The sequence below is a fragment of the Cricetulus griseus genome, chromosome X, assembly GCF_003668045.3.
Source record: "Cricetulus griseus strain 17A/GY chromosome X, alternate assembly CriGri-PICRH-1.0, whole genome shotgun sequence".
Taxonomy (NCBI): domain Eukaryota; kingdom Metazoa; phylum Chordata; class Mammalia; order Rodentia; family Cricetidae; genus Cricetulus; species Cricetulus griseus.
Window position 1 is genome coordinate 69,700,191 of NC_048604.1, and position 64,471 is coordinate 69,764,661.

At 42.8% G+C, this 64,471-nt stretch overlaps 3 protein-coding genes across 3 annotated transcripts; 1 reads left to right on the forward strand and 2 right to left on the reverse strand.

Moving 5' to 3' along the window:
• Positions 1-5,304: 5,304 nt before the first annotated feature.
• Positions 5,305-18,744, reverse strand: Arr3 (arrestin 3). Its single transcript, XM_027431766.1, is given in 15 exon segments — positions 5,305-5,365; positions 5,534-5,546; positions 5,794-5,888; positions 7,800-7,937; positions 8,288-8,360; positions 8,742-8,826; positions 9,008-9,142; positions 9,763-9,831; positions 10,424-10,483; positions 10,582-10,781; positions 16,136-16,176; positions 16,370-16,434; positions 16,568-16,596; positions 17,185-17,226; positions 18,672-18,744. Coding segments are annotated over 15 exon segments (1,179 nt in total).
• An 11,046-nt stretch (positions 18,745-29,790) lies between these two features.
• P2ry4 (pyrimidinergic receptor P2Y4) lies at positions 29,791-30,876 on the forward strand. The gene has a single exon (XM_035449867.1). It carries the CDS (start codon positions 29,791-29,793, stop codon positions 30,874-30,876), a length of 1,086 nt encoding a protein of 361 aa, XP_035305758.1.
• Positions 30,877-47,065: 16,189 nt separating this feature from the next.
• Awat1 (acyl-CoA wax alcohol acyltransferase 1) lies at positions 47,066-52,943 on the reverse strand. Its single transcript, XM_027431744.2, has 7 exons — positions 52,868-52,943; positions 51,709-51,816; positions 51,373-51,443; positions 50,048-50,252; positions 49,247-49,418; positions 47,430-47,629; positions 47,066-47,220 (listed from the first exon to the last, which is right to left on the reverse strand). The coding sequence occupies exons 1-7, from the start codon at positions 52,941-52,943 to the stop codon at positions 47,066-47,068; spliced, it is 987 nt and encodes a 328-aa protein (XP_027287545.1).
• Positions 52,944-64,471: the final 11,528 nt, after the last annotated feature.

The window sequence follows — 64,471 nt, forward strand, 5'->3', positions numbered from 1 at the left end:
TTCCTCATTGTTAGGGACAATGAACATTTTTTGAGATATTTCTTAGCCATATTTTTTTTTCTTTTGAGAACTCCCTTGTTTAGGTTCCAGGCCCATTTTTGAATGGGTCGTTTGGGTTGTTTTATTTTGGTTGATTTTTGTTGTTGTTATTTTGACTCTGGTTTTGGGTTTTTTTTTAGTTCTTCATATATTATGGATATTAATTATCTGAGAGATGTATAGCTGGCAAGGATTTTTCTACCACTCTGTGGGCTATACAGAGCTTTTCAGTTTTATGAAGTTCCATTTGAGAATTGTTGGTCTTAATTCTTGAGTAAATGGTGCTGTAATTTTAAAAAAGTGGATTGAGAGAGAAAGACACCATGCAACAGTTTTTTTTTAATTAGGGAGAAAATGGAGGGAGGAGACCCTCCAGGGACAGGAACAGTGAGAAAGAGAAAAGACGTGGGGGGGGCAGACAGATGGATAGAAAGAGAGGGATGGGAGAAAGGCAGGGCCCTATTAAAAGGGAACATACTGAATAGGCACAGGAGGTGCTCTTAGTGGCTGCAGCTGAGGGCATATCCTGTCAGAACCCCAAGGACAGGCCAGTACAGATGCTTGAATACTGGCAAATGGAGTCTTATTAGAAAGTCTTTCCCTATGACCATATCATGTAGTGTACTGTTTCATGCATAGGTCTCTAAACCCATTGGAACGTGTGTGTGTGTGTGTGTGTGTGTGTGTGTGTGTGTGTGTGTGTGTGTGTGTGTGTAAGTCGATAGATACGGATCTAATTTTATCCTTCTGCATGTAGACATACAGTATTCCCAGCACCATTTCTTGAAGATGCTTTCTTTTCTCCAGTGTATGTTTTTAAGCATCATACATACACAAATTTTAATGAAACTGGAGCAAAATTGTACTAGCCTTTGAAGTTACCCTAGCTGCTTTGAAACTGCATCCTGTATAGATATATTTTAGTCATCAATGAAGATAAGATGCTCTGTGTCACTCAGTAGCTGTGAGATGTAAAAGAAACTGACAGCTTCTAGAAGTTGTTTTATTCTTTTTTTAAAAAGATTCATTTATTCATTATGAATACAACAACCTGTCTCCATGTATGTCTGCACTACAGAAGAGAGAATCAGTCTCATTATAGATGGTTGTGAGTCATCATAGGGTTGCTGAGAATTGAACTCAGGACCTCTGGAAGAGCAGCCAGTGCTCTTAACCTCTGAGCCATCTCTCTCCAGCCTGGAAGTCGTTTTATTCTTAAGTATATGAGTTGGAAGAGAGTATTAAAACCATAACCAGGTGTGGTGGTGCGTGCATTTGATCCCAACACTTAGGAAGTAGAGGCAGGAGGGTCTCTGTGAGTTCTAGGTCAAACTAGTCTATATAGCAAACTCCAGGACAGCCAAACTACATAAAACAGTGGTTCTCAGCCTTCCTAATGTTTTGACCCTTTAATGCAGCTCCTCATGTTGTGGTGACTCCCAATGATAAAATTATTTCCATTGCTACTTCATAAATGTAATTTTGCTACGGTTATGAATCATAGTGTAAATATCTGTTTTCACATGGTCGTAGGTGACCCTGGCAAAAGGGTTGTTCAACAACCCCTTCCAAGGGGTTGTGACCCACAGGTTGTGAGCCACTGACATAGAGAAACCCAGTCTCAAAAAAACCCAAACAATAACAACAACAAAACAGCCTTTAATCCCAACACATAGGAGGTAGAGACAGGAGGATCTCTGAGTTCGAGGCCAGCCTGGTTTACAAAGTGAGTTCCAGGACAGCCAGGGCTACACAAAGAAACCCTGTCTTGAAAAAACAAAATGAAACAACCCACCATAACCCTAGGGATGGGAGAGGATGGCTGCTATCTTTCAAATTAGGCAGCCATGACCTAAGCCATGGATAGGGAAAGGGGTTTTGATGCCTGAATTCTGAAAATTCTCAAGTCAGTTTTCAGCCCTTAAGTTTTATGGTAAGGATAGTAGTAGAGTTAGGATATGAGTCCAATCTCAACTCCTAGGAACAGCTTCTAATAAAAAAAGGAATTCTGACCACGTGGTCTTCACTTAAAGTCAAAGGAGCCACCTTTGGCTAAAGTTAATTGTTTGCCATTACCACTTAAACAGAAAAATTGTTCTAGCTTTTAACACGGAGTGAAATTTGCTTCTCTGCTTTCACACTTCCTACCCAAGAAAAGCTAAGAAAAAAAGATGTGTCCTTTTTCCAGCCGTGGAGGTGAAGCCATTTATGGAAGGAAGGGCCGAAACTATACTAGAAGAGCTGTCTTAGTATATGGATAGTGCAAGTAAAATTTTTAAAGGTCCAGAGGCTGAGATGATTTTGTGCTTTCAGGCTGCAAGGTGGGGTGGCAGTGGGGATGAACCTTGCCTCTTTGGTATCATAAGGCAATCTAGGGTACTAAAAGTAAGTGGTTATGGGTAACTAGAGACATTGCAAAAGATGTGTCTTAAAGAGAAATGGGTGTTCTGTTTTTCACACTGCAGCTGATTTCAGCACTAGTCTCAAAAAACATCACATTGAGGTCCCTAGATTATTCTTTACCCTCTTCTGCAGAGAGTTGCCTAGTCAAAGGAAGATAGTAAAGGGACCAGATGGTGGAACCCTGTAGTTAGTGAGTGAGCTTAAACCCTTCTTACATATAGTGATGCTGGTCTAGGGCCAGGAACACTAGAAGCCTTGAGTCCATGACTTTTCTGATCCAACACTGATTTCTGCTCCCCCATGTAGACAGAACACACGGATTGGCCTTTAGGTGTGCAGACCAACAGACCTTACCATTTGTTGTTCAGATCAGCCATGTTACACACCACATTGATGACATATCACTTCTTTCTGCCCATACATCTGGTACTTGTCTGTTTGAAAGACCAACCGTTGTCCTTACTTCACAGTCTCTAAGTCCCCCCTCCCCTGCCAGCATGTGCCAACAAAGAGGGACTCACCCTAGAAGTAGCCTCCCCATCTCATTCCATAGTATTCACAGCTTCTTATCTCACAGCCCATCCCAGACCAGAAATATGAGCCTGGCTTTGCATAGAGAATGGCATTTGTGCCGGGCCTTGATGGCACACGCCTTTAATCCCAGCACTCGGGAGGCAGACACAGGCAGATCTCTGTGAGTTCGAGGCCTGCCTGGTCTACAGAGTGAGTGCCAGGATAGGCTCCAAAGCTACACAGAGAAACCCTGTCTCGAAAAAACAAACAAAAAAAAATAGAGAATGGCATTTGTGTTTCCTATTGCTCTCTAGGCCATAACCTCTAGCCTCACCTTAGAAGGACCAAAAGCATTCCTTGAACTGGACAGGTAGAGATGGTGTAACAGTGATTTCCTGCTCTTGAGCCTGTACCATCTAACATTACATCACGCTCTTCTCCAGTAGCAACTGGAGCCAAAGCCAGGCCTGGGAGCCACACCCCTTTGGCTTCCTCTCTGGGCTTCCTTACAGTGTAAGCCTTAGGTACTGCTAGGCCAGAAGGTGATTACAAGAATAAGTGATCAACTGGGCTGAGCTCCTGGAGTTCAGTTGAAGAGAGGGAGGAGGGATCACATGAGCAAGGGAGGGTCAAGATCATGATGGGGAAAACCACAGAGACAGCTCACCCGAGCTAGTGGGAGCTCAGGAACTCTGGACTGAAAGTTGGGGAACCTGCATGGGACTAAACTAAGCCCTCAGAATGTGGGTGACAGTTGTGCGGCTTGATCTGCTGGGGTGGCCCTGGCAGTGGGACCAGAACCTATCCCGGGTGCATGAACTGGTTTTTTGGAGCCCATTGCTTGTGGTGAGATACCTTGCTCAGCCAAGATACAGGGGGAGGGCTTGGTCCTGTGTAGGGGACAGGCGTGGTCAGGCACACCTGTAGCCAGCTTCTAGCAGGCATGGCTTACTGTCCCCTACAGTCCTGTCTCAATTTGGTATGCCAGACTTTGTTGACTGGGAGGCCTTACCCTCTCTGAGGAGTGGATGGGAGAGGGGAGGTGGGGGAGGGCTGGAGAAGGGGAAGTAGGAGGAACTGGGGTTAATATGTAAAATGAATAAAAAATTAAACTAAAAGAATAAGTGATCAGGTGGGGACCAGGATAGCTGAAGAAAGAGAGAAAAGGCAAGTGACTTGTCAAAGTCTGGAACCACACAGGGGCAAAGTACTTAATACAGGTAATCTAATCAGGCTTGTGAATAAGTATCGGGGAAGGGGACAGGTGCCTGAAGCAGACAGATCATCATTCTCTGTAGTTCCAGTACTCTCCAAAAGGAATGAAATAGCACAGAGATCACCAGCCATGTCTGGACAAAGCAATTGATTAGAGTTGCAGTGGAGACTTCCACACAGGATTATCCCAGATAGGCTTCTCTTAACTTCGTTTCCTGCTGGAGCTTTCTAACTCTGTGCCTGGCTGTTCTGCTGGATAAACTCCTCGATATGACTATGTCCTCTGAGCTTGCAGAAGCAGCAGAGGGGAATGGAAGGTTAGCAAACTCTTTCCTGGGTTTTCTCCACATTCTTGATTCTAGAGAGGCATTCCCTTTCCTGCTTCTCAGCCCTCCCCTCCAGGGGGCTTGTTTCCCTTTTGAATCTGTCTAGACAATGGTGCAGCAGGAGTGTTAGAAGAGAAACAACGGAAAGGAGGGTTGGGTAGAGGGAAGCAATTTCAAAAAGGCAAGAATGAGGTGGATAGAATAGACCCCAAATCAACAGCTTAAAATAGAGAAGGGGCAACCAACCCAGTTTTGTCAGGGGGTAAGTGATCATAAGGACAACTTAGCAACAGAATAGGGTTTTGGAGGGAAGGAAAGAGGAAAAATGGAAGGGATGAAGGGGAAGAACAATTTCAAGAAGAGCAGCAGGTGACGGGCAGGGAAACAGACAGGAAAATGAGAGCTGTGGGAAGCACTAGACTGTGACATGAAGCTAAACCATGCTTCCGGTTCACAGTCTTGAAAGCAATACGTGAAGGAAGCTTTTAAAAATTCCATCATAAAACAGCAATAGGCAGGGGGTGGGGTGGGGCTTCCAAACCTCATAGTGATTTACCTGGTAGCCACTGTGGCAAGCATAGAAAGGGATGGAAAATGGAACCGAAGGTCCTAAGTGGCTCTGCAGTTCCATGAAGAAATTTCTTTGCTCTTCTCCCTCCTTTATTTTTCTGGGCCTTCCCCTCCCCTATATGTTCCCTAAAACCTAGAAATTCTATCTGCCTATTGTCATTCCATCTCAAACCACTCTTTCCCAAGAACAGCTTGGGCTCCAGCCCTCAGGATGATTGTTCCTGGGAGCCTCATGTGGTCACTCACCAAGAGATGGCTTTGGATGGATCAGAATCAGGGGCAGCGCCACACCAAGGTCACTGCAAGCATTTCAACGTTAAGTTACTGAAGTCCTGAAAGGACCTCGTCACTGACCTTCCTTCAGTTTTAACAGTCTAGGAGGTCCTTGTTCTTCAGAGGACTCTTTTGGCCTCTTTATGCCCTCTTCCTCCCTGCCTTGCCTTAGTCCTGTCACCCTAGCTTCTTACCTGGCTGGAAGACCTCCTAGGATGCTGTGAATAAAATGGCAAATTAGTAGAGGAGGAGTCAACCCAGTTTCACTGGGGATAAGGAATCAAAGCTAATTTAGTAACACAATGGGGCTTTAGTGGGGGGGTGACTTGTTCATTGAGTTCACAGGTGAACTTAGCCTGGAAGAAGCAGAATCCCTTGAATGGGTCAGTGCAAAAGGAAGGAAAACAAGGAAGAAACCCTTGGCCCCCAGACCCTGTCCAGACCAACTGGAAACCTTCACTTACCCCCCCATAGGACACCATCAGGTTGACTCTAACTTTGTAGGACACCAGGATCTCCAGGAGCTCCTTGTCCATTCCAGGTTGAAGTCTTGACATTGTAGTGTCAATTTTGGGGTGTTAGGAATATAATTGAATTTAGCTCCCCCAAATCCTTCCTGTGCTTTCCTATTACCATGCCCCATTGCCTGTGTCTTTTCCCAAATGATATTCCAGGCTGTAATTGTTTCTACCCAATTGGGATGACATTTTTCTTCCTAAACTTCCATTTGACTGTGTTACTGTCTGTTCAAGGGCATATTTTATTATTGATTTTTTTGCTTGATTTTTAGGAACCAAAGCAATCTAGCCTCATCTACTTCTCCCATTTCTTCCCTAATTCCTAAACACCTAGAACACAACCTAGGCAGACCGGTCTTCTTTTTGTGCTCCTTAAAATGCCATGTTGGATTCCCACTTTTTACCTTCTCCCCTTTCCATGTTCCAAGTCTGGAATGTTTCTTTCTTCTATTATTAGTATCCAGATTTTACACATTCTTCAAGATCTAGCTCATTCTATCTCCTCTGAGAATCCCTTGCCCGCTATGTTGGCTTTTAACTTCTATTGGACTCATAATATGAACCAAATGCAGCTAACACTTAACTATTGGATTACATTTGCATTCCTCTGTGTTCCTCATCTAGGCCTTATATTGACTGAAGGCAAAGACTGGCTTAAATTTCTTCCATATCCTGATTGTTTTGCATAGGAATGAACATTTAGTAAGTGATCAATAAAAACCTGCTGACTGAAAAATAAAATACCAAAAGCTGTAAGGATCTTTGATTGCTTTGGGGTGCTGATCTCCCTACAAAATAATGCTCCTTAGATAATTTCTAAGGCTATTTCTACAAATAACAACAAGTTGCTTGATAAGGCATGGGGGAAATTGGACACTTGTGATTGTGGATGGTAGACAAATGGCTTTGATGAGAAACACATCTAATGCTAATCTGAAGGCACAGAAGCAAATGAATGGCATCAAAGAATTCGATGAATTCCTGTCATATAATTCTCATTTTATATCCTCCTTTCCCACCGTTTCTCATCTAACCTTCCACTCCATTCTATCTTCTCTAGATAGTAACTATTGTAGAGATCACATGTTTAGAGCCAGATGACATGTATTAGAATCCTGTCTGCCTCCTAATTATTCAACCTTGAACAAGTCCCTTGTCTTTAAACGTCAGGGTTCTTTTTTTCTTTTTTATTTATTTTGATTTTTTGAGACGGTGTTTCTCCGTGTAGCTTCAGAGACTGTCCTGGAACTCACTCTGTAGAGCACGCTGGACTTGAACTCACAGAGATGCACCTGCCTGTGCCTCCTGAGTGCTGGGATTAAAGGCATGTGCCACCACCACCCTGGGTCATTTTTTATTATTATTACATTTTATTTATCTATCTTGTGCCCTTGTATGGATGTGGGAGTGCAGGTGCCATGGTAAACATGTGGAGGTCAGAGGACAACAAGAATTGATTCCTTCACCATGTGGGTCCTAGAGATTGAACTCAAGCAGTCAGCTTAACAGCAGGTACCTTTATTTGTTGAGGCATCGCACCAGCCCTTGTTGGTATCATTTTTGTGACAGGGTCTTGCTGTATAGCCTAAGGAGGCCTCAAACTTGAGATTCTCCTATCTCAGTGCTGACCACTAACTGTTCTAGGATGACAAGTATGCACCCCCATGACTGGTTTGGACTGTGAAAATCTTATATAACAAAGATCTTCTGTTCTCTGCATTTTCCTTTCTTAGTACCTAAGACCTAAGCTTACTATCAGTCCAATAGGTATTCATTTAGCTTGAGGCTGGCTCTGAGGCCTGCGAGCATGCTGAACACTGGCTGAGGGGCATTTTAAAAGACAAATAGGCTCAACTGAAGAGGAAACCTCAGAACCATACATATAGCATGTAGGATGGCTTAAGGATAGGAAGTAGAGGTTGCAAATTACCTATGAGCTTACATTGTGCTAGAGGCCAGATTAGTAGCTTCATGCTTGAATTTGCCATCCAGTGCCAGGCCTTGTTTCTGGTAGTTGGCAGCCGGGAGTGGGGTTACTGTAAAGGTCTGGGAGAAGCTTGAGTTAGCAGCTACTGTCTCTCTTTGAAAGGGAACAAGAGAAGAATTTAAGCAACCTTGTCAACTAAGTGTACTTTTATTCCCAAGAGTATCTGCCATAGTCTCAAGAACCACTGGGAAAAGTAAAGAGAATTGGTTTATCTATGAAGAATAGGAAAAATTAACTGTGGTGGGAAATCCCTGTCCTAGCATTGTGGTGGTCTTCCAGAGATTTCCTCCCTTTTTATACTTCAGTCCTGACTGTGACATTCCTCATTTCTAGATTCTCCCTGCTTTTTCTTCTGTTCCAAAACCCTTTCTCTGTCTCTTGGCCTTCTTCCCACCATCTCACTCATCCCCTCCACTTTCTCCCTAGCCCCAGCACCAGCTCACGTGAACTCCTGAATGAACACAGTCTTCGTGTACTTGTCTAGTGATTACCGGACAACATCTGTGACCGGCAAAACTGAAAAAGCCAGGGAAAGAACATGAGTAATCAGGCAATCACCTTCATGACCCCAGCTTACCGCCCTTTGCTACGATCCTATACATATGCATTAAGATGCGATCACATGTTTGCCTTTTGTTTTTTCCAGATAGGCTTTCTCTGTGTAGCTCTGGCTATCTTGAAACTTTCTCTATAGACCAGGCTGGCCTCAAACTCATCACAGAGATCTGCCTGCCCCTGCCTTCTGAGTGCTGATATTAAAGGCATGTGCCACCACTGCCCAGCAGTGATTACCATGTTTTGGAAAGAAAATTAAGATAAATGTAAATGGATAAGGAGTGCAGCTGCATTTTAGAGCCTGTGGTTTGGAGCTCAGATGTAGAGCAATAAGACACTCACCTGCGATCTTGATACTTTTGATGACCTTGTTGGTATAGTTGTTGATAGAAACATGGACAGAAATGGCTTATCCATGGTAATGAACCTGAACCAGGAGAAGGTTGGAGGGAGGACACCCAGACCTAAATCTAGAAATTTTGTTTCCTTAAAACTGTTGTTTCCCCAGCTCCCATCTTTGCCTACCCAAGTTAAGACATCAGTAAAAAAGGGGCTATGAGAGGGGTTCTAATAATAAGGAATATGATATTGGGGGTGGGGTCACCAACCTTCCTGTCCATCCAGGCCTTGAGTTGTAGGGACTGAGCTGACAGAAAGAAGCTTGGAATGGTCTGTGCCCAGGGACCAGGGTCTGGTTCCAGAGGTGAAAACTGTACTTTCCGTATAACCAGAATCACTGAGTAGAGGCCAGAGGATAAGATACAAAACTAATTCCGGAACCACAGACCACCCATACTACTCTTAAAGCTTTGTGCTTACTCAGGGGTGGGGTGGGAGAAAGTCCTCCCTCAGAGAATGCCTTGAATCCTTGATGTTCTGCAGCCCAAAAGATTGCAAACTGGCCCACTGACTAAATCTGCCCTGTTTCTTGTTTATCTGTGGTCTGCAATCTAAGAATGATGATTACAATTGTAGGTGGCTAAAATAAATTAAAATGCCATATTCCATGATATAGATATTATATAAAATCCAAATTTCAGTGTCCACAAATTCAGTTTTGTTAGAATACAGCAACATGTTCTCATTTCTATAGTATTCATGACTGTTCTAGTGCAACAACAGCAGAGTTATTGCAGTTGCAACCAAGACTTGCTAGGCCACAAAATGTAAATATGTGGCATTTGTTTTTTTACATGGCTGCCAACCCATGTCCTATAGTGAAGAAGAGAAGTGAAATCAGAGGGACTCAGAACAGGACATCTAAGTTGGTGGCAATGGTGCTATGGACTAGGTCTGTTTCTGTCCTAAGAGCAGGGTCTGTGATAGAGGTTTAAGGCAAGAATTTGGAGAAGACTGAAGAATACCTCTTAGGGATTTTCTTATCCAGATTTTCTGAACAGAAACTCTTCAATTCAAAGTCAACCCCACAAGGCTGCAAAGAATCAGGAACAAAGAAAATGTATTTCCAGTTCTATCACTCTCTCCCTTGTGGGACTACATGAAAATGTCTTCATCCTTATGCCCCATTGTAACTCAGATGCCTGTGAATTAAAGGCTTGGCCCCAGCTTATGTTTCTTTTCTTTTTGAGACAGGGTCTCACTGTGTATGTAGCCCTGGCTGACCTGGAACCCACTATATTGACCAGGTGGGCTTCAAATTCAACAGAGATCTGCCTACCTCACCTCCCAATTGCTGGGATTAAAAATGTGTACAACCACACCTAGTTTAGTTGATGTTTCTATTGGGAGGTGGTAAAAATTTTAAGTGTTGAAACCTCTTAAGAGAGGTTGAGGAAGTTCGGTTATTTCAGGCATGCACTTCTTGGTATTCTTTTTGTTCCCTGGGCCCTGTGAGGTGACCATGACTCTTCTACCATGTGCTCCCATTTATTTATGTTGCCACAAGCCCAAATAAACTGAGTTGCCATAGACTGAACCATGAGGGGGGAAGAGACAAGAAAAATCCTTCCCTTTTTTAAAGTTGGTTATGTCATTGGACTGGCTCATTGTCTTTCTTCCCTTACCTTTCCTGAATCTTCAGGCCCAGGCTGCAGTGTCACTGAACAGGGCAGGTTAGCAACCATCTAAGAAATCAAAAGGAACTCAGCAAAATAGGGACACCTTTCCTGTTCTTTTATATCTTAATCTTCTCTGGAGACTGCCTGAGACTTGAGGGCAGTACCTGAAGTGTGAAAGGGTGGGCATTGGCCCCAAGTTTGTGCAGAAGCTGCTCCTGTAAAGCTGCAAGGGGTCCCTGGACTCTGATGGGTTCAGCTGGAGCCACTTGCTTGGCCTGCACATAGAGATCTTTGCGGAATGTGAGACCAATCACACCCAAGTCATCATAGCTATAGTGAAAAGCACATGTCAACATGACAAGCACTGCAGGCAGAGAAGGAAGAGAGTGACTTTTTAGACTAGCAGTGAAGGATATCATAAATGGATAGGAGGACACAGAGAAGCAAGCTAATATAATCCAAAAAGTATGGCCATAAAGAAAAGGATCAACACATTTGGTTGCAGTAAAATTTTAGACGTCTCTGTGTGAAAAGTTTCACAAAGAAAAAAGGAAATCCAGAGTAAAAATATTTGAAGCACTTACAACAGTGTAGCATCTGGAATATAAAGAACTCTGGGAGGCCGAGGAGATATAGTTCAGTTGGCAAAGAACTTTCTGTGAAAGCATGAGAACTTGGATTTGATCCCATGTTTAAAAGGTGGGGCATGGAGTGGTACATGTTTTCAACCCTGGCACTGCTAGGTGGAGACAGGTGGATCCCCGGGTCTTAGTGGCCAGCCAGCTAGCCTAGCCTAACCAGTGAGCCCCAGAACAGTGAGAGATCCAGTATCAGAAAACATGGTATATGGTGCCTCTTGAAGAATGACATCCAAGGTTGACCTCTGGCCTCCACACATACCTGCACATACATGAGCAAAATAACTGTTACAAATCAGTAAAAATATGCCATTCTAAAAGTTTGCAAAGAATGAGGACAGTTTCTTAGCAGAAGCACAAGTGGAATGAATGACTAATGATTTGTGTAGTTTCAGTAGTAATCAGATGCATTCAAATTAAAGCCACAGTGGGATGACATTTCATACAGATCAGACTGTCAAAAATATTAAAGCCAGACAACACTAAGTGTTCACGATGCTGTAGCTCAATTGGAGTTCAAATAAATGACTGGTGGGAGCTGCATTAATATAACCACGTTGGAAAACTGCTGCTATCCAGTAAAATTGAATCTTTTATCATTTTCACTTATGAATAGGGTAAGGCCCTTATTAAAGAAGCCTTATGTAGCACCCATTTTTTTTTCTGTTTCACCTTCTTCCACCTAAGGATACAACATTCCTCCCCTCTGGAGGGTCCAGCAACAAGGCGTAATTTTAGATGCAAAGAGAAGCCTTTACCAGAGAATTGAACATGTTAATCATTTGAACTTGGATTTGCCAGGCTACTGAATGGTGAGAAAATAAATTTCTTTTCCTTTTATATATCACCCAGTCTTGGGTATTTTGGTATAGCAGCATTAATGGACTAAGAAATATATTAACATGATTAAATACAAAGGGAGTAAAAAAATTCTATTAGAATTAAATGTGCAGTGCATTACCATTTATATAAAGCTTAAAATGTAACAATATAAAAATTGATTGTAGATACATAAATGTGAAGTGTAAGTATACAAGCATAATGAAATAAACAACACTAAATCTGGGAAAGTGGTTACGTGGGTAGGAGAAAAGAGAAGGATAAGGGGCAGAGACTCAAAGAAGGACACAGGAAACTTGAGGTTCTATAGTTCCTTTCAAAGTTAGGTAATAGATATAACTTTTATGCCCAAAATATTTAATAGTTTAAATGAGTTAATAAGATTTAGGGTCAGGCCGGGCGTTGGTGGTGCATGCCTTTAATCCCAGCACTCAGGAGGCAGAGGCAGGCGGATCTCTGTGAGTTTGAGACCAACCTGGTCTGCAGAGCGAGTGCCAGGATAGGCTCCAAAGCTACACAGAGAAACCCTGTCTCGAAAAACAAAAACAAAAACAAACAAAAAACAAAAAAGATTTAGGGTCAGGTACCAATAGGTGAAAGTGTGTGTTGCACAAGGTGGAAGATTTCATTTCAATCCAAAGAACTCACAAAAAGCTGGAAGTGGTGGCTTGTATGTGTAATCCCTGCATTCATAAGCTGAGATGGGTGCAGAGGCAAGGGAATTGTTCAGACATTCATGGGTCAGCTAGACAGAGTAGCAGAAACATGAGAGATGTGAAGATGAAAGGGTGAACTGACACTAAAGTTCTTCTCTGACCTCCACCCACACTGTACTCGCATCTGCATCGACACACAGATCATATACATCTCTGCACAAACAAACACATAATAATAACAAAATTGCAAAAAAAGATTTAGGATCAGGATATCTGGGTTTTAATGGGGCTTATACAAATCCCTTGGCTTCCCTGGATCTGTTAGTGAAACTGTCAAAAAGGACTGGAGCCCGGGAGATGGTTCAGTGGGTAAGAGGACAACTATGAGGACTGAATTACAATCTCCAGAACCCATATAAAAAGCTGGGCATAGCTGCATGTGTTTGTAATCCCAGCATTTGTGAGAAGAGACAAGCAGAACCCAGGAGATCACTGGCCATCCCGCCTATCCAAAATGGTGGGCTTAGTTCAGTGAGAGACCCTCATCTCAGGGAATAAGGTGGAGAGGTATAGAGGAAGACACTGAGAGGTCACCTCTGGCCTCAGCATGTGGGTGAATAGGCATGCGTATCTGCATAGTCACATACATGTACTACCGTCATATTCAGGCAGCGCATGCATACCCTCAATACACAAAGAGTACTGCACTGTGAGCCATAACTCTATTATGTAGACTTCACAACAATCCTTAAGTAAAGAAAAAGTTTGGCAATGGTTCCGGATTCCTTTCCTTCTACTTATTTATTTATGTATGTATTTATCTTGACACAGGGTGTCATGTAGCCTGAGGTGGTCTTGAACTCTTGAGTATATGCTACCATGTCTGGTTTCTGCAGTGCTGAGGATTGAACGCAGGACTTCATGCATGCTAGACAAACACTCTGTCAACTAAACTGCATCCCCAGCCAGGTTCAGGACTTCAACTTACTCAGATCTAGACTCCAGAACCAAGACTCATTTGTACCAAATTTCAAGAAGAGGATGCTTATAAGGAGTTAATGTAGGGCTGGAGAGATGACTTGGAGGTTAAGAGCACTGACTGCTCTTCCAGAGATCCTGAATTCAATTCCCAGCAACCACTTGGTGGCTCCCAACCATCTGTAAATGAGATCTGGTGCCCTCTTCCGGCCCGCAGGCAACATGCAGGCAGAATATTGTATACATAATAAAAACAATACCAACTTTTAGCCGGATGTTGGTGGTGCACGCCTTAACAAAAAAAAGGGGGAGGGAGGGGAGGGGGGGAGGGGAGGGAGAGGGAGAGGGGGTTGACGTGTGAAGCAGGCTTCTTCCTAATTTGAACTAATAAATTTTTTTTTAAAAAGGGGAGTTAATGTATAAAAACTTCCTTTGCAGCCTAATGCGGTGTTTAGATGTAGTTGGAGCACCTGGGAGGTGGAGGTTGAGGATCAGGACGTAATTACTGATTAACCTTACCTACAAAGTGAGTTTAAGGCCACAATGAGGAAATGGGACTTTTTTTTTTTTTGGTTTTTTGAGGCAGGGTTTCTCTGTGTAGCTTTGAAGCCTATCCTGGCACTCGCTCTGGAGACCAGGCTGGCCTCGAACTCACAGAGATCCGCCTGCCTCTGCCTCCCGAGTGCTGGGATTAAAGGCGTGCGCCACCAACGCCCGGCTGAGGCCCCATCTTTAACAAAGAAAAATAATTTTATTTAGAAATATCCATAGACATGAATGATTGATGACTATGATGATAAAGATGATAGAAATTTTGGCAAAAAATGGAACAGGTACAAATGAACTCCTACTTTGCAGCTGTTATCTGAGAAATATACTAATGGAGTGTGAGATGGGTTAGGCAGGTATACTCCCAAACTAAAATGACAGGGATGGAATCAAGGAAAGGTAGAGAACAGAGATGGGTAACTTTAAGTCTATCCAGGGCTTTAAAACAGAGAAACTCCCATGAGAAAATACGGTGAAAGTAAGATGATGTTCATAAAGTAACAAAACATACAGCTGGGAGTAAATTTAAATGAAAAACAATATAAAACTCTGCCAAAGAGACACAAAAGAGAATTTAAAGGAGAAGAAAAAACATATCTAATTTCTGAGTAAACATACATCTTGGGGGAGATGAGTTCTGACTATGTATCTCCATTGTCCTGAAAGTCACTCTGCATGCTAGCCTGACCTTGAACTTATTATACTTTGCTTCTTGCTTCAGACTCTTAGGTGCTGGGATATATGTAGGCTAACATACCAAACAACATGCAATTTTTTAAATTAAGTATTTCCTATGTTATTCTGAGCATCTTTAGGAATTCGGGGCGGGGGGGCATTTAGATTTTAGAAAGAGTATTTGTTACTTATATATAAGTTAGCCAATTTGTGGCTATACTGCAAGTTTCTCTGATATTTGAAACTGGCCAGATTGCTTATCTATGGTGCTTAATCTCAGAGATGATGGCTCTTTTATCCCTCAATATCTAAAGGCTGTTTTTAGACTAGTAGTCACCAACTGGTTCTGAATCTTTTTTCCAGTTGAATCTAATTTTCAGTCCAGTTGGATCACAGTGGGGTTAATCCATAGTGAGAATTAAAAAGGAAAAATACAGTGGAAAATATTTCAGTGCAATCTTGAACTAGAGTTCTGCTGCCAGAGTGCTGTTTCCTGCTGTTATTGCCTTGGTTATTATCCCTTTGGAATTTTTGTTAAAGGAATGTTTAGGGAGTTTCTCTCCTTCCTTCTCTCTCTCCCTGCCCCCCACACGAAAAACAGTGAAAAATATCTCGATGGAATGACATATATCAGAGCTTGCAAAATGGAAGCCTGAGGGACACTTAGAGTACAAGAAAAAGAAAGAAAGAAAGAAAGAAAGAAAGAAAGAAAGAAAGAAAGAAAGAAAGGAAGGAAGGAAGGAAGGAAGGAAGAAAGAAAGGAGAAAGAGGGAGAGAGAGGGAGGAAGGGAGGGAGAGAGGGAAGAAGGGAGGGAAGGAGGGAGGAAGGGAAGGAGGGAGGGAGGGAGGGAGGGAGGAAAAAATAGTTAAAGTCCTATCAGGTCTTTAAAAATCTTTTAGTGAGTTGTTAGAATTTGAAAGCCATAAAATTTATGTAAAAATATGGATTTTTCTATGTATTGGTTTACTCCATAGGCAGACTAAGCTTAAATTGAAACAAGTAGTCAAGCAGAACCACCATACCAATAATGGGGAAAACCAGAAATTTTATAAAGACATTATTTTAATTTCAACACATGTCTTTGTTTAGTGTGATTTTGAAAAGTATAATTTTATTTGTTCTCTAGAAACATAGTTATTTTGAATACTCTTTGGGGAAAAAATAAGCAATCCAAGTTCCATTTCCAGCTCTTTTTATAACCAAAAGAATGTGACCCCATTAGGCCGAACTTCCCACTTGTCGGGACCCGGAAGACCGCATTCACAGTGCCTGCTGCTTTCTGTTTTTCTCATGCCCCTCTAGTCTAGGCCTCTCAGTAAGGTCGCCTATCTTGTCTGTGTGATGTTTCTGCAAGGGGCTGGGACTTCTGCATCTTACTTACTCTTACGACCTTTTAAGTACTCCGGGTCAACAAGGATTACTCTGCAGAGAGAGGGAGAGGTGGCATCCTGGTCAGAAAACCGTTAAGTGTGAGCGAAACAGAGATTGACTCTTGAAGTGATTCTTCCCTTTTTACTCTTCGGTTGGCCTCATTGTTCTGCATGATCATTCATGGTCTCTCTTTTACTTCCTGGCTCCCACTCCCTTCCCAGGCTCTTTCCTACTTGGGACTCACTAAGATATGGGCTCCACAGTGTCCGAATCATCCACGAAGTCTCTTTTCCCCAGGTAGATGGAAAGCTGTTGTGGAACAACTTGTTGTATCAGTCTCGAAGTTGTCTTTGAATGAATTGTCCTGAAACCCAGAGTCCAACCCACTGAGATCTTGAAGAACATATCCACTCATCCCTCTGGCTGGGTCAGGTTCTCTTACCTTCCCATTGGAGCTAGTCTTCTTAAACGCTCAAAATCAGAAAGAGGAAGGGGTTGGCAGAGCAAAAAAGAGGAGACAAAAGAAGAAAAGAAAGGGAAGTTTGGGGAACAGAAAAGATTCCTAGGATTAGAAGAGGCTCCAAGAGCATGAGATAGAGCAAAGGTAGAGATAATTGGGGTAGGGGCCAAAGCTATAAACTCCTCCAGTCCAAAGACAAATACTCAGGTTTGGATAAGGAACAATCCACAGATCAACATCAATAGACAGAATTCTTATGTGGACATGCTGGCTGAGGAATTTATGCTGAATCTTTCCTGAGACAAGGGAAAGGAGGAAAACTCAGTTATTTAATCCCTGTTTTCCACATTTCACTCCAGTATCCCACAGAGATGTACCCAGTGTAATGAAAATTTACTTTCTTAGATACCACACCAGCACTCAATGCTTCCTGTTCTTCCCCCTTCCTATAAAGAACCAAAAGTTAAAATTAATAAAAGCTTAAAAACCTGGGCCCCGAAGAGGGAACTTTTAATGACTGGGAATGCCATGGCTGGTGCCTGAGCCCAACTCTCAGAGAAGGGGAGGAGAATGTCCACCACTTGTGTCAACATTCCTACGTCTGCTAATAGCTGGTGATAAGGTTGTAAAGATCCCTCGGCCTAAAATCAAAAACACCAATGTCAGTTTATGCTGGAGAGGATGTGGAGAAAGGGGAACACTTCTCCACTGCTGGTAGGAGTGCCAACTTGTACAGCCACTTTGGAAATCAGTATGGCAACTCCTCAAGAAAATGGGAATCAGTCTACCACAAGATCCAGCAATTCCACTCCTAGGCATATACCCAAAAGAAGCACATTCATACAACAAGGACATCTGTTCAACAATGTTCATAGCAGCACTATTTGTAATAGCCAGAAACTGGAAGCAGCCTAGATGCCCCTCAACCAAAGAATGGATAGAGAAAATGTACAATGGAGTACTACTCAGCAGAAAAAAAAAAACCAACAATGGAATCTTGAAATTTGCAGGAAAATGGATGGAACTAGAAGAAACCATTCTGAGCGAGGTAACCCAATCACAAAAAGACAAACATGGTATGTACTCACTCATATGTGGATTTTAGACATAGAGTAAAGGATTACCAGCCTACAATCCACACTGCCAGAGAAGCTAGTAAATAAGGAGGACCCTAAGAGAGACATACATGGTCCCCTGGAGAAGGGGAAAGGGTCAAGATCCCCTGAGCAAAATTGAGAGCATGGGAAGAGGGGGGAGGGAGCTATGAGAATGAGAAGGGAAGAAGAGGAGGGATGCAGAGGTCATGAGGGAGCAGAAAGGTTGAGTCAGGGAAGAATAGAAGAAAGGATATGTGATAGGTTTTAGTTGGGGGGTGGTGGAGGAGGACGGGAGGGAGAAGGGAACTGGGATTGTCATGTCAAACAATCTTGTTTCTAATTCAAATAAAAAATGATTAAAAAAAATAAAAAATAAAAAAGATCCCTCGGCCAAGGGGATAACTGACAGACCCTGTGACTCTGTAACCCTGCAACCCCATGCCCTGTCTTATCATACTCAAATGTATTTTGCTTAAAATATATAGTTACTGCTTTACTCTGTACTTTGTATGACCTTAAGTAATCACGGAAACTCTGAAATTTGTGGTCTTCAACCTTATGGTCTTCCCCTTTAAAAGCTTTTCTTTTGGCTGGTTGGATCTCATTTCCCTGCCATGGAGTGAGATCCAAGCTGGCCAGCTTGAACAATAAAAAGAAACCTTTGCTTTTGCATCAGAGGTGCGGGCTCTTTGGGTTGGTCTGGGGCTCCGAAAACCAGGCACAACACCTAGGGCACCTCTTCAGTTATACACTTAGCCAACTGGACTAGGGGAGAACACCTCCCTCCCTATTTTCTGTAAGTCAGTCTCTGTCTTTCAGTTTGCCTGCCTTTCTTTCTGTGTGTGTGTGTGTGTGTGTGTGTGTGTGTGTGTGTGTGTGTGTGTGTACATGCATGCACGCATATGGCATATTGTGAAAGGCAGAAGGATGTCTAGTGTATTTCTTGATTGCTCCCCACCTTGTTTTGTAACCCTTTCTAGTTATCCCACTTGATCCCACGCTGGCTCTTAAAATGTGTTTCTTGGCCTGTATGATACTGAACTTCACCTGGCACACAGTCATCGGCAATATATGTTTGCTAACTATATGAATGAATAAATAACTCGATTATTTCTCTGTTTGTCCCTGAAATGGACACGAACCTGAATTAGGATGCTTTTGACCTCCATCTAAGAAAGAAGAAAGGTAAAAAGGAGGAGGAAAGGTGTAGGAGAGAAGGGGCTGCTGCTCTGGCTTTCTTGGTGTTGGTGGTAGAAGCCTCTGTGGAGGTTGAAGTCCCTCTTTGCCCTTACTTATCATCTCACTTATTACTTTCCTCCAAATTTCCCACCCTAGCCCCACACATCTCTTCAGGTGCTAGGGAACCATAGAGAGAGAAGTGTCTTCTGGTGCTTTCCTTTGATACCTACTAGGCCTGGTCAAAGGGATGAGCTGGGGGTGGTGAGTTCTAGGAGTCTCTTACTTCAGCCTGAAAATCCATTTGCTTGCATCAGGAAAGATGCCCCTCTCCTTCCCCTAAAGAGATGCTAAAGGCAAGGATCGTAGGCTTAGAATGGGCTAGAAGCAGGGAGATTTAGAATATTACCTGAGGAAAGAGACAAAGTGCACATCAGCCTCCAGCTCTGGTTGCTAAGCTGGCCTCCCAGCCTCTTATATCCATAGTCCTCTGAATGTGTAGATTGGTGGGAGTCAGAGAACAAGAATAGGGTTGAGGTGGGTGGCATGAAACACTGCTATAATTAACTCAGGGGCCAAGAGTTTGGAAAAGAGATTAGTGAGTACAGATTAGTGCCTATGAGATCAGCTGGTTGTTACGGAGGGGGTAGGACAGGGCTAAGGGATTCTGATGAGGTTACTGAATGAAAAAAAAAAGAAATAAAAAGGAGGGCATGATTGCTCCTGTGTATGATGGAGAAGGCTTATTGTAGATAAGAGGCACCTGGAAGGGGCCAGAGTAACCATGACCTGAGCCAGGCCATGTGAATGAGACCAGGAGACTAAGAGGCCAAAGGGGCAAAAAGGTAAAAGGAGTAAAAAGGATCACATAGCCCAAATGGCTGGATTATATTAAGGAAGAGCCACTGGGGAAGGGGGAGCCCAGATCCTGGGGTGGAGTGTTCAGGGTAGGGGTTGAGGTCTGCCAGTCATACCGTGTAACAGGTAGGGACTGAGGGATTCTGGGAGAACCTGGAGGCCAGGTCTGCCTTGATATGTAAATAGGCACCTCAGCCATTTTTCCTGGTTTGAGGCCTAATAGTTACAGGTGGCTGCACTTAAGAAGGGAACTAGTGGGGCTTGAACTTGTGAATGTTTACACATGAGGGCTGGGATGAAAGACAAGCTGGAATTCTTGAAGGTGAAGCACAGGGAGGGGTGAAAATAGGAGAGTTCACAGTGTGAACCTTCGTTTGTCTGAGCAACTTGGGTCACATTCTGGCCTCTGTATTTTTCAGCATCTGTTCCAGGCCACATGAGAGCCAAGAGTATGGGAAAGAGTAGCCTTTCCCAGAGGCCCCCTCTTGGGACTTTGGGCTCTTGAAGCCTGCTAGCAATCAGAACCCCTGGTTATCCTGCTCCTGTGTACAAGCAGGAACCAGTCTTCAGGAGGTGGTGGAGCAGGAGCAGAGATCCTTGAATTTCCTTTAGCAAAGAGGAAGGCACCATAGCATTCCTTGACTAGGGGTAGACTCTCTGCTAGACTAGCAGAGCATTACACTTTCAGAGAACAGGCAGTTGACATCTGTATGGCCCAGACCTAGAATAACTTCCCCACCTCCCACTGCCCAGCTCTTGAGTCTTTCCAATCCCTGAAACTAAGTCTGTGCTCTAAGCAGCTTCCCTCACCTTGTTTGACCACCCATGGAATTAGAGATATTTCTGTCCCTGCAGCTGCCAGGGCCTCCAGAACAGTAGCAACAAAGTTATCTATATTTCTTGTTTTTCTCATAGGCCTTGGCCCCACCTCTGTAGGCATGAAGCATGTGGAAGCAAAAACTCCAAGGTCTGAGGATCCAGGACTCTGAGCCCCCTTATCCTCTACTTAGACCTAGCTGGTCTTTTGTATTTACTTATATCCACAGTCTTCCACCCTTGAGATGGCTCTCTAGTCCTCAGAGGATAGCTGTGGCTGTGGCTTAGAAGGCTGACTGAACTGGGGCTTCCTTCTCTCCTAGGGCCCTATGTAGGATAGAGATAGCAGTATCAAGATTAACATATGGCTGGGTGTGGTGTCTCATGCCTCTAATCCCAGCACTCAGGAGGTGGAGGCAAGGTGGATTTCTGTGAATTCCAGGACAGCCAAGGCTACATAGACCCTGTCTCAAAAATTAACATATGAAAAATTAACATATGAATGAGATGAATGACAGAGAAATAGCCTAGAACTCAAAACCAAGGGCTACATGTATGGGCCAGAGTATTCATGTGAGAAAAGTACCTGAAATACAAATGGTGGAAAAGGTGAGTGCTTTATTAATAATCCATAAAAAGGCACAACTGTAGCCCAGTGCCACTGAGCTTCCAGTTCTCTGCTTCACTTCCTTGTTTGGAAATGTTCTCTCTCTTAATAAGCAATCTCTTAAACTGCCACTGTCCAGATGTCCCTGGTCCAATTCCTACAGGTCACAAGAATCTGGAAATGCAGCAGGTGCTCTGCAAATTCCAATATCTGCCTCTAACCCCTAGCTAGAATCCCTGTATTCCCTTGCACAGTCGACTGAGTCAGCTGGAGCTGTTCGTGACCAGCGTGCCCCTCAGGGCCTTCTCAGTTAATTGCTCTGTGTCTCTCACAGGCATTTCCAGCTAGCTGGAGAAGCTCAGATTCTACTGGGACTGTAATGAGACAGAAACTAACCTTTGGCATGTGGGAAAAAGGCAAAAACTTGCTAATGTTGGTGACTGTGGGGAAGGTAAAAGCTAGAATCAATCATGCTCAAAACCCACTCTCCCTTTTAGGTGCTTATCCCCCCTTTGAAGTCAGGTTGTGATCTGCTCAGTGGGGAGAAAGGAGACCTTGGAGGCATTTAACTCCTTATTACTATTGAACTTAAATCTTCATCTCTTTTTCTGAGTATTTGCAATTTGGGGCTGTGATATAATTTGTAGGTATTAAAATGCACAATTTTTTTTGAGACCACTGTGTAGTTTAGGCTGGCCTGGAACTCACAACTCCTGGCTTAACTTCTATACTGTTGAGATTACAGGCATATGCCACCATGCCCAGATTAATGAATACATACTATGATGGGCTGAACATTGACCCTTACACATATCAGGCCATAATTATTGAAGCCTATAAATATTACCTTATGTGATGAAAGGGGCTTTGCACATGTGACTAGGATTCCTTCCCCACACCCCTTTCTTGGTGTTTTTGAGACATGGTTTCTCTGTGTAACAGTTCTAGCTATCCTGGAACTCGCTTTTTAGACCAGGGTGGCCTCGGACTCACTGAGATCTGCCTACCTCTGCCTCCTGAGTGCATGATTAGGATTCTTAAAAAAGAGAAATTATTCTGGGTTATTTGGGTTACCTAGTCTTATTATGAAAGAGAAGCGAGTTGGGTGAGATGATACACATCTTTAATCCCAGCCTTTGGGAAGCAGAAGCAGATTGATCTCTGAGTTCAAGGCCAGAGTGGTTACAATAATGGATGCCAGACCAGCCAGGGCTACACAGTGACAGCCTGTCTAAAAAGCAAACAAAAACTAGATTTGACTGTAGAGACAGGCAATATGAAGACTGAAACAGGATGCTACCACTGTTTGCATTGAAGACAGAGGAAGAAGCTGGAGCTGCAGAATGTGGTTATGCAAGCTGAAAGTGAAAGGAAATGGATTCTCTCCACAGACTCTCTTATAGTCTAAGTGAAGCCCTGCTGACGCTTTAATTTTAGACCATTATTGCTGATTTTAGACTTATGAGCTCCGTATTGTGTATGGCCTTAAATCAAGTCTGTGATAATTAGTTACAATATCTGTAGAAACTCATACCCTGTGTACACCCATAGCCCCCCAAATTCCCTTGTTCCCATACTAGCAATCTCCCAAAGAGAACTATCACCATCTTTTCATTTGACACGGAGTATCTGCATTTTCCAAGGATGCAGGGGTAAGAGGGCAAAGGATACATCTGATAGACTGTTGGGAACAATATTGTCATGTCCTTATCCACTCTCATTCCCAGTGATAGCCCAGCTAGACCGTCCAGTTAGGATGTGATACTCACATCACTGTATGAGAAACGGATGGCTTTTTCAGTAAGGGTTGTAGCACACAGGATTGCTCACAACTCAGTAGCCCTCTCCCCATCTTTGTAGACAGAGTCACCATTTTTAGAGGTATCTACCCTCCTCTGGTGCTTTTCTCAACAAACCAGTTAGGGTTGTTTCATCTCTTTGGCAATGACTGGGTTTTCTAAGCAGGATGAAATTCAGGCCACTGAGATGCGAAAAGAAATATGCTGGGGAGATTCTGAAAAAGGTTTCCTGAATGATGAAAAATGATAAAAATAAATGCACAGGAAGAGAGGCCTTCCTCTCTTCTCATTGAATAGTGCCGAGTTTGGATGCAATGCCCGAACTGCCACAGTCCCCTTGTGACCATGAGCATTCCTAACAACATGCTGAGGGTTGCAGATCAGAAAGATGGAAAGAATCTAGATGTGTACATTACTGAACTGCTGAATCCGCTCCTGGACTTAAATGCAAGCTCATATGTATTTATTTTTTTAAAAGTTAGCTGAAATGTTCTGTTACTGTAATTGAAAGCAAATCAACAGATTTTTAAAGATATTTTATTAGCGTGTGCTATTTATATATCATAGGTTTCATTATAACATTTTCAAACATGAACATAATACATTTTGACTGTGTTCACCCTCATTGGTCTTTCTTTTCCCTTCCCCCTCTTCCCAACCAGTCTCCTTTAGTTATCATGTCTGTTTTCTTCCAGTGAGATTGGGGTTATTTACAGGAGCATGGGTTAGACTTTGTTTACAGGAGCCTGGGCACCTTACCAGCAGCAACACCACTGAAGAAAATGTCTCTCCCTCTGTACCATCAACCATTAGCTACACATAAATCCTCATGAGCTCCTCCCCCTTCCATAATGAGGGTGTTGGTGCGCCCAATTCTGTTTAGATATTGTGTAGGTAATTATAGCTACAGTAAGTTCAGGACTGTAACAGCCATGCCAGGCATGGAACTCAGTGTTTCATACTGCTCCCCCATCTTTCTCTGGCTCTTACATCCTTTCCAAATCACCAGATTTGAGTGGGATGTGAACAAGGGCATTGGCTCAGTGGGGGAGGATGGAAAGGTGAGAGATGGAGCAGCTACTAGGAACTACCTACATGATCTCATTTAGGAAGACAAGAAAGGCACACTAAGCTGGGTGTGGTGTCACATGCCTGTAGTCCTAGCACTTTGGAGGCTGGGGTAGGAGGACTGCTGGCTTTTAGTGAATATATATATATAAACCTGGGATACAGGGTGAGACCAGTTTTAAAAGCCTGCCCATAAGCAAAGCTCACTAGAGTGTAACTGTATGGAACCAGTGACTTTCATGTGATTTCACAGTAAGTTTGGATTATTCAGGGCTCAAATTACTGTTTCTCTCCATCAAGGTTTAGTTTTCAGAAGGTGATCTCATTTTTTTTTCACCTCATAAGGAAAACACTCTCATTATAGCCTCAAAATATACCTCCTAAGAATGATACGGATGACAGCAGCTGGACATTATGCTGAGTTCTCGTGTGTATTGTCTCATTTTCTCCTCATGACAGTCCAGATCCTAGGATCATGACAGCACACCTGAGGAAATGGAGGTCCAGGGAAGCCTGTTCACCTTTACACAGCTGATAGGTTATGAAGCTGGAATTCAACCTTAGGACCGTCTGCCTTAATTTTTCAACTATATTCTTACCTCCCCTTTATTTACTCCCTTCCTTCCTTCCTCCTTCCTTCCTTCCTTGCTTCCTCCTTCCTTTCTTCTTCCCTCTCCCTCCCTCCCTCATTCCTTCTCCCTTCCCTCCCTTCTTCCTTTCCTGTCCTCCTCTCTCCCTTCCTCCCTCCATTCTAACTTAAAGAGATTATAAAACATCTTTCCCCCATTTTCTACTCTAGTTCCCAAGTAAACAGCAGACATTTCAGAGAAATTACCATCAATACATTTAATGAATATTATGCGCAAGGGACCAGGAAGGAGAGGACTGAGAAAAAATGGAGCACTAGAAGGGAAGGGTTATCACCAATAATGGCATGGAAACATTTATTTATGTATTAAGACAAGTACTGAATTGCTATCAAATACTCATGTGGAAGTCACCTACAGCAAACCACTTATACAGGGGAAGGCTATAGATATAGAAACCATTCCATTCAAAAAACTGTAACTTTCATTTATTCATTCACTCATTCAACCTTCATTGCATACTTACTATATGCAAGGTACTTTTTTCTTAATCCTGGATTGGAAGGCATGTTTGCACAACCACACACCCCATTTGGATAGCTTATTTTCTAGATCATAGCTTTATATGAAGACTGTGAGGACAAGAAGTCTGGATCAAGTTTAGTGGTGAGGGGGATCAGAAGGAGATGGGTAAAAACACAAATGAGTGTAATTATAGGAAGTCTATGATGTATGCTATGACTTCTATGAAAATCAAATGCCATGAAAGGATGAGAGATAAGTATTTTAAGTGTTTATTTTTAATTGTGTATGTGTTTGTGTGTGCACCGGACTGTAGGTGTCCGCAAAGGTCGGACAAGATTGTCAGATCCTTTGGATCTGGAATTACAGGTGGCTGTAAGCTGCTGGATGTGGGTGCCGGGACTCAAACTCAGGTCCTCTGGAAGAGCAACAAGTGCTCTTAAATACTGAGCTTTCTCTCCAGCTGGGACAGAAACTCCAGAGGGGGAGAGGGAGGAGAGACAGAGAGATGCAGAGAGAGAGAGGCAGAGAGAGAAAAACTATGCTGGGATCTATTTGTAAGTAGAGTCACTGATTACATCTTCCAGATGTGCTGGTGCATATTATAATAGCAGCGCTCAGGAGGTGGAGTAGTGGGTGCATCATGAGTTTAAAGCAAACCTGGGCTACAGAGCAAGATCTTGTCTCAAAACAAAAGAAAATTATCAACAACATCTAAACGACAGTTAAAATCATGAGGGTAATTTTCTGAGGAAAGCTGGAGAGGGGAAAGTGAGAGAGGTGGCAGAGAAGGGGAGGAGGAAAGGAAGGAGGGTGCTGGAAGGGAGGGAGCCTGCTTTGGGGAAGAGCCATATTTGGTGGAAGAATGACAAATAGGAGATGGGGAAACGGGTCAGGAGTGTTCAGAGGAATAGCAGAAACCAAGCAATGCAAGCCACAGACAGCAAAGTGAAGAAGCAGTTCAGAGAAAATCAGTCTGTCTGTGTTGCTTTGTTCCCTCTGGGAGGGTGGTAGCAGCTGGGGCTTCCCCTGGGGATGTTGGGGGAGGTCTTTTCCTAAAGTAGCCACTGGGCGGCAGTGGCAGCAGCAGCTGCTGCAGCTGTGTCCAGGGACAAGCAGAAACCTGCTTAGACTTGTCAGGTGAAACCTGGCAGATTAAGTCAGGAAACCCCTCGAGTTAAGCCAGCTTGAAGCAGCAGAGCAGGAAGCTGGTTCACGCCAGATCTTTTCTAATGTGGCACCTCTCCATGACTAGAGTCTGCAGCAAGTCTGGAGACACTTCACCTCCCCTAAAGAGGTCAGATTCATCCCTGGGAGCAGAATAATGTGAAGGAAAATATTACAGACTTGTAGCATTTTATGACTTACAAGGCTTCGTACAGCTACTGATTAATTCATATTCTGATACCTATGGTTTGGTACTACTATTCCCATTTCACTGTTGAGGAAATTGTCAGAAATAGGTGCCCAGGGTCATACAGAAAATAAACAGAAGAAGGATTTGAATACAAGCTCACCCAGCTCCAAACACTTGGGCTTTTTATGTGATATCCCATAAGTCAGTAGGCCAGGACTCAGGTTATGCCTCATTAAACCCTGAAACAGGACAGGGTCTCCATGTTCCCCCCACATCCAGGGTTGTAGGCCTTCCAAGAGATCCAGATCCTGGATTCTAGAGTCTCCTCTGCAGGCCTACCCCCTCCTCTCCCTTCTGGGATGCAGTTAGGTCACATTCTTGGGACCTGAGGATCAGGTTCTGAGTCTTCATTGCTTCCAAGCTCCATTTAAAGATTCTGCTCCAGCCTGCTCATCCCTCCCAACAAGTACTGCACACCTTCCCCACAGCATTCTCCAGACCCAATTTGCCTGGTATACCAGAGACAGTGGGACTTATGAAGTCATATTAAGTTCCTGACACCTCAGACCCACAACTGCTGTCAACTGTTCTCTGGCATTAGGCTTTTAATAATGGAAACTTGCTTTGCATCCCTTCTCTACTGTATTAAGACCAGGAGAGAGACAAGGTGTTGTGTAGGAAGGGGTGGGATGTGTAAGGGAAGCTTATTGGCTAGCATCCACAGGGAGATAGGAACTGCTTCCTGGCCATCTGTTCTCACATGTGTCATAGACATCTCAAAACATATATGCTGGAAAATGAACTTCCCTTCTTCTCCCAAATGCCCAAATGTGCTTTCTTATCGCCTTCCCCTGAGCCTGTTTACAGGAGTTCCCATCTTCTAGTTGCCCAGGCAAGAAACCTAGAATTAATTATTTTTTTACAGAGTCTTAGTATGTGACACAGGCTGGCCTTGAACTTGGGGTAATCCTCCCAGTCCCAACTACTGACATTACAGGCCTGTAATTGTAACAAGGCCTGTCATGGGGTCACTCTTGAATTCTCTTTTCCTCTCATAGTCCACATCAGTGAATTTTATCTCTATGTTCACATCATACCCAGAATATGATGACTTCTTGTCACCTTTGTCACTTTGGTCCACATGACCACCATCCACATTATCAGTAGCCCCTTCCTGTGATACTAGCCCTGCTATCTAGTCTCAGCACAGAACTCTCTGGAGAGCAGGTCAGACCACGGCACTTCTCTCCAAAGCCTCTGTGGCTTTCTTCCACTCAGTAAAGGCTTTAAACTGACTCACAAGAGCCTTCAAAATCTGGTCCCTCGAAAATGCTCTGACCTCATATTCTGTTTCCCTTCCTCAAAGTACCTGGTCTTTATTCAATTCACTCCAATATTCAAAACAGCACATTTTTTTCATTATATCCTTCATTTTTCTCTATAACAGCGATCATACTCTCTCTATATCTTATTAATTTATTATTACCTCCATTAGTATGTAACTCCTATTAAACTGATAGATTTAAAATTTTTTGTTTTTGTTTTTGTTTTTTATTGGCAATGATGTTTTGCCTTCATGTATGTCTGGGGGAGGATGCTGGGTCCTCTGGAACTGGATTTACAGAGAGCTGTGAGCTGCCATATGGGTGCTGGGAATTTAATCCAGATCCTTTGGAAGAGTACACAGTGCTCTTAACCACAGAGCCATCTCTTCAGCCCTAGCTGACAGGTTTTAATCTTTTTTGTTCACTTCTAGTGAACTATCAGGACTTAGAACTGAAAGTTCCTGGGAAATGTTTGTTGACCCTTTCTCAGAACTGATCCAGTAGCTTGGAGGATCAAATTATCATACCTGGGCTGGACAGATGGCTCAGTGGTTAAGAGCCACTCTTCCAGCGGACCCGCGTTCAATTCCCAGCACCCACATGGCAGCTCACAGCTATCTGTAACTCCAGTTCCAGGAGATCTAACATTTTCACACCAATGCACATAAAATAAATTTAAATAAACTAGTTTTTAAAAGTTGTCATACTTATTAAGTCATGAATGTTAGAGTTTGGCCCATGGTAGGCTTTTTTGTGTTCAAAACTTGATCTTACCATGAATTATCAAAATACACAAATTATCTGTATTTTAATTTTCTCATCAGTAAAGTAGGGGCAGTAATAGAACCTATTTGATAGAGAAACTGTGGAATCATCAATAGGTATAAAGTCCTTAGAACAGCGCCTAGCACAGAGTAAGGCCTAGACAAACATTTGCTATAATTAAATGCATACAGAGTAAAGATGGTTATCAGTAGTTTACATTTTCAGAAGTCCTTCAGTGTGTTGACTTACTGTTGTCCATGTTAAAATTCATTTCCCATGTTTCTACACCCATAAACCTATATGATAGTCCTGTAATTTAATTACCTTCAGTGGCCTAGCTCTTTATCTGTAAACTGGGATGTCTCCTTGTGTACACAATCATTTTGAAGCTGTTAAATAGTAATCTCACTGGGCCCCAGTTTCCCAATCTGTATGCTGAGTGGGTTGGACTAGATAACCTCCGAGGGTTTTTCTAGCTCTGGCAATCTGCTGGGATGAGGCAGGAGGAGGGATAGGCACCACCCAGAGTTCCACCCCCAAGAATATGCCCTCTGGCTGCCAAGAGGAAGGGTGACAGAGTCAGCTGGGCTCAGCTTCAAGGGCACTGGGTAGAAGTCTTGCTAAGGTTCCTAGGCAAGGGTGGTGGTGGTTCTCCTGGACTGGAAGCAGATGTGAACTGGGGCAACTTCAGAGGGAAATACGAGTACAGAGAACTAGGACCAGGGTGAGAGGAGAGGGAGAGAGGCCCTCATTACCAGGACAGAGCTGTGATGGTGAGCTAGGTGACTATTTGAGCCTGGGTATCTTCCCCTTAGATAGTGCTGGTCAGCCTCCACCCTCTTCAGTTAGCCAGGCTCTGCGGGAGAGGAAGCTGCAGAACACCACTGACTGCCCACCTGAGTCCCAGCACTGCCTGATGCCCATCAGTCCCTGAGCTGGACTACAGGAGCTGGGTAGGAGCTGGGTGGGCCAAGGGAGCTGGGTAGGAGCTGGGCTAAGGGAGCAGGGTAGAGGCTGGGCCAAGGGAGCTTGGTAGGGGCTGGGCTATGGGAGCAGGGTAGGGGTTGGGCTAAGGGAGCTGGGTAAGGGCTGGACAGGCGTGGATTGCACTTGGATTTGCTCCTCCTAGCTCTCCTTGGTGCTTTTCCTCTTTTGTTGTAGGTTTGTCAGGACTGGGAAACTATGGAAGTCAGACACTCACTTCTGTTCTTTCTACCTCTAGGGGACCATGACCAGTTCAGAATCCTTGCTATTCACATCTCCAGGCCCCAGCCAAAGTTCTGGAGATGGTGGTTGCAAGTTTAATGAGGAGTTCAAGTTCATCTTGTTGCCTGTGAGCTACGCGGTTGTCTTTGTGCTGGGCCTAGCCCTCAATGCTCCCACCCTCTGGCTGTTCCTCTTCCGCCTTCGACCCTGGGATGCAACAGCCACTTACATGTTCCATTTGGCATTGTCAGACACCTTGTATGTGCTGTCACTGCCCACCCTCGTCTACTACTATGCTGCCAGAAACCACTGGCCCTTTGGCACTGGCTTCTGCAAGTTTGTCCGTTTTCTCTTCTATTGGAACCTCTACTGCAGTGTCCTTTTCCTCACCTGCATCAGTGTGCACCGCTACATGGGCATCTGCCACCCACTGCGGGCGCTACGCTGGGGCCGCCCTCGATTTGCAAGCCTTCTCTGTCTAGCTGTTTGGTTGGTGGTAGCTGGCTGCCTTGTGCCCAATTTGTTCTTTGTGACAACTAGCCCCAATGGAACCACCATTCTGTGCCATGACACCACTCGGCCTGAGGAGTTTGACCACTACGTGCACTTCAGTTCAGCAGTTATGGTGCTGCTCTTCGGCTTGCCCTTCTTGGTCACCCTGGTCTGTTATGGACTCATGGCCCGACGATTGTATCGACCTTTGCCAGGAGCTGGACAGTCATCGTCTCGGCTCCGTTCCCTCCGCACCATTGTTGTCGTGCTGACTGTCTTCGCTGTCTGTTTTGTGCCTTTCCATATCACTCGCACGATTTATTACCTGGCAAGGCTGTTGAAAGCTGACTGCCGGGTGCTGAACATTGTCAACGTGGTCTACAAAGTGACCCGGCCCCTGGCCAGTGCTAATAGCTGTCTGGATCCAGTGCTCTATCTGTTCACTGGGGACAAGTATCGAAGCCAGCTCCAGCGGCTATGCAGAGGTAGCGGGCCCCAGCCCCGAACGATTGCCTCCTCCCTGGCCTTGGTGACCCTACATGAGGAAAGCAGCATCAGGTGGGCAGACACCCACCAGGACATCATCTTCCCTACCTATGGGGGAGACAGATTATAACCCTGGGCACTGGGTATGAAGGAAGGGAGCTAACTGCAGGACAGAGGGAAGGGGGCCCATTAGTGACACCTGATAAGGGCATCAGCTGCCCTCTATTTAGTCAACGTTTGGAGCAGTTAGTCCTCTGCCTCTACTTCTTTCTCTTTTTCTGTCCCTTCCTGGAGCCACTTATCCTTTTTCTAGAGCCGGCAAGACTTCCTCCGTGCTTTTCACCCTCTCTGCTTCCCCCAGGTCCTTCCACAGAACGCATTTCTCCAACCAGAGTAGACAATTCGATTAGAGAGATGAAGGGTGGAGCAATCTCAAAACTGGCCTGATGTATAAAATGGAGCAAGCTAGAATATCACAGATGCCATATGTGCCATATCTATAGCATCCACACCCACTTCCTGGCTCCCTCTCAAAGACGAGCTAGTCTTACCTGCCAAGGTGCTGAAATAGGGTACAAGGCCCCTGAACCTGCTTGCCAGGGTCCCACAAGCAGCTAGAAGCATAGTACTATTGAATTGCTGGGCAGCCATGAGGTAGACCACTGCTCTTAAGTGATGAACCTGAGGAGCCCCAGGAGGCAGGGTCTAGGTTGATTGCAACTTGGAAACAAGAGTGAGACTAGATCCACCTCTGTGACTGTGGAGAACATATTTGATAGCTCCCATATGTTTAAGAGTGGGCAGCCTTGACTGAGAAGGAAGAAGACCTCTAGAGTTCATGGCTCCAAGTTTAAAAACTGATGGGTAGAGCAGGTTTGTCCAAAAGATAGGGTGGTGACAGGAATAGACGCCCAGAACTGGCTCTCCACTGGTTCCTCCCCTTTCTCTAGCTCTAGTTAGATAAAGAATAAACCTGTCGCCAGCTCGTTCTGAATCGGGTTGTAGGATTTCAAGGCCGGGGTGGGGCACTCAGTTTTCCATCTGTTTAATCCTCTTGCCACAGCATTCAATGGGCTTGGAGGATCTAGTGGGTGTATGGACTGGGGGGGGGGCGGCTAAATCCTGGGCCTGAGAAGTCTGAGTTTCTTTTCCCATGAAATGACCTTAGAGCCTGCTGGTATTCTGAGTCAGCCCCCAGCCTTTGCTGACCTTTCTGAGTAAAACAATCTTAATGCCCCTCTGCCCTCCTTCCCATTCTTTAAAGGGATCTCTCTCCCTCGGAACACAAGAGTTCTTCTATTAGAAGTAAATTAACTGATCTTTAGGATTCTTGCCAGGTTCCCACTCTTATGGTCACAGCCCCCTTGCCTGCCACCTCTCCTTCCTATCAGCTCTACACAGTAAGATTATTCTCTTCATTATAACTCGTTCAAGCTCCTCCATTGTCAGGCCCGATAACTCCAAGCTGCTTATTCAAGACCAGCTTCTTGGACTTTGAAGTCTGCTACCCCCACCCCAGGATCTCACTGTGTACCTCTATCTAGCCTAGAACTACCTGCAGAGACCTGGATGGCCTTGAACTCAGAGATCCACTTACCTTTTTGCCTCTCAAGTGCTGGGATTAAAGACATATGCCGCCAGACTGTGTTAATACCTCAACTTCTCTGTGCTTCATTCACAATCTGCTTAGATGTTTTGTTTTTATCCCTTCCTTCCTCCTGATCCCTGAATGAAGAATCTTGTTCCTTTCTTTCTATCTCTTCATCTTTGTCAGTTACCTCCATCATTGATTTTATACTTTACACTGATTTTTATATCTTAAAAGAAAAAGACATGAACGCTTATGCCTTAACCTTGCTGTCTCATCTTGCCACCATTCTGTTAGTCTCTATTCATTTCAGTACTGCATTTCCTGGAAGAGTGTTATACCTCCCACTTACTCACGGAACTGCTCCAAACTCTCCAAATTGGATTTCCTCCCACTCTCCTGCTCTTAGAACACAAATTACGTCTTCAGCAGGAACTTTAATGACATTTTTCCTACTTTTATCCCTCTTTGACCTCTCTACTTCACTTGACTCTATTGTATGTCTTTTAGAGTTTTTTAATACAAAATAACATTTAAAAATGTCACTGTCACAACACTGAAGGAAATGTGGAGAGAAAAGATTCACCTATTTCAAACCCATATTTTCATTTGCCATACTTCATGTTTTCTTGGTTTGTATTACTGTGCTATAGAATTCTAACACACTGTAAAAAGTCTGCTTTTTAGGTTATTTAGGGTATGGTGATGTATGTCTATAATCCCAAGAGTTGGCAGTAGAGGCAAGAGGGTCATGAGTTCAAAGCCAGCCTAGGCTACATAGTGAGACCCCTGTCTCCTTTCTCCATGTTGATGCAGTCTTCCACATTTATTTTCTCAATAGTTATATAAAATTACTTCCATTGGTAGATTATATCTTATTAGGCTATCCCCTGATTATTGAACATTTAGGTAGTTCAGTTTTTCTGTGCTTTGAAGATCTTCCCATTTGTGGCTTTTTTCTTCTTTGCAATTCTATCTCTAGTACAAGTTCTCAGGAATAAGATTACCAGACCAAAGAGCATGAACATTTTTATGGATTGTGATTTTTCAAAATGACTGCATAAATTTTTACTGTCACAATGATACATGGTTATCCTAGTTTCATTGCAGTTCCAGCATCAGACTTTATAGGAAATCTTTCTGGATGGTAAACATTCAATTTGTTAATTTCACTTCTTTGCTTGCTTATGGCATTGAACACTTTCTCTTGTGTTTACTATTTGCATTATTTTTCAACTACTATTTTGGTGGTATACTTCTATTGAAATATCTTTATTTAATATGTATATTATCATTGATTATATTTGACATATTTAGCCCATTTATTATGATACTTTATTTCATTCCCTAAATTTAGAATCCCTTTCCTCCTGCTTGTCCTTGATTGATTCTCTCTTTGCTGTCATCTTTTTGTCAGACTCTCGACATGTGGTTATCTAATCGTCTCTCTCATCAGATTGTTGATTTCCTCTTGGAGAGAACAAATAGCAGGTGACTATGATTTAGTTAACTTCTAGTCCTTAAGAATACCTCAGAGGTCATACAGGTCTTGTGCTCCCCTTCATTTTCCAGTTGAAGAGACAAACCCAGTGAGATGTCATGCCTGTGACTTTCTACATAGTGGCGGGTAGAAACTAGACCCTGGAATGGTTTCCCATGTCTTCTTTCATTCTACCATGCCAACTTGGTGCTAGGCCAGACCTTTGTCCCTCTAAACCTCAATTGCCTGCTGGATAGGTTTACTTAGATCTTCCATTGTTGCTTCTAACCCATAATATAAAAAATGAAACTGCCTGAACCAGTTTTCCTACTCATCTTGCTCATTTCTATTCATGACATATTTCTTAAATTACCTAGGCTCTAAAGCTTCTGGGAAACTCCACTCTTTTCTCTTCCTATCTCTCCAAGTTCTGACATTGCTCTTTTTGCCAGTTGTAATTGGCCTTCTTTTATAGTCCCAATGCTACCATTCTAATACAGACTCTTTTCATCTCCTCCCTGACCGAATGTCATAGGTTTCTGTCTAGTCTTTAGCTCTAGGCCCCTTCCACACAAATGCACATTGTCAGATCAATCTGTCCAACACTTCTCTCAAAGTTTCACTCTTTTAGAAGTCTTTGATGATTTTTTTGTCTACAAGTCAAAATACTTTAAGCAGAAATTCAAGAAGTTTTTATCAATCTTCTATTCTCCCTCAATACAAAGATCTCTTCTTTAAGTTTTTGGGTTTGTTTGCTTGCTGTGTGTGTGTGGTGCTTGGGACAGAGCCCAAGGTCTTCCATTTATATTATTGAGCTACATTTCTAGACTTCTCTAGGTGAATGAGTCTCTTTCTCTCTCTCTGGGCAATACTTGCACTTTCTTACATCTGTACTTTCATTGTCTCTGTCCTCTATACTGAAATACCACTCCCAGCCAGGCATTGGTGGCACATGCCTTTAATCCCAGCACTCGGGAGGCAGAGGCAGGTGGATCTCTGTGAGTTTGAGATTAGCCTGGTCTACAAGAGCTAGTTCCAGGACAGCCTCAAAAGCCACAGAGAAATCCAGTCTCGAAAAACCAAAAAAAGAAAAAGAAGAAAAAAGAAATACCACTCCCAGGTTGTCCTTTTAAAAAATAATAATAAACCTTCTTTCCAGGGGCAGACTTAGGTCTCACATATTTCTAAGACTTTCTCTGTTGATTCTTACCAACAGTGATCTTCCTGGTGTTTTATTCTGCAATTACTGTCTGTATCAGTCAGTTAACACCTTTAACATTTCTTGACATTATGGACACTATTTTGGTTTTTGTTTTGTTTTGTTTTGTTTTGTTTTTTCGAGACAGGGTTTCTCTGTGTAGCTTTGGAGCCTATCCTGGCACTGGCTCTGGAGACCAGGCTGACCTCAAACTCACAGAGATCTGCCTGCCTCTGCCTCCCGAGTGCTGGGATTAAAGGTGTGAGCCACCAACGCCCGGCTATGGACACTATTTTGAATTGCCAGTTAATTCTTCATGCATACTTGCCTTGTGTAGCCCACCTATAAACCTCTCGAGTTAATGTAATATAATGGAAAGAACACAGGATTGAAGACCAGAACACCCAAGTTTGAGCCTTGAGCCTGAGAATGGGACTCAAGTGTGTCACCTTGGATGAGTCATTCAAATTATTTGAGCCATAATTTCATCATCTATGAAATGAAGATGGTAATCTCAGCTTTATGTAATTTTTCAGGTTACAGTGAGGCTGTGCAAAGCTAAAGTGCTAAGCAAATATAAGTAGCTGTTATCATATCATTCTATTTGTTTAATAAATGGTGCTTAATAAACATTTAGCATATGATTATATGTTAGCAATTCAGTGTGTTTTTTTTTCCTGGATACTGTCCACTTTAAGATGCTTCCATGAATCTCAATGAATTAAAGAGCTAAAGGAGGTGTTTTGGTGGCTAGCTTCTTGAGTTCATAAAAAGTGGGGCGCAAAACTAAATAGAGAATTCTCAACAGAAGAATCTAAAGTGGCTGAAAGACATTTAAGAAAGTGCTCAAAATCCTTAGCCATCAGAGAAATGCAACTCAAAACAACTCTGAGATACCATCTTACACCAGCCAGAATGGCTAAAATCAACACCAATGACAATCTATGCCGGAGAGGATGTGGAAAAAAAGGAACATTCCTCCATTGCTGGTGGGAGTGCAAACTTGTAAGACCACTCTGGAAATCAGTATGGCGGTTGCTCAGAAAAATGGGGATCAGTCTACCTCAAGATCCAGCAATTCCTCTCTTGGGCATATACCCAAATAATGCACGTCCATACAACAAGGACATATGTTCAACCATGTTCATAGCAGCATTGTTTGTAATAGCCAGAACCTGCAAGCAACCTAGATGCCCCTCAACTGAAGAATGGATAGAGAAAATGTGGTACCTTTACACAATGGAGAAAAAACCAGCAGAAAAAAACAATGGAATCTTGAAATTTGCAGGCAAATGGATGGAACTAGAAGAAACCATCCTGAGTGAAGTAACCCAGTCACAAAAAGACAAACATGGTATATACTCACTCATATGAATTTTAGACCTAGAACAAAGGATCACCAGTATACAATCCTCTTCACCAAAGGAACTAGGAAGCAAGGACTCTAAGAGAAAAATGCATGGTCCCTGGAGAATGGGAAGGGCCAGGATCTCCTAAGCTAATTGGGAGCATGAGGGTAGGGGAGAGGGAGCTGGCAGAATGAGAGGAGGAGAAGAGGAGGGGAGAGGAGGAAATGGAGAAGCAGAAAGGTTGAATTGGGGGAAGAATAGAGGAGAGCAGGATGAGAGATATGATAACAAAGGGAGCCATTATAGGTCCGAGGAGAGATCTGGCACTAGGGAGATTTCCAGAGATCTACAAGGATGACACCAACTGACAATCTAGGCAATGGTGGAGAGGCTACCCTAAATGCCCTTCCCCTATAATGAGACTGATGACTACTTTATATGCCATCCTAGAGCCCTCATCCAGTGGCTGATGGAAGCAGAGGCAGACACCCACAGCTAAACACTGAACTGAACTCTGGAGCCCAGTTGCAGAGAGGGAGAAATGAAAATCAAGGGGGTCCGCACCAGGCTAGTAAATCCCACAGAAACAGCTGGCCTGAACAAGGGGGAGCACATGGACCCCAGGCTGCTGTCTAGGAGGCCATCACGGGACTGATCCAGACCCCTGAAAGTGGATGTCAAGAGGAGGCCTCGGCACCCTATGGGGCCTCTGGTAGTGGATTAGTATTTTTTCCTGGTGTAAGAAGGGACTGGTGTAAGAAGGGAGCCCATCCCACATGAAGGAATGCTCTCTCTGCCTAGGCCTGCCCCAGGATCATGTTGTGGAATTTGGAGAGTCCCCATGGAGGGTCCTACCCATGGGGAGCGGGAGAGGGCTGGTTGTGGGTTGGAGGGAGGGGGAGAGGGAGAAGGGATTGACATGTGAAATTATAATTTTTGTAAAATTAAATAAAAAACAGAACAAAGAGCTAAAGGAGGGGCTGGAGAGATGGCTCAGTGGTTAAGAGCAGTGACTGCTCTTCAAGAGGACCCGGGTTCTAGTCCCAGCACCCACATGGCAGCTCATACATGTCTGTAACTCCAGTTCCAGGGGATCTGGTATCTTTACACCAATGCACATAAAATAAAGTTAAATAAAATATTTTAAAAAAAGAGCTAAAGAAACTTTAGGAACAGCTGGGTTGAGGCAAACATTTAAAAAAATGTTTGAGGGGAAGTATTTATCATGAATCTCTCATATTTTGCTGTGTAGGTTCCTTGGCCTGTATATAAAGCTAACCTGGATGAGAGGAGGGGTGGTAAAACTCAACTTTCACTTTTCCCACATTATATCCTTCATCCTGTTATTTCTAGCACACTGGGCCAAGTTGATCTCTTTGAGCTTCTGTTTGCTCAATGATAAAAGGATAGGAATACCTAGCTGGCAGGGCTGGGATGAAGAATCCATGCAGTAATGAGTGAAGAAAAATCACTTACAGATCCTGTTGGTGAGACCCCTTTTCAATAGCTTTCAACTTTAACAAAACCAGATGGGCAGTCCAAGTTCTAGATTTTGATCTTGGTCTGCCTGGAAGTGATAATTGAGATCATGACAGAAATGAACCCTTGTGAGAGCCAGAAGGCAAGCAGGTCAAGCTTCTGGCATCAAGGGAGAGGGGAGTTTTAAAAATAGAGATTTGTAAGCAATTTTTAAAACATTTGAATTAAAAAAGATTAAGAAAATAAACAGCTGCGTCAAGTGCCCAAGAGAATTTATGAATTATAAGACACTCAGAACTAAAAACGAAATTAGTTCCTGCCAGTTTGGATTTATGCACCCAAAACATTAGCCAGTGACATTGATCAAAGAGACAATTCTTAAATAGTTTTTTAAAAATGAAATTATGTGTATATGCCTACCCCTGGTGGTGGTGGTGGTGGTGGTGGTGGTGTGGTGGTGGTGGTGGTGTGGTGGTGTGGTGTGTGTGTGTGTGTGTGTGTGTGTGTGTGTTTATCCATGAATACAAGTGCCCTTAGAGGCAAAAGGCAATGGACCTCCCTGGAGTGGTTGTGAGCTGTCTGATATGTGTTCAGAGAACTCAGGTTCTCTGAAAGATCAGCGCACACTCTTAACCACCAAGCCAACTCTTCAGCTCCAAATTTAGTTATTTATATCTATTTATTTAATTTTTTGAAGTAGGATCTCACTATGTAGCTTTGGCTGTCCTGGAACTCTCCATGTAGAGCAGGCTGAGCTTGGACCTCTTCCTCCTGATTGCTTGGATTAAAGCATGCACCATCATGCCTGGCCTTAACTAAAACTTATTTATTTATTTATTTATTTACTTATTTATTTATTTAATTTTGCTTTTCAAGACAGGGTTCCTGTGTAACTGCTAGCACTGTAGACCAGACTGGAAAGGTGTCACCACCAACTGGCTACATACATTTTCTAATGAAGATCTTTCTTGATGCTTTTTACAGTCCTCTTCTGCCTCGAGTTTCTAAGTTTCCTACTTCTTCGCACAGTCTTCAGAGGAATCAACTGAACAGCAGTGGAATCCGTAGGACTGAGATTTCCAGCACGAACTGAAATGTGCTTTGTCACCAAAAGAAAGTTTTTTAAAAAAGTATTTGAGTGCAACTAAAGAACTAGTCTATCTATGAGGGACCTTGGTGTGTTTGGTTGCCAGAGACAATGTATTTGGGTTATAAAATAGGACAAAGACAAATGATTCATCCTTGAGCTAAAATGTAGATTATTAAAAGATAGTGACTCTCTAAGAGAAAGAAGATGAAGTACTTCTTGGGGCTGGCTGATTATCACCATCAATTCTGTACTATTGGGGCCCTAATCATGTTCTTGAATCTACTCAAGAAAAGAAAAAATTCAATGTGTTTGGGTAACTCAGGAGAAAAACCTAACTGAAGCACCACGATGATGGCATCTATTCAATTTGTGTTACTCTCAATGATATTTAACTTAATGCTCATTGTAAATCTTATTCTTTTTTTCTACACAATAGCCTTCTACCTCCAACAGCAATAAAATATCACTCACTCTGAATCTAGGGAGATTCCTTTCCAGAGAGTAGTCATTGTTTTTGATCTCTGACAATTTGTTATCGTGGTTTGACTTTTAAAAAAGTTTTTGTCTTTATTCTTTTCTCTAATGAAATTTTCCAAAGAACATTTTCCAGGACAACAATAGGTGCTACTATGCTTTTAAGGGTATGGGTTAAACAATTGTAAACATGTTTCTTCACTACCAGGTTTGTTAAGAATCATAAATATCACCATGTTGGAAATTTATAAAGAAAGAGGTTTGATTTGGATCATGGTTCTAGAGGCTGGAAGTCTTAGAGTGTGACACTGACAAAGGATCTGTGCTGCTTCTACTTATGGTACAAAGTATAAGTGCAAGTAGAGGCAATAACAAAACAAAACACAAAGCGAACCGTAGCTTTATAACAATATGCTCTCAAGTTAATAAACCCAGCCTCTTGAGAAAATCAAGGCATTCACTTTTAATGACATAATCATTCCTTAAAGATACTACCACCTTTCAAGACTTTTATATTGCAAATAAAATTTAGTGTAGTTTTCAAAGGAGAAAACCACAGTAGAACACAGCATACATTTTTCTCTGAACTTGTTGGCTAGGGTAATTTTTATTTCCCATGGCACATCCCGAGAACCTACTGTCAAGACACATTTTTAGTCAATGCCTCTCTAAGAAGGGAGATCTACTGAAACCACTTAACCAGAAGGTACAAGTTGTCCTATGTCTCCAGCTCCTCTAGCTTTCTTTCTTTCCACTATGAGAAAGTACAGAGCAAAGAAAAAGAGAAAAATATTCTGGTTTAGTGGTACAGGCCTGGAATCCCAGCTACACAGGAGACAGGAGAATTTTGTTTGTTTGTTTGTGAGACAGGGTTTCTCTGTAGCTTTGGAGGCTGTCCTGGAACTCACTCAGTAGATCAGGCTGGCCTCGAACTGCCAGTCTCTGCCACCCAAGTACAGGGATCAAAGGCATACACCACTACTGCCTGGCTGAGGCAGGAAGATTAAGCTACAGACTGAGTTCCAGGGCAGCCTGGTCCAGTCAGTGAAACCTTGTCTCAAGACAACAAAATAAAACAAGAGTGTGTCTAGAATATTTATTTAGCATTATGAGGCCTTATAGTAGTAAACTCCCAGAACTGGAGAAAGTGGAGAGCAGACGGGACAAGAAAGTTATTTTCCAATTCTTTTTTTCAGTGAGAACTCATGCCTGCTTCTGTAAAACTGGCCAAGAGCCTTTGGTTGGGGAAGTCATAGGCCCTAATGGGAAACTTACTACTATTGTTTTGCTAGTCAGGTCTGCCTTCCAAATACTCATGTTTATTGCCATATATTAGTGTTCATGTCCAGCCTTCATCGGAGAAGCTTCCGTTGCAGCAGGTAGTGGTTAATTAATGCAGAAACCTATAACTGGCCAAAGTGCTGAGAATATGTGATGATGGAGTGATTGACCCTAAATGGGACATCTCTATCACCCTTATAAATCTCAGGAAACATTGTGGAGGAGGGGATAGAAAGAATATCAGTCATATGATGGAGAGATGTGCAGCAAAAAATGTATCTTCTGGGTGTGACATTGCTGTTGTACTCATGAACTAACCGGAGTAGTGGTTGTCTGCCTAAGACCGATATATAGTTAAGCCTGTTAGCAATCTGCCAGGGATGGGGGAGGGGCCCATTGTAACTCGAAAAATAAAAGACCCAGAGACTGGTATCAAGGTTCAAGCTTCAAGCTGAAGATAAGAGAAGCAAATCAGCCAAGCCAGTCGATCTTACCTCTGGCAACCCTGTCTCCACACATCCTCAGAGGGAAAAGGCTCTCAGTTCCTGTCTCCTCCTTCTATTCCTTTCTCTGCCCAGCCATATCACTCCTGTCTCCACCTTCCTAATGCTGGGACTAAAGGCGTGTGATCCCAAGTGTTGAGATCACTTTTGTGTGAGCTGTTTCTTTTAGAATTGGATCAATTTCGTATAGTCAGTGTGACCTTGAACTAACAGAGATCCATCTACCTCTTAATCCTGAGTCCTGGGAATAAAGGTGTGTACCACCAACGCCTAGCTCTATGGCTGCTGAGATTAAAGGTGTGTATCACCACTGCCTGATCTCTATAGTTAGCCTGGCTAACTTGCTTTCTGAATCCTCAGGCAAGCTTTAATAAATCATAAATAATAAATCACCACAGCCCATGATGTTCCATCCCTCCTTGAAGGACTATTGACAGTTCCTGGTTGTTGATGGAGTTTCTTCATTAGTGTAGCTACTCTGATAATTTCCCCTTGCTCCAGTAAATAACCGCTAACCCATGCTTAGAAAAGAAACTCAGTGGGTTGCACACAAAAAGACATAGAGACAGGCAGTGAACTTGTTGAGATAAATGGTTCTAGGACAAGGGAAAAGGAGGGTAAAATGACTAAAATTCATTCTATAAATGTATGAAACTGCCAAACAATAAAAAAATCCATAAAAACAAAAAGTGTAGAAAATGCTTTGTTATACTTCTCAGGGAATCTCATTGTTTCTCAGATAAGAAGGAAGAGATCACCTCCATGCCTTTTTCTTAGTAACAAAAAAAGAAGTGTTTCCTGCAAAGTTTCCTTTTGAAGAAGTATTTTATTAATTTGGACTGTATTTATCTGCATGTAACAGAAACTATTGTGAAGGCCCAATAAGACATACGAATTCTGTTTGTGTGTTAAGAAAAACTTCCCAAGCAGACAGCACAGGCTGGGCAGAGCTGCCCAGGAGAACCCTTACAGCTGCTCCTTTTGCCATCTTTTCAGTTCTGTGTTTAACCTTTTCATTGCAACATGGCAGCCCATCTTTGAAGAGTTTTGTGTTCTGCATAGTAAGAGAGGGATATATTAGTCACAGTTGTTTTTCTGAAACCAAATTACCTAAAAGAACAGCTTCAAGGAGCAAAGACATATTTTAGATACTGGTACCTTGGCTCTGTTGATTTTGGACACAAGGTGAGGCAGAATAGCACAGTAGTAGGAGTATGTGAAGGAAGAGGCCATTCAACTCATAGGAAGGAAACAATAAACAAAGCACAAAACAGTTGTGCCAGTAGTGATAGATGCTGCCTGTAACCACAGCCCTCATGAGCCTAAAGCAAGAGGATGTGCATAGGAGGCTAGCCTCCCTATGTAGTGAGTTGGAGACTAGTCCACAATACATAGTAAGAGCATGTGTCAGTAGAAAAGAAAGACAAAAACCCAATTTGGACTTTAAGCTTCTTGTCTTTCTTTCTCTTTTTAAAATAGTTATTTATTTCTTTATTAATTATTTATTTACGGTTTTTTGAGACAGGGTCTCTGTGTAGCCCTTGCTGTTCTGAAATGCACTCTGTAGACCATGTTGGTCTCAAACTCAGAGATCTGCCTGCCTGTGCCTCTTGGGTGCTGGGATTAAAAGCATGTGCCACCACCTTTGGCTTAGGCTTCTATTCTTTCTGCTGTGAGCGATACAATCCATTTCTAAGGTATTTGAACCCAGTGCCTCTTGCATACTAGGTAAGCACCCTATCACTGAGCTATTTTCCCAGTTGATTTTTGCCTTTTGAATTTTTTATTTTTTGAGATAATGTCTCATTAAAATAATCAGTCAAAACCTGTGGTCTTTCTGCCTCATCCTCCTGAGTAACTGAAATTACAAGCCCTGATACCAGGCATACCTTTGTTTTAAGGCCTGGAGATAGAATCTAGAGCCTTGTGTGCTGCATTGCCACTGAACTACATCCCAGTTCTCTTTGTACTTTTCAGCAGAGACAAGTTTCCACTAAGTTGCCCATGATAACTTTGAGGTTAAGTCTGTAGCCCAGGTAAGCCTTGAATTACAATCCCCCTGTTTCAGCTTCTAGCATAGTTGGGATTACAGGCCTATGCTACCAGGCCTGGCTAAGTCACTAATTATTATATGTACCTCATATTTTCTGTCTATGTGTATTGTGTATGACACTACCTACTATGCTTTCTGGTTCAGATAACTGGTAGACAAGTCAGATGAAGATGCTCCAACCCTCCTTGACTTGAATTTAACCTAGATTTTTTTTCCATCTGAACAAATAGTACCAATCTTCAAATTTGTCACTGATTTTTCGCATATGGTGATTTGGTAAATGAGTATGGTTTTTATAACTCTTTACCAATCCCCAAATGTCTCTGCTTATAAAATTTGGCATCTTTAAATTTTGATTTGTAAAGGTATTGCCAAACCAATAATGATGGCTTGTGTAAGTTTTAATTAGCACTACAACTCCACCACTGACAAGACAGTTTAGTGGGTAAAGGCTCTTTCTTTCAAGTCCTATGGCCTGAGTTGGATTCCCAGAACCCATATGATGGAAGGAGAGAACCAACTCCTGTTGTCTTCTAACCTCTATATCTGCTCAGTAATATGGACCACCTCCTTCCTCCTACCCCACAAATAAACAAATAAAATGTAACAAAAATAAATAAAACTCCAAAAATGTAGAAGGAAAAATAACATTTTTTAAAGTTAAAAAAAGTCATCTAATTGTAAAACCTGGGTTTCTCATTATTATGAAGCAATGCATCCTTATTACAGAAGAACCAGATGATACAGGCAAGCAGAAAAACCCTACAAAGTAGGACATGCTTTCTTAGACTCAGGAAATCCTAGTCATGTAAAATAACTTGATAAATTAGGCTTCATTATACATTTTTAATTGCTGGAGGCAAGTTGCCAGTGCAGAAGCATTCCGAATAACTTATGTAGATGTTCTATCCTAGAGAAGGCAGGAGCAGGCTGCTCCATTCTCTAATGTAAACCATGTGTGGAAACTTCTTTCCCAGGTACAGCATGGAAAAAGCAACTCTTAAAGAGGGGAAACTTGATAGACGCTGTTTTAGCCAGTTATCACAGTCAACATCAGCATGGATACATGTTGATAGCATTCATTCCAGAGGCTACCTGCCTCTTTTGTCTTTCTCTTTAAAATTCATTTTAAATTTTTTCTTCTTATTATATTTTTATTACTTAAAACGATTTTAACTTTAAATATATTCTGATCATATTCTTTCCCTCCCCCAAGTCTTTCCAGATCTTCTCCCTCTATCTACCCATCCAATTTTTTAAGTTCTTTCTCAAAAAACAAACAAAATCCCAATACAACAACAAAACTCCCTAAAAGCAAGAAAACAAAATAAAACATCACCCCAAAGAAGAAGAGAAACAGCTAAACTGTAGCCAAATAAAAGCGCGCACGCGCGCGTGCACGAAAACACACACACACACACACACACACACACACACACACACACACACACACACACTGTAGAGTCCAATTGTATGTTGGTCAACTAGTTCTGACCATGAGACCTGTCCTGGAGTGGTTGATATTTGAACACGTGGCTTTCCCTTGAGTGTCACTCATATACCCAGTGTTGCTCCACTGGAGAAAATTGATTTTCCCTCTCCTAGCAATATGAATAACAGTTCAGTTTTTAACCTTTACCCTTAGTGACTAGGTTTTCATTCATTCATTTAATTTTTATATATAACAAAATAAAATAAGGTAAGATATAAGTAAAACTATCACATCAAATTTGGATAAGACAAACCAACAGAAAGCAATGAGCCCAAGATAAGGCATAAGAATCAGAGATCCATTCATCCACACACTCAGGAATCCCATAAAAACACTAAACTAGAAGTCATAATATATGCACAGAGGACCTAGTACAGACTCATATAGGTCTTGTGCTTGCTGCTTCAGTATCTGGAAAGGTTGATTACAGCAGATTTTACAAGACAGAAGAGCAATGGTCAATGAATTTTGAGAGGTCTTTGACTGGATTATAGTAGTAGAGGAGAGGAGGGGCTTGTTGGATTAACAAAAGGTAGTAAATGTGATATGACTTGGTGATACAATGGGAATTTGGAGGAAGGAAATGATTTGCTTGGGACAGGGATGAATGACAGGTATTTGGTGGAGATTAGTAAATTGGATCCATTTGACTATTGCTTATGAAGGAAGCCTGGGTTAGAAATAGACCCAAAATTATGTAAAATAAGAGAAGGCCTAACAGTTAAGAATCAAGAAAAGGCAAAAAGAAAAGAAGACTAAATGGGCCTTCAACTTGGGTTATTTGGTGAATATATATATATATATATATATATATATATATATATAATATATATATTTGTGTATGTGAGTGAAGTGCCTGAGGAAGCCAAAAGGAGGCATTGGAGCTGGAGTTACAGGTGGTTATAGAGTTACTCAATGTGGGTGCTGGGAGTCAAATTTGGGTCATTCTCTGCAAAAGCAACATTTGCTCTTAACCACTGACAGCTATCTCTCCATCCCCTCAAAATGTCTCTTGCTGGCTATTTTCTGAAGTAAGAGACATCTCTGCTTTTATTTACTCTTTTAAATTTCTCAGAATGCAGGAGCTGGGGACGGCAGCACAAAATGCAGGTATCCTTGTCCCATGTACTTACTGAGCATCTTTCTAGGCCCTGGGTTCTATTCCCAGCACCACATAAACCAAGCATGGTGGCACACTCACGAAATGTCAGCACTTAGGAGATAAAGGCAAGAGGATAAGAAGTTCAAGGTCATCCTCTGATACTTAGCAGCAGTATCCTCTGATACTGAGGGCAGCCTGGGCGGCATGAGATACCATCTCAAACAAACAAAAACAAGAAAATAAAGTACAGCTTTTAGAAAAAAATTATAGATAGAATTTTGTAAGGGTTAAGATAGCCACGGGTAATTTCAAGGAAAATAAATGTGAAATGCTTCTGCCAACTGAGAACTGATCTCCAGCAAGTTACCTTTTATCTGTCTAAAATGATGCTTGGCAGTGGTGTGGAAGTAAGCCTTTGTATCTGAGGACAGAAGATCATTTTAAAATTGTACATGAATATTTGTAACAGCCCTACTCATAGTAGCTGAAAAGTGGGAAAAAAAGAGATATCCTTCCACTAGTGCGCAGATCAACAAAATGCAGTTTATCCACAATAGGTTGCTATTCAGCCACAAAGAATGGAGCAGTGTTACATCCTATAATATGAAAGAACCTTGAAAACATCCTGAAAGAAAGAAGCCAATCATGAGATAACATATGCTATTTTGCTCCATTTGTATGAACTGTTCAGACCGCAGAGCCTTAGAGACAAGGTAAATCAGTGGTTGCCAGGTGCTGAGGCAGTGGGCAGTGGCTGCTGATGTGAATTGGGTTTCTAGTGATGCTTGAAAGAGCTCCCAAGGGAGCTTGTGGTGGTCATTGCACAGCTCTCTGACACTGCTGAACTTTGCACTTCAAGCTGGTTAAATTTATGGTCTGCAAAGTACATATAAATTTAAATGTTTTATTAAGATTTTTAAGAATTGGAGTGCTGACCGCCTGGTCATTGTTTGAGTCCTTTAAGATCTAGAATTTTAGAAAGGTCCTGAGACTAGAGGGGCCTTGGGATGTTCCCCTCTGAAGAATGTCTGGGTGGGGCTCCTCAGGAACAACTCCTGTGGGAGTGTGGGCAGGGGGCAGTATTATGGTCAGAAAGGAGCTCTTAATGTCCCATCCCTGACCATATGCACAGCCTCCTTCATTTTCCTTTCCCAGCACTCTCTGATTCTAGGCGAGCCAGTTTCCTGTCCAAAGCAGGTGCTTCGATGCTCCCAAGAGAAGTCTCTTCAATCACAAGAAAAGCAGTTTCTGGGTTTTGGAGTAGCCATGCTGGACCTTATGTTGCTCAAATAGCTTGTACAGGGCATCCATGTAGAGTTCATGGTATTTGTCCACCATCTCTGGGCTTGGGCTTTCAACACGGGGCAGGGGCAAAGGCTCCCCAACTGTCAAAAGAGATGAAACAAGGGAAGAATGAAAGTGCCAGAATCCTCATTTCCTCCACCCTCGTCTCCTTTCCAGAGCCACATACTCTGGCCACTCCAATCAGCTCTCAGCTTCTCCTACTCTGCTGCTCTCTCATTTAGTGGAGGAGGGGTAAGATGCAGATGGGAGAAATAGCTTAGATGGCCCCAAGGCTGAGCACAGCACTCACCTATAGTGACGATGGGCTTGTGGTATGGTAGGAGTCCCACCGAGTCTTGACAGAAGCCTTGTCCATAGAAGACACAGAAATAGAAACCAAAGATCCAGCGGAAGAAACTTTGGAACTTGTACATCCAGCTGTCCTCATGGAACAGCACCTGGTCATATACCTCAGTTTCTCCAAACGTGAAGGTAGGGACCAGATGAGCCCTGTGGGAAAACCCTCATTTATCAGACACAGGCTATCATGGGAACCATGATGGAAAAACTTTTGTTCAAGGCTAGGCATCTTCCATTAAGATATAATACTAGAGGCATAAAACATTCTTTTTGCACTTCATAGGGTCCCCTATTTGGGATGTTTTGTATTAAAAATTCCCAGCCCAATGAAAGTGTTATCTTTAGCCTATATTACAAGGGCAAGACACAGAGATACAGGCAGGAAAGAAGCGCTTGGAAGAGACACTCAGAGATCCACATGGTAAAAAGCTTCCAGAGGGTGCCAAGGATGGAACACCTAACTTTCTGTTAGAGAAATCACAAGATATGGGTAATGTGTGTAGATGCACATATTTGAAATGACCCTCCCCAAGGAGACCAAGTACAAGTTATTCTGTCCTTGGATCACGGGACTTGAGCATAGAACAGTGTTTCTTTTCTAAAGGCCACAAGTACCCACCATGAACAGTGAGTGCCCTAGGGAAAAAATTAGGCTCCTTGCAGCCTTTAAGTGAGAAAAAGAGAACACAGCACTTTGGTATGTGTTACCTGATTGATTGGTTCTTCATAATAATGAGGACATGATGGGGAAACCAGAGCCCAGGCTTGGAAAAGGCAGCCAGAGAGTAGCAGGTCCTAGACTAGAACCCAGGTCTCCTGGCTCCAATTCAGATTTCTCCCTGTACATTATACTCTAGACTGATAGGCCCCTCAGGTGAGATTATTTGAAGACAGGTTCACATCCTCCCTAAGCATGCAATTGCCTGTGTGTCCAGTGAGCTAGGCTACTGAACTGGTAGGCTCCCTATTACTCCAGACACCAGTTCCTTTTTTTCCTTCCTTTTCCAAGACTGCACCTAACATTTATTAATTGCCCATTGTGTGCAAGGCACATGGTAGGGATTTTATATGAGTGAATTCATTCATAACTCACTGGACCTGGTGATTTAGATCGATAATGAAAGCTACTCATGAAGCTGAGGCAGGGGGATCATAAGTTAGAGGTCTGCCGGAGCTGTGAAGCCCAGTCACCCTATACAGAAGGAACAAAAGGTCAGTAGCCATGTTAGGAAGATGAAAATCCCAAGGCTCAGAATGATGTCCCAATATGCATAGTAAGTTATACAGCCAGGGATGATGATGTTATTATTATCTGGTGTTGGGATGGAACCCAGAGTCTCAGGCATGTTAGGCAGTTGCTATACCACTGAGCTACATTTCAAGTCCCTGGAGCCAGAATTTTAAATCAGGCTCCAGACTCCAGCTCTTCATACAGACTCATTGTTCTGTACTGTGCCTTGCACTCATTATCAACAGACAAATGTGGATTATCTACTAGTCACAGAGAAATGTGGACATGTTTGACATGTTAGCCTGAGCCTAACTGTTCTGGACATTGTACCAGAGTTCATGGTCTGACTTCCTGGGAACTGGTGCAACTCACTAAGAGGAAGCAGATGTCCCAAAGCTTTAAAAAAATTACATCTATCTCTCTTACTCAATCATAAGTTTCTAGGGGGGCAAAACTCAAGTGGTATTCATCTTGTCACAACCTACAGGGTAATACGCAGAGAGGGACACTTGCTCCTCCTGTTGGGGGGTACATACCCGTGTTGGAGGGCTGTGCGCACAAACCCTTTGCGCTTCTGGAGGATGAGGGTGGTGGTGTTAGGCACGCTTTGCAGGGCCTCTCCCACTCCTCCCACAACAATACCCAGGAGGTTCCCAGTGCCATGGCTCAGCAGGTAGTTGATGGCTGGCTGGCTCACAGAACACACTCCTAGAGAGGCACAGAGAGGACACAGTCATCAGGACAGGAGCAAATGTCAGAGAGAACATACTGGCTTCTGGGTTCCTATGGCTCATAGGAGGGAAAGCTCAAGGAGATGGGGCAGTAGTGTGGAGAAGACAAGACAGTGAGCACGTTTTGCTTGAAGGCAATGTCCATAGGAATTACTGGATTGAAGCTGCAGCAGGGTGGTTTTCAGTGAAATAAATACAACTTTCTGAACTTCAATTCTGATTCTACCCTTCCCTCCACCCCCTGTTGATAGCAATACCTATTGTTCATTGAGCACATACTCTGTACCAGGCAGTATGTTAAATGCTTTACTTATTTAAGATACTATACTTAAGAGCATTCTCATTCCATCATCACCATACCATTTCAGCACTATTTTTCAGGCAAGGAAGCTGAGTCCACTAGGAGATAGCTAATTTGCCCATGATCTTACAGAAAGCAATAGAGCCAAGATCTAAGCCTGGGCAGGTGTACTCTAGAACATATGATTTGACTTCCACACTATGATTATGGCACAAAGGAATGGTGCAGTGGGGGAGAAGAGGCTTAAGAGGGTGCATTTATGAAAGAGCTACAGTGACTAGGAGTTCCAGTACGATCAGAAGCACCTTTGGCCATGAGGTATTCCCTAATAAAAGGGATCTTGAAGAACCAGGACAGTGTGGCCAAGTGAGGCGTGATGCCTGGGAAGGTCTTCGAGAAGCCTGTGGCCTCAGTGCAGAAGTTGCAGAAGGCTCCGAAGGTCAGGAGACCGTGAGGATGGACCCCCATGATGTAGTTGTGTGATGGTGACAGGTCCTTAGTCTTCAGGATCTGCAACCATGGAAACAAGCGGCATAGAAGGGGGAATGAGCTCACGTGGAGCAACAAGGTGAAGAAGACATGTCAGGGATTTGTGTATTCGCTGAAACAGCTGCCTAACAGACAAAGCACACACAGACTCAAGAGTCCTGGACTTTGATCTCCACAGTCCTGGGGTGACAAGATAGGATCCTAGGCAATTGGATGTAATTTACCTCTTCTCGCTTGTGGCTTCAAGCAGTTTCAGTCATCTGCATCCATGAGCTTTACACACATTATCATTTTCTTTATACATTGTTATGTTGTACATCATGGCCAGGAAGCTCTGCTCTCAAGAAAGATCAGGACTTGGCCTAGAGAGATGGCTTAGCAGTTAGGAGTGCTTGCGGCACTCTCAGAGACCTGATTTGGGTTCTCACCACCCATGTGGTTACTCACAACCACAGGTAACTGCAGTTCTAAGGGATCCAATGTTCTCTTCTAGCCTCCTCAGGCACTGAATACATGTTGCATGCTTACATTATGCTTACATGCATGCAAAGTGCTCATCCACAAATGAAAATACAGTTTAAAATTCCAAACATTGACTGTGTTTGTCATCCCCTTTAATGATTACCCAGAGGAACCTCAGAGCAGTCCATTTCTAGACCTCTTCCTTGCCATGCCCTCCATCACCTGCTTCCTGTATTTGCCTAGGCAACTTTCAGTGAACATGGAAAGCTCTGCTTAGATACTGCCACACGTGGGAAGCATTTCCTTTCTATCCTCCAACAGGTTCACTTCTGTGGCTTGCAGCAGATTCTGATTATACCCCTTCTCCTCATCAGATGTGAGCTTCTTACTCATGGAGGATCACATTGTAGTTACTTCTCCGAAGCCCAAGCATGTGGCTAGTGGACGTTTTTGAATCATGTTTATTAAATTGAATGATACTTTCATTCGGCCTATGTCATGTTGAAGGTCATGCCAAGGGCGTCCAAAATAGCCCAGCAAAGTACAGAAAACCGTGCTGTTATATTGCCAGAGCTGACACTTTGCCTAGATACTCAGTTTTCTTGTGGAGACTCCTAGTTATTTGGTAGAATGCCTGTGTTTTGAGTGTTGAGAGGGACACTGGGGAAGGGATACTTACTGTAATAGGGAAATAGTCCCTGATGTGGGTCCAGACATACCAGTTCCTTACCCAGGCTGAACGCCTGCCACCTGAGACAAAAGTGCCACGAGAGGATGATATTAGTATTGCTAAACTGTATCTCTCACTCACCTAGGAATTCGCTAGCAATGTGGAGGGCCACATCTCTGCTACTGCGGTAGGAAAGGAAGACATCCCAGAATGGTTCCAGCTGTCTGGCACTCGTGGCTCTGAGAACTTTGAAGAGAGGTCTGTGGCATGGTGAGTGGACCCCTCCCACAAGCAGAGTTCTAGGCTATGATGCAACATTCTTTTTCCTAGGTTCATGAATCTTACCTTGATTTGGAGTCTTCCAGTCCAGGAATAACCAGACAAAGTAAAGTGTTGGTAGCAGCCACAAGGATGTGAACAGCAGGCCAATGAACAATGGCTGCAGGATAAAAACTGAGGAGAGAGTAAGCCAGACCAAATTTGTACTGGCAGCAGAATTTAGTCATGCCCATGCTCTGATCCTGGGCTTCAGCACAGTCTAGGTCCTGACTTTTACCCTTCAGAATTTTTTTCTGTCATCTACCATATGCAATCCTCAGTTCTCCTCCTACCTCTCATCCTGTTCCCCCGACTCCCTGTCTTGTCAGCATCCCTGTACTTTGGCTCTGTGCCTGGAACAAACTTTTTGTCTACTGCTCACATTCAGCTATCATTTTTCATCTTCCGGTCTCCTATCCACCACCATCCCAGAATCTGTGTTAGGGTATGGATCTACCTTCCTTTGTTCTCATACTTTCCATCTCTCCCTTGACCAATCCCATCCAACATTTCCATCCCATACTGTTTCCTACTCCAGTGTCCTTGTTGCTCTTCCCCATTCAACATTCCTTCCACTATCTTGCTCTCACTCCCACACTACCACTCCACTATCAGAGAAGAAAACTCTGTGGCTCAAACGCTGGCTATATAGCTGGGAATATTAGCATATATCTGTAATTCTAACACCCAGCAAGCTGAGACAAGAGGATGAGTTAGACACCACACTGAGCATGGACTTGTCTCATAAAATCCAACCAATCCACGAACAAACCAACAGCAAGGGCAATCAAGAGAACAAAGAAGCAAAATCTCCACAAGCTCCACTTCTCTAAGCCTACAATGCTAACTGTTCCTCCGTGCTAGTCCATGTTCCTAAGGAAACCCCTGTAAACACATTTGCCCTCTATAGGTTGTGCAGGTTAAGGAAGGAGTGGCTGGAACTAGCTGGCACATTCATTCATATCTATCGTGACTGTGCTCCACACTCCAGTCTTTTCTCACTGTGCCCTGGGGCTTCATCTCTTCTTTTCCACTCAGGGTACAAGACTCCATGGCTCTACTCTCTAGTACTAAGTCGATCAAAAGGCCAAGAATGAGACTTTACAAGACCATAAGAACATCACCCAGATCTGGCCCTGCCTTCTTGGGTTGGCTTCTTGCTGTGCACTCTTGATTAGGTACTCACAGATGGCAAGGTAGCCCAACGGCCACTGCAGAAGGCTCAAACTCTGTAAGTAATCAGTCTTCTTAGAGCAAGGCATTATGTCCAGGAGCCTGAGGGAGGTAAATGTTCCAGAGCCTGTCCCAATGAAAGGTGCCACCAGCCTCTGCAAGCTCACTTAATAGTGACTGCATGAGATTATGAAGAGCTGACACTTGCCCTCTACCCTCTTTTCCATAACTCCCTCCGCCCACCTACTGCAGAGGCCTGTTCAGTAGCACTGGGGACTGCCCTCGCAGGCCTAGCCCTGCCCACAGCCCTTTGACTCTTTCCTGTGACTATGGGGACATCAGGATGAAGAAAGGAGAGCATGACTGTCATCCAGTCTAACTGCCCGATACCCAGAGAGGAACAACTCTCTCTCTCAGGCCACTCAGACACCATGGGGGAGGAGTTGCTAAACTGTAGGAAATGACTGTTGGGAAGAATATTCTGGGGGTTAGGGTTAGGGATACCTGGAATGGGGTCTCAGTTGCTCTCAAGCAGCATAATGTGAGGCTGCCCGGCTTCACACTTTTCCTACATGTACATAAAAGCAGAGACTAGAACACATTTTTCATCTTTATATTTATTGTTAACTATTGTTTGAACCCAAACATCAGAAAATGAAAACAAACAACAAAAAACCCACCTGTTAGCATTTTGGCATACTTGTTTCATTTATCTGCTTGGTTGGGAGGAATATTTTTACAGAAACTGTGTGACACCATGCCATTTCATCACTAAATCCTTCAATATGGAGATGTAAAACTACAGATGTTTTCTTTCGCAGTAACACTACCACTGTCACCCTTAACAAATGTAACAATTCTCTAAAAATATCTAATATTCAATCCATAGGCAAATGCCTTTTTAATGAGTTCTAAACAAGAGTCACTGGTTATATTTGGATACTGTGGCACTCTCACGCTCTCACTGTAAAATAGAAACCAGATACAAAAGTCAAAGAAATATATGGCTTAATGAATTATTATCAGATAACACCTGGTAGCCACCATTAGGTGAGGATGCAGAACTTTTCTACCTAGCCCAGACTGTCTCCATGTACCCTATTCCTGCCCCAATCCTCTTTCTCCTCTCCATGTAACCATTATCCGAAAACCTAGAGTCATTTTCTTCATAATCTTCTATGCGTCACCTGTCCATATGCAATTCCCTAAAAAAATGTGATTTATTTTTGACCATTCAAATTCTAAGTTTTCTTCTTTTTCACCTTCTATTCTGGAATAACTATATTAACGTGTTACAAAACAGTACAGAGAGCTCCCTACACCCTTAAGCCAGCTTGTCCTCTCTGCTGCTTAGTATGTCATGTAAACATGGACTAGTTATTAAAATGAAGAAATCTAGATTGGAGCATCTCTGTTAACTGCGCTCTAGGATTTGCTTGAATTGTGGCTGCTTTTTCACTGGTGTCCATTTTCTGTTCCAGGATCCCATTAAGATTCCACAATCCACCTAATCATTGTCTTCTTATCTCCTCACTCTCCTGGTCTTCCCTGATGTTGGAACTTTTGAAGAGTTCAAGTCCATTTTGTTTTGAGATGGAGTCTTGCTATATAGCACTGGCTGGCCTTGAAGTCTCTATGTACTCCAGGCTGGCCCCAGAAACTCCACTGTTACTGATTGTTGGAGTTACAAGTGTGAGCCTCAAATCTGTTTAAGTGTGTGTGTGTGTACACATGCGCGCGCACATGTGTGTGCAGGTTAGAGGACAACTTGTGGGAGTTGTTGATTCTCTCCTTTCATCATGTGGACTCCCGGGATCAAGCTCAGGCCATCAGGCTTGTACTGCAATCATTTTTTGCCCACTGAGCCATCTCACTAGCTCTCAAGTCTGTTTTAATATACAGGTCTCTCCTCCAGGTTTTTCTTTCCTTAGGTCTGAAATCTAGGTGGCCTTCAATTACAGGCTGAACTGCTTCCCTTTTCTTACCTTGTAAGTTTACACCCATTATAGCATGTTTGGTTGTAGTGTGTGTTGTTTTCACTTTTCCCACCTGAAGATTCTATGTATCTAAAGGGATAACGGGGCACGTACTCAGTGACTGAATTCATACCTAGTAGTGTGACTATTGTCTGGCAAGTTCTAGGCCATTGATATCAAGTGCACAATCTTGAGTGTTTAGTTTTATTTCTGTGACCAGATGATTGTTTGTGTGTAATGAGATCACTGGAATCCTATGGAGGCGTTTGTTCTGGGGACTTCAATGGGGAATAATAAGATGCACAGTAATATAGAAAACAAAGGACACATTTCAACAGGGGAGTGGGAGGAATGCAAGAGAGGAAGGCAGGTGCCTGCTGACCTTTGAGGCAGTTTGGTATTAAGGAAAGTTCCATATGCTTTGCTTCCCCTTATCCCAGAGTGTCCTCCTCCACTCCAGGTCTAGAAACTAGTCTGGCCCCAGGGCAAGTGTTAGGTGTTGCTGAACAGCTGTTCTACTGAAGTAGTGACATCAGCTAGGGGTCAGGATGAGGTCTCATCCCTGGCACTCCATTTTTCCATCACCTTCCTGCCCACACTCTTCTCATCCTTGTAAATTGTTTTCTCCAGGAAGCCAGTCTCCTCACTTAACTTTTTAATAATGTGCGAAGTCTTAGTATTCCTTTCTATTTTCTCCCGTTCCCCTGCAAAAAGAAGGCAAGTTGTTTAGAAGACACTTAAACTACAGAAAAATGTTGGGATATATATTACATTTAGTACCAGATCCCACCCCTTGCATTAATATTTTCATATATAAAATTTCATGGACCGCCATATGGTAATAATTGTGTTTTTAATATCAACTGAATAGCATATGACACACTGGGCTTGCTATGTGCATAGATTATGATGGCATTTGCATCTGTTTGAAACAATATATGTGCAATGCTCTGTAATAGTGAAGTTCTCCTTCATGCTTCAGCAGTTTTCTTCCTGCAGGCTGTGAACAATGGTTTCTTGCTTCTTTTTAAATAAAAGTTTATGGGGGCTGAAGAGATGGCTCAGTAGTTAATAACACTGGCTGCTCTTCCAGAGGACCTGGATTTGGTTCCCAGCATCCACATGCTGGCTCACAACCATCTGTAGCTCTAGTTCCAGGGGATCCAGTGTTCTTTTTCTGACTTCCATGGTTCACAGATATACATGCAGACAAAGTACCTATACATATGAATATAAAATAACTAAAATTTTATTTCCTTTTTCTGATTATGGACATAATCCATGTAAATCAGTCAATTTTCAGAGTACACAGGACAGTATAATAGAAACAAAAGCTACAAATAACCTCACCTTGCACAAGTAATTGCTATTAACTGCAAACATCTTGGTGTCCATTTTTCTTGAGGATTTTTTCCTATACAAATGTGGTCGTCAATATAAAATAACTATTGAGTTTGAATTGGTGAATCCAACACATCAAAATGTGTATCTGAGATCTCACTGAAGTAAGTGACTTAAGTGCTTAGCGCTTCCATTTCATCATCTGTAAAGATTAAAGATTCACCCATATCACAGGATTGTCACTTATATAAAATCATTCATGCAGAGTCCTTGGCTCAGTGCTTTGCTCATATATATGCGCATATTAAAAGTTCAATAAATAAAACAATGATCAAAAAGTTCAATGTTGGTTATTTAAAATAATTAACTCAAATAGAGCCATGTCCCATATTCCATCTTGTAAACTGTTTTGTATGAAATGGTACACTGTGCCATTATTTTATGTTACTATAGCATCATGCATAACATTTCATTGAATGGCCATGCCATAATTCATTTATGAAACATTTATTGTATGTGAAAAATTATTTTTCTTAATAATTAATCAGCTAATTAATTTTGAGACAAGGACTTGCTATGTGGCCCTGGTTGTCCTGGAACTTGCTATGTAGACCAGAATGGCCTCTAATTTACAGAGAGTTGTCTGCCTCTGCCTCCTGCATGTTGTGACTAAAGACTTGAACCACCAATCCTGTTTTATTTATTTATGTTTCATTTTTAAAATTCTCTTATCTTTAATTATGTATATATGTGTGTGTGTGTTTGTGTGTGCATATGTGAGCATGAATGTAGGTGCCTGAGGGGTCCAGAAGATGGTACTGGATCCACTGGAGTTGGAGTTGCAGACACAGTTGTGAATGAACTGCTTGATTTGTGTGCTGGAAACAGAACTCAGGTTGTCTGGGAGAGCTGTATGAGCTCTTAGCCACTGAGTCATCCCTCCAGATCCTTTTGTTTCATTTTAGACAAGAGCTCACATGGCCCAGGCTGGCCCTGAACTTGTCCTGATCCTATAGCCTCCACTGCTGACTGCTGAAATTACAGGTGTGGGCTCCCATGCCCACCCAGAAGGACTAGCTTTTAGATTAGTCAGATTTCTATGTCCTTTTAATGATAAATCAAAGGCTACTTGCTGATCAGCATACCTTCTTCATTATGTTCACTGTCCTCTCCCCCAGTTCATTTTAGGAGTTTAGGTATGGTGCTTTCTTAGGCCTCCATTGGCATGTGTAGGTATGGCAGAGGCAGAGGCACCGAGAGCTAAGCTGCCTCAACTTGTAAAGAGAACTCTGGGCCTGACGAGAGACCGGGACCCTCTTCTCCAAACAGGTGGGCAAGTAGGTACTTCCTCCTTCCCTTCCTCCCTCCCTCCCTCTCCCCCCCACCCCTCTTACCTGCAATCCTCCTAGACTTGGTAGTGCTGCTTTTTAGATTCACCTGAAAATAATTATTAAATCCTAGTCAGGTCCAGTGGGATGTAAAACCTGGAAAAATAGGATTTTTAAGCAGTGGATCATTGAGGTCAGTCTATACCCAGAATAAACTTGAGTAAGATATCCCTGTTTCATATTATTTTCTTTCCCCTTTGAGAAAAAAGAAAATGAATCTAGTTTCACCTGAACCAAAACAGTGAGTGTTTTGCAGTTTCCATGGGCAGAATATCTGGGACATCTAGGGACTTTTTTGGTATGTAGGTATACTTGGCTGCCCTGAATTGTATTAAAAGAAATGCAATGATAACCAAAAGAGATTAGGAAACCTGAGGATATGGAGACCTGGTTGTTAGTAAGAACAACTAATCCTTTGTCTTCATTACAGTTTTTATTAATGTGACCTCATTGAATTGTATTAATTATAATCTTTTGTTGACGGCATACTGTCTGCTCTCCTTACTTTGTGGTTTTATGAGATAAGGGTTTCATGTAGCCTAGGTTGGCCTCAAACTTATTATGTAGAAGAGGCTGGCCTGAACTCCTGATCCTGCTGCCTACACTCTCCAAGGGATAGTATTACAGGGTGTGTAACCACACCTGGCTCTTGATGACATACATACTCTTATCACTTTTATGGGTCTTCCCTTCCTTCCTTCCTTCCTTCCTTCCTTCCTTCCTTCCTTCCTTCCTTCCTTCCTCCCTTCCTCCCTCTCTCCCTCCCTTCCTTCCATCTTCATTGATACATGTTATTCCTCCACATTACACTGCCTGTCTCTACTACCCACAGATTCTGTCAACACACATTTGTTTGCTAAGAACAATTCCTAGGAGGAATTTCTTCCTTGAGAACTACACATGGAAAGTGTCACTTGCCCCTAAATTGCAGCTTAGCAGCTCATTGGCTAGTGTTGCCTTAAGTTCTTCCTCTGAAGGCTGAAGGTTTGTTTGTGGTGGAAGTAGAATCTTGTCTTGTTTTCAATCCCCAGCCTGTACAGATTATCAGAGCAGTGTCAAATGTGCAAGCAAGTTCTGTCAAAATAGCATGTGGGCAGAATCCAGCAGAATTAGGTCACAGGGAAGGCTGGACAGGTGTTAACATTCTCCTGAACAAATGACTAATCATATGGAGATCTCGATATCAAAAAACAGGCTGAAGCTGTAAGGTCAGAAGTAAGAGGTCAGCAGTTTGAAAACGTTGAGAATAAAGCAAAAGCCAAAGCCATTCTCCAAAGTGACAAAGTCAGTAGACACTACACTGGTCCAAGTAAAGGTTACTAGAGCTCAGAAGGGCAAACTAACTTTTTTATTATTATTAATTTATTTTTTACATTCCAATCCCACTTCCCCCTCTCTTCTTTCCTCCTGCTCTCCCCACTTCCCCCTGGGCAAACTAACTTTATTACTCTGTATTTACTCGACTGGAAACAATCAGACTGAGATTTTACCATTTCCTTACCTGTCTTGGCATGCTGCCCAGTCTGCCATGTGGTGTCACTGGCCAATCTCAGCTTGTTTCTCATGTTACTCTGTGTATCTTTGGCACTCTGCAGACTCCTCTAAGCTTTTTGAATGATGTGTGGGAAGTAGCCAGGCTGGAGGTGGTTAGGGCTGAGGATTTGTTCATTGCAGTATGGCAGCTGCAAGAGTGAAAACTACAGGTTGCAAAGAATGAACTTGTTATCATAGAATGTGGTCAGGTAACTGATAACTGGGAAACTTGCTTTGGTCTTGTCTAAGGTGATTAGACTGTAAGGGACTAAGAACCACTCAGCCTAAAGGGGAAGCTTATTGCCTACAAATTGTCTGGTGCCTTATGTACCTTCAAGGGGCTTCTTGGAGACATTGCCTGTGACCACTGGGTAGGTAACAATGTCGTTCATCATATCCTTGGTACAGTGGTTTACTCTATGCTGGCCATTGATATTTCTGGAAGAGTTTAGTTTCTCAGCCTTTTTAGTATTGGTTCTAGAGAGACAACAGGTCATAAACAATGATAAAAATACATGTCTATAAGATAGGAAAACCCACAGAAACAGCTGACCTGGGCTAGAAGGAGCTCACTGACTCCAGACTGACATCTGGGAAACCTGCATAGGACCGAACTAGGTCCTCTGAATGTGGGTGACAGTTGGGTGGCTTGGGCAGTTTGTGGGGCCACTAGCAGGGGAACCAGTATTTATCCCTAGTGCATGAACTGGCCTTTTGGAGCCCATCCCCTATGGAGAGATACCTTGCTCAAGCCTTGATACAGGAGGGAGGGGCTTGGTCCTGTCTCAAAGTGATGGTGACAGACTCTGTTGACTCCCCAGTGGAGGCCTCACCCTCTTTGAGGAGTGGATAAGGGTGGGGTGGGGGAAGGTGGCTGGAGTGGGGGGAGGGGAGGGAGGGTGAACTGGGATTGGTATGTAAAATGAGAAAAGGTTGTTTTTAAAAAAAGAATAAAAAGAAAAAATGCATGTCTAATCTGTTGGGAGAAGTTAGCTGATATGGTTGGATTCGTCTAAGGCTCCACTTTCATATTATAAGATAAAGTATACCTTCCATAGTCACAGTAGTTGCTGGCAGGGAGTGGCTGTCTGTCACTGTAGGGTACTAAGAAATGATATAATCTTTTATTGTACTTGACTGTTCTAAAATATAAACTTTGTGTAAGGATTAGTGAGCTAATGGGCGTGAGAGAAACTTTATCATGCCCACCACTATGATTTGTATACATGCAGGAGTCAGGAAAACATAAGAGTCTAAGCCTACTAGCTAAGCCAGCGGTAGAAAACACAAATGCTTTTAGGGACCTGAGGTACTAGAAGTGCAGGAACCAGCTGACAGTCTTAAGGAATGATAGGAGTATGATGAGAGATACTGCTAAAGGCCTTACATCATTTTGTATCTTAAGCAATTTCAAACATACAAAAATTAAAAGAATAATATAAGGCTATGTTATTCTTATATCATTAACTATCTAAACTTGCTAATATTATGCGTATTTATGTACTAATATCTTTTTTTGGAAGCAGTTCTAAATTTTAAAATGATGACCATGCTTTCTAACAAAACAAAACTCCAAATTTGCCCCAAGATTTTGAACAGTGAGGGGTGGCTGGGATAGAAGCACAGACATGCCTGAGGAAGTCCTGGTAGTCCAGTCAACACTAAGGATCTGACGTGGAACAAAGTGAACCAGCAGGAACTAACATGGCCTTCCAGTTATCTCCCATCCATCTTATTTCTGGAAACAGTATATAATCCTTTACAAATCTGCTCATGTTTTTCTCCCTTTTTATTGTATTTGTGCTTGTATGAAACACATCATACATATAAAGAGCTAAAAAACATATTTGTCTCTATCACCCAGAATAAATGTTACTGGATTGAGGGGGTATCTCAGTTTTAGAATATGGACCTTGCATGTGCAAGGCTCTTGGTTTGATCCCCAGCACTGTAAAACAAATCCAAAAGAGATGGAAGTGATAATGCTAGTAACTTCCAATGCCCTTTTTATGCTCTTGGCTCATCTGATTCTCCAGTCCACCTGCGCCATGAGCAACCACTATATTGATATTTCTCTATTATTTTGCATTTGTAACTTTATCCCATATGCATGTAAGTCTCCTAAACAAAAGATAAAAGTTTGTCTTCATTTGATAGAGACACCCCTCAACTTATGATTGTTTTACATACTGATAAACTCACTAACTAAAACATATTGTAAGTAGAAGTGAATTTAATACCCCTGACCTGACAAGCATTATAGCCTAGTAACAGCACACTGTAGAATATTTGTTCCTTCTCCTTGATTGTGTGGTTCACTGGGAACAGCGAGTCACTCCCACTGCTAAGTATCACAAAAGAGAATCACTGACTGGGGGAAAGACTCAAAATTCAAAATACAGTTTTCAGTTAGTGCATGTCATTTTGTACCGTTAAAGTTGGGAGACTGAAATTCAAATCACCATTGAACTCAGTGTGTTTATCAGTTTTCTGTCACTGTGTCAAAATACCTAAGACAACCAGCTTATGGAGATGAAAGCTTTATTTTTGCTTGTGGTTTCAGATGTTTTAATTAATGCTCATTTTGGGGCCCTTTGCCATGGTGGGAGAGTGTGGCAGAGGAGACAGACAGGAAGGTGCCAGATTCTCAGTAACCCTTTCAAAGACACTCTTCAAAAGACCTAGCTACATTCTAACAGGCTCCTCCTTCTAAAGGCTCCAGTATCTCCCAATATTACTAAACTGAGGATCAGTTCCATGTTTGCTTGAGTTCTTTGTTTCCTAATTTGTAGATTGTCTTTGGTTTCCTTAAGAATTTTAAGTTCTAAATTTTATTGTTGTTAATTTATCAACCCTTTCCTTAATTTATTTTTCAGTACTGTATTTTCATCATTTCTACCCCCCACCTTCTCCAACAAACTCTTCCTATGCCCTTAACTATTTCTCAAATTCATGACTTCTTTATTATTCACACACACACACACACACACACACACACACACACACACACACACACAAACCCTACTGAGTCCAATTTAGTGTTGCTTATATGTGCATGTGTTTGGAGCTGACCACTTGGGATAATACTTACCTTTGAAGTTTGAATTTTGGGGTACAGTTTTATAAACCCTTTCACTATGAGATTATGAAGACCTTTAAACATTTTCTTTCAAAGGTTTGAATTCTTGTTTTTTTTTCTAAAAATTATGACTTTAGGGGAAATGGGGGGTGTTATGATCCAGGCAAACCTGGCCCTACCCCTTGGGAACCTGGCATAGTGTGTCACCCCTCTGTGCATAGCAGGCAGTGCCCTGGCTCTGTATACAGGTGAGAAGGTCCCTTTAAGAGACAGGGCAGTGGTGGCACATGCTTTTAATCCCAGCGCACAGGAAGCAGAGGCGGGTGGACCTCTGTGAGTTCAAGACTAGCCTGGTCTACAGAGCTAGTTCCAGGACAGCCTCCAAAGCCACAGAGAAACCCTGTCTCAAAAAACCAAAAAGAAAAAAAGAAAAAAAAAAGACAAGCTCTGCCTACTTTCTCCCTCTCTGCTGTTTCTGAAGAGGCAGCCCTTTCTGGTGTCTCTGTCTCTCACTCTTTCTCTTCTCTATTCTTTTCCTATTCCCTTACCTTCTCCCAATAAACTTCCACATAAGTTATGTCTGCAGGTCTCTGTCTCTCACAGGCCATTTGTCCCTCACCCACCATTGGCTCCTCACTGAGTATTATCACAGGGGCCACTGAAAAATAACAGGTTAATCTCCATAGAAGTTGGTCTGAGTGCTTCTCTGTCTGCAAATGGACTGGAGCTCAGCTTCCTGCTTCCTCTGGAAGTGCCTCCCCTTGATTTAAAATCAGAACTGAATACCCATGCTCACCCCCAACCTCCTCACTCTTGATGTCTCATATTTTCTCTAGCTAAGATCTGTTGGAAAGAAGCGTAAGTCCAAGGACTTAAGTGCAAGATGCTTTATATCTCATTCATCTGTCCAAGAAAAATTCAAGTAGTTACTATGTGCTACCTGTGCGTGCTTCATAGTACAGGAAGTGTTATGGGAGGGATGTAGAAAAAAAACTATGTCCATTACTGTGCTTACATTCTAGGGAGGGAAGATAGCAACTAACAAACACACAATATAATATAATATTATATTATGGCCAAAATAATATAATAATGCCAAGTGATACTGTGGACTGTAAGATACGATCAATCAGACTCAGCAGGATGGAGAATGAGGTGCCATTTTAGATAGGCTGATCAGGGAAGGCACATGGCACCTATAGGGAGTGGTATCCCTGACAGAGAAGACAGCAGCTACAAAAGGCCTTGAGTTAAGAGCATGCATAACTTGTTCATGGAGCAGCAAGTAGGCCAGTGTGGTTGGAATGTAGTGAGCAACAATGAACAGTAGGAAGTTGAGCATTAGAGGAGATGATTCACTTAGCCATGGCCAGTTTGTGAAGATATAAGTTATCTTGAGTCATCAGTGAATGCTTGGGAAGCAGAAGCAAAGTCTAGGGATGAGTTTCGTTCATTTCAGGGATTGTTGTTAATGAGATAAATGATGCATTTCCCAGCCTCTGAAGACTTTCCCATTTTGTTCCTCTACTTGAAATACCTCTTTAGCACATATCCAGCTCAGATTAGAAGCCAGTCATTGGGCTGGGGAAAAGGCTTAGCCCATAGACTGCTTGCTGTGCAAGCAAGAGGCCCCAAGTTCAGGTCCCCAGGTGAACTCCAGGCTCGGCGAGGTGTGCTGTGTTTAAAAATAAGGAGGATCTCCACATAGAGGGATACTCTCTCAGCCAAGACACACTGGGGAGGGTCTAGGCCCTGCTCCAAATGATATGACAGACTTTAAAGAATCCCCATGGAAGGCCCCACCCTCCCTGGGGAGCAGAATAGGGCATCTGTGGGGGACAGGGAGGAGGGGAGAGAGAGGAACTGGGATTGACATGTAAAAGCAGGTTGTTTCTAATTTAAATTAAAAAGAGAAAAAAATCAAAATAAGGAGGAGCTAGGCATAGTGGCACATGACTTAAGTCCTAGCGCTTGGGAGGTAGAGGCAGTAGGATCTCTGAGTTTGAGACCAGGCTGGTATAAAGAGAAATTTTCAGGACAACCAGGGATACACAGTGAAACAAACAACAAACCTACAGTAAATAAATAAATATGGCAGAGAGTGAAAAATCTCAGAGGACTGCCTGGCTGAGGTGTCTCAAAAAGGACAATGAAATTGATTACTGTGGAGTAAGGAGTTTATTAGAAGTTATTAATACTATGAACAGAGAGACAACAGAATGTCGAGGGTTCCCAGCACTAGAGACAGACAGCATGCTGGGGTCTCTGAAGAGGGCAATCAAAATCTTTGTGTCAGGGGC

Coding starts and splice junctions, on each gene's coding strand:
- P2ry4 (XM_035449867.1), top strand. CDS start 29,791: ATGACCAGTTCAGAATCCTTGCTATTCACATCTCCAGGCCCCAGCCAA.
- Awat1 (XM_027431744.2), bottom strand. CDS start 52,943: ATGCCTTGCTCTAAGAAGACTGATTACTTACAGAGTTTGAGCCTTCTG. Junction 51,817..52,867: donor GTTGGGCTACCTTGCCATCT/GTGAGTACCTAA, acceptor CTCTCTCCTCAG/TTTTTATCCTGCAGCCATTG. Junction 49,419..50,047: donor GGAATACCTCATGGCCAAAG/GTGCTTCTGATC, acceptor GTGCCTCTCTAG/GAGTGTGTTCTGTGAGCCAG.